At 44.1% G+C, this 72,089-nt stretch overlaps 3 protein-coding genes across 3 annotated transcripts; all 3 read right to left on the bottom strand.

Annotated features, from left to right (window-relative positions):
- Nucleotides 1-17,860: 17,860 nt before the first annotated feature.
- On the bottom strand, nt 17,861-27,154 carry LOC125539405 (serine carboxypeptidase-like 18). The gene is made up of 13 exons (XM_048702847.1): nt 26,919-27,154; nt 26,638-26,783; nt 26,479-26,555; nt 26,262-26,384; nt 26,047-26,149; nt 24,392-24,429; nt 20,997-21,098; nt 20,787-20,870; nt 20,504-20,686; nt 20,220-20,413; nt 20,017-20,130; nt 18,271-18,316; nt 17,861-18,180 (listed from the first exon to the last, which is right to left on the bottom strand). The coding sequence occupies exons 1-13, from the start codon at nt 27,137-27,139 to the stop codon at nt 18,097-18,099; spliced, it is 1,515 nt and encodes a 504-aa protein (XP_048558804.1). The 5' UTR covers nt 27,140-27,154; the 3' UTR covers nt 17,861-18,096.
- An 8,985-nt stretch (nt 27,155-36,139) lies between these two features.
- Nucleotides 36,140-39,116, bottom strand: LOC125539406 (serine carboxypeptidase-like 18). The gene is made up of 13 exons (XM_048702849.1): nt 38,834-39,116; nt 38,588-38,733; nt 38,417-38,493; nt 38,201-38,323; nt 37,979-38,081; nt 37,826-37,863; nt 37,640-37,741; nt 37,444-37,527; nt 37,172-37,354; nt 36,879-37,072; nt 36,684-36,797; nt 36,541-36,586; nt 36,140-36,452 (listed from the first exon to the last, which is right to left on the bottom strand). The coding sequence occupies exons 1-13, from the start codon at nt 38,992-38,994 to the stop codon at nt 36,369-36,371; spliced, it is 1,455 nt and encodes a 484-aa protein (XP_048558806.1). The 5' UTR covers nt 38,995-39,116; the 3' UTR covers nt 36,140-36,368.
- Nucleotides 39,117-39,889: 773 nt separating this feature from the next.
- On the bottom strand, nt 39,890-44,928 carry LOC125539407 (putative glucuronosyltransferase PGSIP8). Its single transcript, XM_048702850.1, has 5 exons — nt 44,359-44,928; nt 42,141-42,396; nt 41,303-41,504; nt 41,075-41,222; nt 39,890-40,679 (listed from the first exon to the last, which is right to left on the bottom strand). Exons 1-5 carry the CDS (start codon nt 44,628-44,630, stop codon nt 40,142-40,144), a joined length of 1,416 nt encoding a protein of 471 aa, XP_048558807.1. The 5' UTR covers nt 44,631-44,928; the 3' UTR covers nt 39,890-40,141.
- Nucleotides 44,929-72,089: the final 27,161 nt, after the last annotated feature.

Genomic DNA, 72,089 nt, shown 5'->3' with positions numbered 1-72,089 from the left:
TCCCGCGCCTCCTGAGATGGGTGCGGTGCATGTACGGACGCCGAGGTCTTGGAGTGCGCCCGGTCGTTGTGGGAGCCGGCTACGCCGCCGATGGGCAGCGCAGCCTTGTCCTTGGACTTGGCAGCACCGTGAGCTCCCTCGTCGACACCCGTTCTTCCGCCGGCGTCTGCCCCATCAGCCGTTTGCTCCGGCGGTGGTGGGTGCGGCGCGAACGGAGCAGCCACCTCCGAAGCCTTCTTCTTCGGCGGCATGTCGATGAAGATGATGAAGATCTAGCTCGTGTGAACGCCGGATCTGGTTCACACAACCCCGACGCCCCTACCTGGCGCGCCAAAGATGCCGGGGGACTACTCCACGAGCACCTATGGGACCGGCGGACCGAGTCCCTTTCGGTTCGGCGGGGGCGAGGGTCGCACGAAGAGCGGATCGAGGCGAAGCACACGAGCAGTTTACCCAGGTTCGGGCCGCACGGATGCGTAAAACCCTACTCCTGCTTTGTGGTTTGTATTGAGTTCTTGCTCGGGAGCGCGGAGTGCTACAGTACACCCCAGCAGCTAACGAGACCGAGCCTGAGTGTTCTCTTTCTTCCAACCCCCCCTCTACGTTGCGCATGGGCCTCCTTTTATATGCTCAAGGGGTCACCGACAGGTGGCAACGTAGACAAGGGTAAAAATGGAAAGGTGTTGCGGTTGGTACAGCTACCTGCTACAGTGTATCATACCTGACCCTGACGGCAGGGGACAAGGGCATTAAATGCCCGTCTGCGTCGCCTAAATAGTGCAAAAGGGACCGCGAGGGGCGCCACCGCTCGCCACGATGGCAATCCTATCAGAGTGGTGGCTTGCCGCGGCAAGCGCCTTGCCGCGGTCGTTGTCTTGTCGCGTCCGGGAGCTTGTCGCTCACCGGGCCTTGCCGGGACGCGTGGCGTGTCGCGGCAAGTTCCTTGAGATGCCTTGGTTGGCCTTCCCGGCAAGCTCCTCTTGCCGGGGTCTTGTCTCCTTGGCTTGGATACTTTGTCCTTGAATGGCTCCAAAGGAACCACGGACGAACTTGGCAGTCACCCGGCAAGCCTTGCCGCGGGATGTTGCGACTGCCCGTGCACAAGTTCGGGATACTAGGGTACCCCTACTCTAGTACACCGACAAGGGGTAATTTAATCCATGAAAGAATAGGAGAAAGTCCGTCTCGGGTCGATAAATTGGAAGAAATCTTTAGTAATATAAGCACGGCTTTTACTACCACTAAAATTATTGAGGAAACTCCCGTAAAGAGTAGGATATCCAAAAATAAGGGTGCAACTCCTAGTGATAGCAGTAAAGGAGATCTTAAGATGATTAGTATCTACCCGGATTTTGTTGAAGTGATAATAGATCCTTTTTGCAAGAATGAAATCTTTGAATTTATTACTAGGAATGTTGTTATTGAAAATATTTATGCCAAATCTTTGAGGGATTCTAAGTGTTTTATTGAAGAGTTGGACAAAGATGACAAAACTTAGATCCTTGCTTTATGCCTAGCTAAGGGTGTAAAACTATAGCGCTTGTTGGGAGGCAACCCAATGAATAAAATTTATTTTTGCTTTTTGCTTTCCATTCTTGTGTGTTAGTACAATTATGCTACTGTTATGATTGTGTTTTTATGTTTTAGTTAGTGTTTGTGCCAAGTAAAGCCTTTAGGATCTTCTTGGGCAATAGTTGTTTGATCTTGCTGAAAAAACAGAAAGTTTTGCGCTCACGAAAACAATTATCTTTTTTTTACCAGAGAGCGGTAAAATACCCATTCCAATTGCAGTAGATCAATATACAAATTTCTCAGGTAGTCCCAATGTTTCAGAGTTTTTTGAGTTACAGAAGTATTAGAAATAGTCAGATTGCTACAGACTGTTCTGTTTTGACAGATTCTGTTTTCTTTGTGTTGTGTGCTTATTTTGATGGCTCTATGGGTTTTTTTTTGATGAGTTTTTTCCATAGAAAAGTTGGAATACACTAGATATAATACAAAAAAAAATATGAATTGGTTTAATACATCACTTATCGTAGTGATTTATTATTCTTATACTAACGGATCTCACGAAGGCTTTGTTGAGTTTTGTGTGATTGAAGTTTTCAAGTTTTGAGTTATCTTACGATGGATGAAGGAAGGATGTAAGAGCCTAAGCTTGGGGATGCCCTGGCATCCCAAGCTATTATCCAAGAATGAGCAACCAACTAAGCTTGGGGGCATCCCCGGTTTCTTCCAACAACTATCGGTATTTTACTCGAGACTATATTTTTATTCGTCACATGATATGTGTTTTGCTGGAAGCGTCTTGTATGATAGGTGTATTTGTTTGTTTTATTTTGTGTTTTAAGTCATCAATCCTTTATGGACACACCTATTTGAGAGAGCCAAAATTATGTCATAACTTGTTAGAATTGCTCCCTATGCTTCTCTTAAATCTTTTATGAGCTAGGACTTGCTCTAGTGCTTCACTTATATCTTTTTTAGCACGGTGTGCTTTGTTATTTTTGAAGAAATGCTCTCTTGCTTCACTTAGATTTATTTTAGAGTTAGTAAAATTTTGAAGAAATTCTCTCTTGATTCACTTAAATTATTTTGAGAGAAAGAAAATTTGTTATGCTCATGATCTTCACTTATATTTGTTCGATCTTATGAAAAGCAACACATGAAAATTAGTGCCAAAGTGATAGATATCCAAGAAGGATACAGAAAAAGAAAATTTCATGAAGATCATTGGACAAAATAAACCTGATTCTTAGTAATAGTTTTGAGATATGATGATGTGATATGTGAGTCATCTTGATGAGTAATTGTGCTCTAGTAGGAATATTGGTGTTAAGGTTTGTGATTCCCTATGCATGCAAGAAAGTCAATAATCATGCAATGAAAATTATATCGTACTTGTGGTGCATTATTCGGTGTTAGTTATTCTTAATGCTTGCTTATGAGATTATTCGTTTCTTGGTTGGTCACTTCTCAATCTTTTTGCTAGCCTTCATTTTGCACTAAGTATGACCTCTACTTGTGCATCCAAAATCCTTTAAACTAGTTTTGCCACATGAGTCCACTATATCTACCTATATGCGGTATTCTTTTACCGTTATAAGAAAATTTGCATGTACCATCTCTAATTTTCAAAATAAACTTCTCTTTTGTGTGTTTGTTTCGCTCACGGAGCGGTGAGGGGTGGCTAATATTTTCCATGCTAGATGTGTTATTCTCAAGATGAGTATTTATTCACTTGTCATTGCATGAGAGTAAGGCAAAGGTATTAGGGATGCCCAGTCCCGAAATGCAAAAACAAATGAATTTACTTTATGTTGTCAAATAATAAATTCCTTGGAAAGTGGTATGGAGGGCACCCGTGGATACGGTTAGCCATGGAAAGTGAAAGTTATGGTGGAAAAGGGAATAAACTTTATTTTCTGTTTGGGAACCGCCTATGATATATCTAAGCATGGAAAGTATTGAGAACTCTAAGTCATTTTCGTTGGTGGGATGGATACACCTCCCAAAATGTTTTTATCTTAATTTTTTCGCTTTGAGCTCTGGAACCTCTACAAATCCCTACTTCCCTCTGCGAAGGGACTTTCTTTTACTTTATGCAATTTTTATTTTGAAATTTGAGTCTCCATCTTCTCTCATAAAAGCACCAACTAGGAGGCAATATGATCGTGCTCAGGTATTGGGTGTAGTTAATATTCGAGTGTGTTTCATGAATGGATCAATGCTTGAGCATGATGGGCTAGGGATAACTTATTTTAGCATTGATATTTTGAAATACATGGTTGCTTGTTGATATGCTTGAGTATCTAAATTATTATGTCAAAACTAGACTATTGCTTTGAATCACATAAAAGTCCAAATGTCCATGCTATAAAGAAAAGAATATGATATGACTTGATGAACAACACTCCACATCAAAAATTCTGATTTTATCACTTACCTACTCGAGGACGAGTAGGAGTTAAGCTTGGGGATGCTGATACGTCTCCAACGTATCTATAATTTTTGATTGTTCCGTGTTGTTTTATTATCAATCTAGGATGTTTTATAATCATTTTATACCAATTTTTGGTACTAACCTATTGATATAGTGCCAAGTGCCAGTTGCTGTTTTTTACATCGCAGAAAATCAATATCAAACGGAGTCCAAATGCCACGAAACTTTACGGGGATTTTCTATGGGCCAGAAGGAAAGCAATGGGCCTTGGTTGCACCTGGGGGTGCCCCGAGGGGGCACAACCCACCAGGGCGCGCCATGAGGCCCAGGCGCGCCCTGGTGGGTTGTGCCCACCTTGAGTGCCCCCCGGACCACCTCTTTTATCTATAAATACCCCAAAAATACCAGAACCCTAGGGAACTTGATGAAATATTCATCCAGCTGCCGTAGAGTCCATAACCACCAGATCCAATCTAGACACCATCTCGGATGGGGTTCATCACCCCCATTGGTGCCTCTCCGATGATGCATGAGTAGTTCTTTGTAGACCGTTGGGTCCATAGTTAGTAGCTAGATGGCTTCATCTCTCTCTCTCTCTTGATTCTCAATACAATGGTCTCTTGGAGATCCATATGATGTAACTCTTTTGCGGTGTGTTTGTTGGGATCGATGAACTTCGAGTTTATGATCAGATCTATCTTTTTATATCCATGAAAGTATTTGAGTTTCTTTGATCTCTTTTATGCATGATCTCTTATAGCCTCGTATTTCTTGTCTGATATTTGGGTTTTGTTTGTCCAACTTGATCTATTATCTTGCAATGGGAAGAGGTGCCCGGTAGTGGGTTCGATCTTACGATGCTTGATCCTAGTGACAGAAAGGGAACCGACACATATGTATCGTAGCTACTAAGGATAAAAATACGAGATATATATCTACCTCCATATAGATAAACGGATCTTGTCTACATCATGTCATCGTTCTTATTGCATTACTCCGTTTTTCCATGAACTTAATACACTAGATGCATGCTGGATAGCGGTTGATGTGTGGAGTAATAGTAGTAGATGCAGGCAGGAGTCGGTCTACTAATCTTGGACGTGATGCCTATGTAATGATCATTGCCTGGATATCATCATAATTATTTGAAGTTCTATCAATTCCCAACGGTAATTTTTTTACCCACCGTTTGCTATTTTTCTCGAGAGAAGCCACTAGTGAAACCTACGGCCCCCGGGTCTTCTTTCTCATATATTTGCCTTGCAATCTACTTTTTCTTTGCATTTTTATTCAGATCTATTAAACCAAAAATCCAAAAATACCTTTCTACAATTTATTTTATTTGGCGTTCGATCTATCAATATTTCCAACTTTATCTCCCGTCACTCGCCGTTTCTGACGCCGTTACCCAAAAGGGATTGACAACCCCTTTAACACGTCGGGTTGCGAGGTGTTGTTATTTGTGTGCAGGGGATGTTTATGTTGTGTTGCTTGGTTCTCCTACTGGTTCGATAACCTTGGTTTCATAACTGAGGGAAATACCTACCCTCGCTATGCTACATCATCCCTCCCTCTCCAGGGAAATACCGACGTAGTTCCAGCTACCATCAATCATCGTAGTCAACACCTTGAACTTGTCGAAAACCTTTTTGCGACAAGTCAGGATTTGTAGATAGTAACACTACCATCAGCATCCGTCTTCCTCTTGAAGATCCATTTATTCTCAATGGCTTGCCACTCATCGGGCAAGTCCACCAAAGTCCACACTTTGTTCTCATACATGGATCCTATCTCAGATTTCATGGCCTCAAGCCATTTATCGGAATATGGGCTCATCATAGCTTCTTCATAGTTTGTAGGTTCGCCATGGTCTAGTAACATGACTTCCAGAATAGGATTACCGCACCACTCTGGTGCGGATCATGCTCTGGTTGACCTACGAGGTTCAGTAGTAACTTGATCTAATGTTTCATGATCATCATCATTAGCTTCCTCTCTAGATGGTGTAGGCATCACTGAAATGGTTTTTTGTGATGAGCTACTTTCCAATTCGAGAGAAGGTACAATTACCTCATCAAGTTCTACTTTCCTCCCACTCACTTCTTTCGAGAGAAAACTCCCTCTCTAGAAAGGATCCATTTTTAGCAACAAAGATCTTGCCTTCGGATCTATGGTAGAAGGTGTACCCAACAGTTTCTTTTCGGTATCCTATGAAGACACACTTCTCCGATTTGGGTTCGAGCTTATCAGGCTGAAACTTTTTCACATAAGCATCGCAACCCCAAACTTTAAGAAACGATAGCTTAGGTTTCTTGCCAAACCACAGTTCATACGGTGTCGTCTCAACGGATTTAGATAGTGCCCTATTTAATGTGAATGCAACTATCTCTAATGCATAACCCCAAAATGATAGTGGTAAGTCGGTAAGAGACATCATAGATTGCACCATATATAATAAAGTATGGTTACAACGTTCGAACACACCATTACGCTGCGGTGTTCCAAGTGGCGTGAGTTGTCAAACTATTCCACATTGTATTAAATGAAGGCCAAACTCGTAACTCAAATATTTGCCTCCGTGATCAGATCGTAGAAACTTTTATTTTCTTGTTTCGATGATTCTCCACTTTACTCTGAAATTATTTGAACTTTTCAAATGTTTCAGACCTGTGTTTCATCAAGTAGATATACCCATATCTGCTCAAATTATCTATGAAGGTCAGAAAATAATGATACCAGCCGCGAGCCTCAAGACTCATCGGACTGCATACATCAGTATGTATTATTTCCAATAAGTCAGCGGCTCGCTCCATCATTCTGAAGAATGGAGGCTTAGTCACCTCACGCATGAGGCATTCTTCACAAGCATCAAATGATTCATAATCAAGTGATTCCAAAAGTCCATCCGCATGGAGTTTCTTCATGCGCTTTACACCAATATGACCTAAACGGCAGTGCCACAAATATGGTGCACTGTCATTATCAACTTTGCATCTTTTGGCATCAATATTATGAATATGTGTATCACTACGATCGAGATTCAATAAACCATTTACATTGAGTGTACGACCATAGAAGGTTTTATTCATGTAAATAGAATAACAATTATTCTTTGACTTAAATGAATAACCGTATTTCAATAAACATGATACAATCATATTCATGCTCAACGCAAACACCAAATAACATTTATTTTAGGTTCAACACTAATCCCGAAGGTAAAGGGAGTGTGTGATGGTGATCTTATCAACCTTGGAGTCACTTCCAACACACATCGTCACCTCGCCCTTAACTAGTATCTGTTCATTTTGCAACTCTTGTTTCGAGTTACAAATCTTAGCAACTGAACCGGTATCAAATACCTAGGAGCTACTATGAACACTAGTAAAGTATACATCAATAACATGTATATCAAATATACCTTTGTTCACTTTGCCATCCTTCTTATCCGCCAAGTTTTTGTGGCAGTTCCGCTTCCAGTGACCATTTGCTTTGCAGTAGAAGCACTCAGTTTCAGGCTTGGGTCCAGCTTTGGGCTTCTTCCCGAGAGTGCCAACTTGCTTGTCGTTCTTCTTGAAGTTCCCTTTCTTTCCGTTGCCCATTTTCTTGAAACTAGTGGTCTTGTTAATCATCAACACTTGATGTTCTTTCTAGATTTCTACCTTCGCCAATTTCAGCATTGCGAAGAGCTTGGGAATCGTTTTCATCATCCCTTGCATATTATAGTTCATCACAAAGTTCTAGTAACTTGGTGATAGTCACTAGAGAACTCTATCAATCACTATCTTATCTGGAAGATTAACTCCCACTTGATTTAAGCGATTGTAGTACCCAGACATTCTGAGCACATGCTCACTGGCTGAGCTATTCTCCTCCATTTTGTAGGCAAAGTACTTTGTTAGAGGTCTCATACCTCTTAACACGGGCATGAGTCTGAAATATCATTTTCAGCTCTGGGAACATCTCATATGCTCCATGGTATTCCAAACATTTTTGAAGTCCTGGTTCTAAGATGTAAAGCATGGTGCACTAAACTATCAATTAGTCATCATACCGAGCTTGTCAAACGTTCATAACATCTGCATCTGCTCCTGCAATAGGTCTATCACCTAGCGGTGCATCAAGGACATAATTCTTCTATGCAGCAATGAGGATAATCCTCAGATCACGGACCCAGTCCGCATCATTGCTACTATCATCTTTCAACTTAGTTTTCTCTAGGAACATATCAAAAATAAAACAGGGGAGCTATACGCGAGCTATTGATCTACAACATAGATATGCAAATACTATCAGGACTAAGTTCATGATAAATTAAGTTCAATTAATCATATTACTTAAGAACTCCCACTTAGATAGACATCCCTGGAGTCATCTAAATGATTACGTGATCCAAATCAACTAAACCATGTCCGATCATGAAGTGAGATAGAGTAGTCTTCAATGGTTAACATCTCTATCTAGATCATATCTACTATATGATTCACGTTCGACCTTTCGGTCTCCAGTGTTCCGAGGCCATGTCTGTACATGCTAGGCTCGTCAAGTTTAACCCGAGTATTCCGCATGTGCAAAATTGTTTTGCACCCATTGTATGTGAACGTAGAGCTTATCACACCCGATCATCACGTGGTATCTCAGCACGATGAACTGTCGCAATGGTGCATGCTCAGGGAGAACACTTATACCTTGAAATTTTAGTAAGGGATCATCTTATAATGCTACTGATACGTCTCCAACGTATCTATAATTTTTGATTGCTCTGTGCTATTATATTATCCAGCTTGGATGTTTTATATGCATTTATATGCTATTTTATATGATTTTTGGGACTACCTATTAACCTAGAGCCCAGTGCCAGTTTCTGTTTTTTCCTTGTTTTTGAGTTTTACAGAAAAGGAATACCAAACGGAGTCCAATTGACGTGCCAATTTTTGATGATTTTTTATGGACCAAAAGAAGCCCCCGGAGTAAAATAGTTGGGCCAGAAGAGTCCCGAGCCATCCACGAGGGTGGAGGGCGCGCCCCCTACCTCGTGGATGACTCGGGGACCCCCCTAACGTGAGACCGACGCCAAAAATTCCTATAAATACAGAAACCTCCAGAAAATAACCTAGATCGGGAGTTCCGCCGCCGCAAGCCTCTATAGCCACCAAAAACCAATCAAGACCCTATTATGGCACCCTGCCGGAGGGTGGAATCATCACCAGTGGCCATCTTCATCATCCCGGTGCTCTCCATGACGAGGAGGGAGTAGTTCACCCTCGGGGATGAGGGTATGTACCAGTAGCTATGTGTTTGATCTCTCTCTCTCTCTTGTGTTCTTGATTTGGCACGATCTTGATGTACCGCGAGCTTTGCTACTATAGTTGGATCTTATGATGTTTCTCCCCCTCTACCTTCTTGTAATGGATTAAGTTTTCCCTTTGAAGTTATCTTATCAGATTGGGTCTTTAAGGATTTGAGAACACTTGATGTATGTCTTGCGTGGGATACCTGTGGTGACAATGGGGTATTCTATTGATTCACTTGATGTATGTTTTGGTGATCAACTTGCGGGTTCCGTGACCTTGGGAATCTATGCATAGGGGTTGGCACATGTTTTCGTCTTGACTCTCCGGTAGAAACTTTGGGGCACTCTTCGAAGTTCTTTGTGTTGGTTGAATAGATGAATTTGAGATTGTGTGATGCATATCGTATAATCATACCCGCGGATACTTGAGGTGACATCGGGGTATCTAGGTGACATTAGGGTTTTGGTTGATTTGTGTCTTAAGGTGTTATTTTACTATGAACTCTAGGGCTGTTTGTGACACTTATAGGAATAGCCCAATGGATTGATCGGAAAGAATAACTTTGAGGTGGTTTCGTACCCTACAATAATCTCTTCGTTTGTTCTCCGCTATTAGTGACTTTGGAGTGACTCTTTGTTGCATGTTGAGGGATAGTTATATGATGTAATTATGTTATCCTTGTTGAGAGAACTTGCACTAGTGAAAGTATGAAGCCTAGGCCTTGTTTCGAAGCATTACAATACCATTTGTGCTCACTTTTATCATTAGTTACCTTGCTGTTTTTATATTTTTCAGATTACAAAAAAAACCTATATCTACCATCCATATTGCACTTGTATCACCATCTCTTCGCCGAACTAGTGCACCTATACAATTTACCATTATATTGGGTGTGTTGGGGACACAAGAGACTATGTGCTATTTGGTTGCAGGTTTGTTTGAGAGAGACCATATTCATCCTACGCCTCCCATGGATTGATAAACCTTAGGTCATCCACTTGAGGGAAATTTGCTACTGTCCTACAAACCTCTACACTTGGAGGCCCAACAACATCTACAAGAAGAAGGTTGTGTAGTAGACATCAACTACCGTCATAGTAAGCAAAATAAGATGCATAAAAGATAAACTTCACATGCAATCAAAATATGTGACATGATATGGCCATAACATCTTGTGCCTTTGATCACCATCTCCAAAGCACCGTCATGATCTCCATCATCACCGGCTTGACACCTTGATCTCCATCATAGCGTCATAGTCGTCTCGCCAACTATTGCTTCTACAACTATCGCTAACGCATAGTGATAAAGTAAAGCAATTACATGGCATTTGCATTTCATACAATAAAGCGACAACCATAAGGCTCTTGCCAGTTGTCAATAAGTTTTACAAAACATGATCATCTCATACAATAACGTATATCACATCATGTCTTGACCATATCACATCACAACATGCCCTGCAAAAATAAGTTAGACGTCCTCTACTTTGTTGTTGCAAGTTTTACGTGGCTGCTACGGGCTTGTAGCAAGAACTGTTCTTACCTACGCATCAAAACCACAACGGTGATTTATCAAGTTTGTTGTTTTAACCTTCAACAAGGACCGGCCACAGTCAAATTCGATTCAACTAAAGTTGGACAAACAGACACCCGCCAGCCACCTTTATGCAAAACTAGTTGCATGTCTATCGGTGGAATCAGTCTCATGAACGTGGTCATGTAAGGTTGGTCCGGGTTGCTTCATCCAACAATAACGCCAAATCAAAATAAGACATTGGTGGTAAGCAGTATGACGATCACCGCCCACAACTCTTTGTGTTCTATTCGTGCATATCATCTACGCATAGACCTGGCTTGGATGCCACTGTTGGGAAACATAGCATGCAATTTCAAAAAATTGCCTATGCTCACGCAAGATCTATCTAGGAGATGCATAGCAACGAGAGGGGCAGAGCATCTTCATACCCTTGAAGATAGCAAAGCGAAAGCGTTTATCAACGCGGTTGATGTAGTCGTACACCTTCACGATCCATCCCGATCAAGTACCGAACGTATGGCACCTCCGCGTTCAGCACACGTTCAGCTTGATGACGTCCTCTCCTTCTTGATCCAGCAAGACGGGCGAAGTAGTGGATGAGTTCCGGTAGCACGACGGCGTGGTAACGGTGTTTGTGAAGAACAATCTCCGTAGGGCTTCGCCAAGCACAACGGAAACTATTACGGAGGATAAACTAGAGGGGACGGGGTTGCCGGCACATGGCTTGGTGATTCTTTATGTGTTCCAGGTGCTAGACCTTCCCCTCTATTTATATATTGAGCCCTGGGGTCGAAACTTGGAGTAAAAGCCTCCTCAAAGTCAGTTTTGCCCGCAAGAAAGAGTCCTTCTCGGACTTCCAGGACCAGATGCCATGGTCCTTGGTGTCTGGCCCAGATGCCATGGGCCTCGGCATCTGGCCCAGGGCCAGACGCCAGGGTCTCCAGCGTTTGGCCCCCTGGCCTCCGCAAAACTCCTTTTGCACCGACCTAAAGCCCCGTGGGCTTCACCCTTGGATGAACCATATCATCCTATATATCAATATTTACCTCCGGACCATTCTGGATCTCCTCGTCATGTCCATGAGCTCATTCGGGACTCCGAACAACATTCGGTCACCAACATACATAACTCATATAGTACTATATCGTCAACTAACGTTAAGCGTGCAGACCCTATGGGTCCGAGAACTATGTAGACATGACCGAGACACCTCTCTGGTCAATAACCAATAGCGGAACCTGGATGCCCATATTGGCTCCTACATATTCTACGAATATCTTTATCGGTCGAACCTTATGATAACATACGTAATTCCCTTTGTCTATCGGTATGTTACTTGCCCGAGATTCGATCGTCGGTATCTTCATACCTTGTTCAGTCTCGTTACCGGCAAGTCTCTTTACTCGTTCCATAATACATCACCTCATGACTAACTCCTGATTCGTTTGCTTGCAAGCTTATGATGTGTATTACCGAGAGGTCCCAGAGATACCTCTTTGATACTCGGAGTGACAAATCCTAATCTCGATCGATGCCAACCCAACAAACACCTTCAGAGATACCTGTAGAGCATCTTTATAATCACCCAGTTACGTTCTGACGTTTGATAGCACACAAGGTATTCCTCCGGTATCCAGGAGTTGCATAATCTCATAGTCAAAGGAATATGTATATGACATGAAGAAAGCAATGGCAATAAAATTGAATGATCAATATGCTAAGCTAACGGATAGGTCTTGTCCATCACATCATTTTCCTAATGATGTGATCCCGTTCATCAAATGACAACACATGTCTATGGTTAGGAAACTTAACCATCTTTGATTAACAAGCTAGTCTAGTATAGGCTTACTAGGGACACGGTGTTTTGTCCATGTATCCACACATGTATCAAGTTTCCGGTTAATACAATTCTAGCATGAATAATAAACATTTATCATGATATAAGGAAATATAAAATAACAACTTTATTATTGCCTCTAGGGAATATTTCCTTCAGTCTCCCACTTGCACTAGAGTCAGTAATCTAGTTAACATCGCCATGTGATTTAACACCAATTCACATCGTCATGTGATTAACACCCATAGTTCACATCGCCATATGACCAACACCCAAAGGGTTTACTAGAGTCAATGATCTAGTTCACATCGCCATGTGATTAACACCCAAAGAGTACATAAGGTGTGATCATGTTTTGCTTGTGAGATAAGTTTAGTCAATGGGTCTGCCACATTCAGATCCGTATGTATTTTGCAAATTTCTATGTCTATATTGCTCTGCACGGAGCTACTCTAGCTAATTACTCCGACTTTCAATATGTATCCAGATTGAGACTCGGAGTCATCTGGATCAATGTTAAAGCTTGCATCAATGTAACCCTTTACGACGAATTCTTTGTCACCTCCATAACCGAGAAACATTTCCTTAGTCCTCTTTAGGTACTTAAGGATAATTTTGACCGCTGTCCAGCGATCTACTCCTAGATCACTATTATACCCCCTTGCCAAACTCATGGCAGGGTATACAATAGGTCTGGTACACAGCATGGTATACTTTATAGAACCTATGGCTGAGGCATAGGGAATGACTTTCATTCTCTCTCTATCTTCTGCCGTGGTCGGGTTTCGAGTCTTACTCAACTTTATACTTTGCAACACAGACAAGAACCCTTTCTTTGACTGATCTATTTTGAACTTTTTCAAAAAAAAAATTGCCAAGGTATATGCTTTGTGAAAGTCCTATTAAGCGTCTTGATCTATCTCTATAGATCTTGATGCCCAATAAGTAAGTAGCTTCACCGAGGTCTTTCATTGAAAAACTTTTATTCAAATATCCTTTTATGCTATTCAAAAATTCTATATCATTTCCAATCAATAATATGTCATCTACATATAATATCAGAAATGCTATAGAGCTACCACTCACTTTCTTGTAAATACAGGCTTCACCATAAGTATGTATAAAACCATATGCTTTGATCACCTTATCAAAGTGTATATTCCAACTCCGAGATGCTTGCACCAGCCCAAAGGGAAGGTGCGCTTCTTCTCCGCGGCCGTCGGCACCTTCCTCTGCCCGCGTGCATGGTTGACTAACATCTCGGTGCTGGGAAACCAGCTGGACACCTCCCTCAGCTGCGCGCGCCACATCGGATCATCGCCAGCGAGGTCCTCCATCGCTTTTTGCCACCCTAGGCTGCTCTCCATGGCGGCGATGGTTGGCGAGAGTTTCAAAGGGGAGGGGATTGGGGAGGGGAGTTCGAAGCGACACCGAGTGGGAGTGAGGCGAGTGAGCGGTGGCGAGGATAGTGGGCGGTGGGTATATGCAATGAATGGCAGTTAGGGGGCGATGGGCAGGGGAATATACAACATAGTTAGGTGCTTGCATCTCATCAGGATCTCTACTCATAGCACACTGCCATAGCACACTACAGGTCCTGGGTTCGAGCTGCAGGCAAAACATTTTTTTCTTGTTTTAATTATTTTAGTGTGTACTTGTGTGTACTGAAACTGCGGTATTGAAATATTTCAGTATCATAAATTCTAAGTTTACATAAACTCCAGAAAGTAGCATAAATGCCAACCATCATAAGACACGTATCACTTTTATCCAATTTCCCAATCCACACGGCAAATATATTTTCCATGTTGTCTGTCATGCATCCCAAAAGAACATTTCATCAGCATCCACAACATCTTTGCGACAGAACAATGGAAAAAAAGATGGTCAATGTCTTCATCTCTTCCACAAGAAGAGCAATTGCTATCTCCAAGCCACAACCATTTTTGTCAAGTTATTCTTGGTGAGGATGCTATGTAGCAATACAAGCCAGAAGAAAACTTTCAATCTGGGAGGCATTTTAACTTTCACCCGTATTTTTAGCCTTGCTGACCTCTGAGCATTTCAGTAGGTCATACTTATTTCAATTAAACCATCCTCTTATTCACCCCCATATTTTTAGTCTTGCATACCTCTAAGCATTTTTTTTTGCCTTATTTCATGATTTATTATACTACCATCAATGGTAGAAACATTGACAATCATATTGATGCTTATTTGACATATATCACTACTAAAATGTGGATTTAACTTATAAGGTATGCATTAGTAGATACGTGCATTACCCGAAATTGCACTAGTGAAATTGCACTACTGAAATATTTCAGTGTCTACCTGTCTCTATTGAAACTACACTACTGAAATATTTCACTGTCTACCTGTGTGTACTGAAACTGCACAATTGAAATATTTCACTGTCTACCTGTGTGTATTGAAACTGCACTACTGAAATATTTCAGTGTCTACCAGTTTGTACTGAAATTGAACTACTGAAATATTTCCGTGTCTACCAGTGTGTACTGAAAATGAACTACTGAAATATATCAGAAGCTACAACTGTCTACTGAACTTGCGGCACTGGAATATTTCAGTGTCTACCCGAGTCTACCACTGTAAAACTGTCTACTGAACTTGTGTACTGAACTTGCAGTACTGAAACGTAATTTATTCTTTGCAACTAATTAAGCTACCATCCAGAGGCTATGAATTGAAGTAGATGTGCACTTGAATAGATAGAAGAACGCTAAAAAGAAAGGGAAAATACGTGCAGTAGCAACATATTATAGAGAATCAAATTAACCAAGTGGCAAGTAATGATTTACAAATCAAGAATCTTACCCTAAACAACGCTACCGCCGGCGTTCAGGCGAGGAGAGCGGCGAGGGAAGCGTGGTGAACAGCGGGGAAGCGACGTCGCGACCACTGTCCTCCTCCTCTTGCGCTTCGAAGTCTCCGGTGACTCGGTTGGGGGCTGCACAATCTCCAATGGCACCTCATACAGGGTGGCTTCCTGATCCTCTGGATGCTCTACCCTGGATCTGTACGCCCACCACCTTCTCCTGACCCACTCCTTGGGGGGATTCGTCTGCTCCATCGACCAGAGGAGGACCTTGACGAACTCCACCGGTACTGCTGGCGGGGGGACAGAGCGCCAAATTCTCACTCTTCTTCATATGCTTGACCATGGTTTGCGTCGTCCAGGACATCTGTCGTCTGTTGTCAAACCAAGAACATATCTCGCTCAACTTGGCCATCTTGACATGGTCGCCGCCGGCGATCTGCACGATCTCCTCCTCCATCGGCGTGGCAAAGTTGGCCTTCTCGCCGCCGGCGATCTGCTCGGTCTGCTGCTCCATCGAGGCTGGCTTGGATGGAAGAGGGGGGTGGATGTGGAAGAGGAGACGAGCAAAGTTGCGGCGGCGAGGATGAGGAGATGGCTGCGGTGGATTTGGAATGCAGGAGAGGGAGGAGATGGCTGTGGTGGATCTGGAATGCAGGAGAGGGAGGAGATGGTTGCGGTTGTGTAATGGCGATGGAAGAGGAGAGGACCCTGGCGGCGGTTCTGGATTGGATGAGACGGGCGGCACGTGGAAAATTTTCCTATGACTAAAATGCCCCTAGATTAAAATGTGTCCACACATTGTCATTAGTACCGGCCCCACAAGTTGTAATACTTTCGAATACTTTCATCTGAGTACTACCCAGTACTATGTATATGTGTGCCGTTAGATTGAGACAAATGAACGGCTCCAAAAAAGCCCAACCATTGTAAAACTTGTATATATATATTCCTCAACATGTTGTGGATTCCAATAACATCTTTGGTGTCAACCTTTTTTGTTGTTGAAAAAAGTGTGTACTGATGGTCCTTTTTAAAATAATAATGGACAATTTTAATCCACATATGTCTATGCTTCATGATGTTCTTGGGTTCCTATTCAGGTACAATGAGAACGGTCACCCACGTATATTTTAGGGCATCTGCTATATGGAAATTGAGGTGCACATCTTTCAGATGGATCTGAAGTATCACTATACTTTCACATCTTTCATCTATGGATACTGATGTCTTGGTTGCTCTTTTACTGTTAGATAGAGTAACCAGGGACATTAAAAAATGTACTGGAAATAAAGCCTGCATTACTAAGAGTACAGGGAAACAAAAGAAGTAGCACGATAAAAAAGATGGAAATACATGGTGGAATCCTTCTACCACAGACATATGACTTTGGCAAACTTTCAAGTTTCATATTCTTAACCATGACTCCACGACATTATCTTCAATTTTAAGTAGTTTTTTATTAAGAAAAGTATACTTTTCGTGCCTTAATTTTTTACGGAGTCTAGATTTGGTCCCTCAACTATCAAACCAAACAACTTGCACCTTCAACTTTTAAAACCAGACAAGTTTCATCCTCCTCCCGTTTTTTACTGGTTTTGATGCTGGCTCATCCCGGTTTTGACCTATTCATGCTGACGTGGCAAAGAAACCCCAAATTGACTTCCCGATTCCTCGCTCTCTACACGGCGTCTGCGGGCAGGGAGCAAGCTGCTGGTGGTGGTGATCTCAGACAGCATGAGCGTGGCGCCAGGAGAGGGGATCGCCGCGGCTCGACCTGCTCGTCGCCTGGATGGAGCACGTCGCCGTCATGGCCGGACTGGGGCACCTCGTGGCTGTGGTGGTACTCGCCGTCGTCGCCGGCCTTCACGCGGGGACGCGGTCCAACGCTTGGATCCAGCAGCGTGGTGAAGAGGCGGTGGTGCTGACCTGCCCACACCGCTCGTCCGCAAGCTCACGCTCGGCACGCACCACGCCGTCGAGCGCAACCCGGATCCATCCCTCGCATCGTATTTCCTGTTGCTCAGCGCCTGGGACCCCACGCGCCGGCGGCGCCGCATCACTTCCCGGCGTGCCTTCATGCGAAAACTCAGGCACGAGGAGAAGACGTGGTGGTACGTGGTACTTAGTAGTTAGCTGGGCCACCAATGGTGGCAGCACTGGCTCGTCAACGGTTGTGCCCTGGTGCAGCGATTGTCAATTGTTTGACGAAATGTCTAGACCGGAGATGGATGAAGAGAAATAGAAATATTGCTACCTAGACATGACCCGGTCAAAACAATGCTGAGTTGGCATGGATACCACTTCAGTTGAGTCAGGGGACCAAATGTGTCCGGTTTCAAGAATTGAGGATGCAAGTTGTCCGGTTTTGTAGTTGAGGGATCAAATCTAAACTTCGTCAAAAGTTGAGGGACAAAAAATATACTTTTCTCTTTTTTATTTGATACCATACAATTTATGGTAATTCATGTTGTTTCTCAACAGTTCTTTGGCTACTTCGCTATCAAAGGATCTCTTCTCTCCATTCTCCACTCTGTATCTTTATCCAAATTTGTACTGTAGATTTACACAGGTTCTCGCCGCGCCTTCCGCCTGCTAGTATGTATGCTAGACCTACTAGATGATGTCACATACAGGAGGACTAGAGTGGCTGGTGCAGTACCCAACGGCTGAACATGGCGTAGCACCGCTCGGGCTCATACTGAGGCGCCGTGTGCCCAGCTCCCTGCAAACGCCAATCCGCAACCGCAGCTTAAAATCGGGCAACCCATCAATGGCCACGCGCGCCACATACGCACACAGAAAATGTTCCTACCTTTACGGTCGCGAAGGTCATGTTGTTAGAGTAAGTTATGGTGAATCTGCATGCAAAACCAACCCAGGTAAGAGAAAGCAGAGGAATCACTGTCAGCTAGTGAAAGAAAAAGAGTAAATTCTGGTTTTTACCCTCTATTCTGATATTTTTAACACTAATTACCCTATTTAGCAAGATTTTGTCCGTTTTATCCCATTTAGCAAAAGTTCTGCCAGAATTTACCCTGTTTAGTGAGATTTTGTGTTCTGACCGACAAGTTTCAATTGTCTGGTCCAGCTGGCATGCCACATCAATGGTTTTTTATTGCCTATTTTTCTCCCTGCCGAACCAGTCCTCGTAGCTTCTACCGACCAAGACAGCCTGATGGTGATCACTCGCATCGCGTCCAACGCACAACGTGCGAGTCGGCCGAGCGGCGAGCGCCATGCTCGCCTCTACTCGGTTCTCGCTTGTGTTGCTCGCCCCCAATCGTTGCTCAGGATTGTCAAGCAGTGGCGACGATGACGGCGACGGTGGCGGGTGCTGAGGTCCTGGCCATGCGCTTTCATACCTCCTCGGGCCGGGCTGTATGGCCACAACATCATGGCAAGAAATGACCTCGTGGAATCCGATGGTCCCGTCAAGTTCGCTAACGTTGGCGTAGTCCTCTGAATTTGATATACTTAAAAAACTAATCATGTATGTGATCGCATCAGGTTGTGCTTAGTTCTTCTTCCTACTTTGGCGACATAGCAGGGACCCTATTAGTCTGTGCTCAGTTGATGGCGGTTCTATAGCGACGTCTGGTCCAACAAATCAGCGAGGTTGGTGAACAAACAAGCCCTCTCAGTCATACCCCATTCCACATGATTTTGACCATCTCTATTACAGCAATTTGTGTATTCTAAAATTTTCCTGACTCATGCATTTGCTGGTTAGGCGTTTAATTCGAACAAAATTAAGATGCTTATTAGAAGATCATATCTATATATATCACCCTTCTGTAATTGAGGTACATTGATTTAAAGTGTTTTTCAACATTTTGAATATTGGAATTCTTTTACTTCTTCAGTTTGATAAACCTTTATCAGAATATATTTTAGAGTAACCTAGATCTCCTTCAGTGGTTGTAAGGCGCATAGATGGAGGATGATTTTTGTGGTTTGTGACAGCTCCTGGAAGTGATGGAGGACAAGATGATGTTAGCATCCTAGATGGAGAGCTTTGCAAGGTGTAGGAGCTAAGAAAGGTGAAGACTGACAAGGTGTATGTGCCACTGCTACTGTTTGGTGTATTCTGAAGCTTCTGCAGTTGTGAACTAGTGAAGCTATCTATACATGTGATGTTATTCAACTGTACTATAAGGTCCTGGTGCTATCTATAAATGGGAAGCATCATTCAACCTGTTTTCAACATGTGAACCCGAAGCAATCTGTAGTCTATATTAATAAATTTTGATAGTAGTGTATTTCCATGATCTGTTGCAAATAATAGGAGAATGATCTGATTTATAAATAATAGGAGAATACCATCAACTCCAAAAATATCAAACATGGTAACACAATTGGACCAGCGTGTCAGAATGCTTATAAAATATTAAACTGGGTAAACTGTGGCAACACTTTTGCTAAATTGGGTAAAACGGATGAAATCTCGCTAAACGGGATAATTATTGTCAAAAATGTAAAAATAAAGGGTAAAAACCGGAATTTACTCAAAGAAAAACGACAGAGCATGCAACGCAACGAGAAGGAAACGAGGACGAACCCGGCAGACTGGCCGTCGAGATGCCACGCCCTCCAGTCGTCGACGACGGGAAAGCCGAGCGACCTCACCCACGCCTGCGTCCCCAGGTGCGGCACAATCGCATCGTGGTCGCCGCTGTAGAGTGTAGACACCAATCAAAAACTCAGTCAGGTTCCGGCTTTCAGCTGATCAAATATCCCTGTTTCAGTATAGCAACTTACTACCTGTACACCAGCGCACGGTAGCCATTGACGGTGACATTCCGGTGGTACTTGATGCTGCTCCCGATGTCCACGGCGTACGGCAGGTCGCCGTCGTGGCACCTCACCCACTCGTCCACGGTGCCGTCCTTGATCCCCAGGGCGTCTCGGGTGAGCGCGTGGTTTGCCCAGAAATACGACAGGTAAGACGTGTAGCTCTGAATCCGTGGCGTGCATACAACTAGGTTAACGGAGGAACGGGAGCCCATGCAATGCTAGAGCTCTGTATGCATGATATGCCGACTTACATAACAGCCAATTGGTACACGAGGTGGCGGATGCTTCACTCGCCTCCCCGTCACGATCACTGTTTCCTCGCTTAGGATCTTCCGAATAGCACTAGCTGACTTGTCCGTCTGGGTGCCTGGTCCAGGGGATACAAGATAGCAATCGTCTAACAAAATTTGTGCCGTCATAACTTCGGAGCGTAGCTGCAATTTGAATTGGGAAACACCACATAATCTTCAGTCAAGTAATAACTGGGACTTGGTGCGCAGCTTGAATGTATTTTGTAGGATATCATGTTCTTACATTGTTGAAAGTGCCCAGAGCTTGGGCACACGGTGTATTTGTAGGTTTCCTGTAGTCTTCTCCTTGGCAATGCTCCAATATTATCTTCCAGGATGAAGAAGAACAGACAGACAGACAGACAGACAGAGAGTAGCATGCATATCACTCGGAGTGCAGAACTTTGTGTGTGCATGCAGACATATGGACACGGATCTAGATGGGTTTAATTACCTCGTATAATTGATCTGGTATTATACCAACTCCATGAGCATATGACACTTTCGAGCTTTCATCAATGATTTCACCCGTCATCGGGTTGCCTACCAAATAGCCCTGGAAGAGTGAAGAAACTTGCATAAATATGACATGCATATGCAACAAACTCTTTTTTTGTATATTAGTTTTATCGTAAGTCAAATTTATAAAATTTAATCAAATTATTTAAAAAATATCAACATAAATGACACCAAATAAATATAATATAAAAGATATTTCATGATGAATTTCATGATACTAATTTGATATTGTTAATAGTAATATATATATATATATATTTAAATTGGTTAAACTTTTAAAAGGTTGACTTTAGATAAAACTAATAGGCCAAGGAAAAAATGAAGGGAGTATTAAAGTATAGACAAATGTGTTGTGTGCAACAAAAGACTATTAACTTTAGCTACAATTGTAGTTGGTCTACAACACCGCTGTGTTCATTTAGAGCATAATCACAGAAGGACCCGATATATTCATGTACTCCCTTTGTTTCTTTCTACTTTGTATATAAGTTTTGTCTTAAGTCAAACTTCATCAAGTTTGACCAAGATTGTCGAAAAAAATATCAACATTCACAATATGAAATCAATATCATTAGATGCATCACAGAAAAAACTTTATATTGTATATCAATACCAAATCAATATCATCTGGTCAAAATTTACGAGTTTGACTTAAGACAAATTTTATTTGTGAAGTAAAAAAGGAAACGGAGGAAGGTAACAATGGAGTTCTTTTATGTGCACACTTATAACATGAAGTACTATCATTAAATTTGGAAATATAACATTTAGCGTCCACAACACTCGCTCCCTTTTGGTTTTGTAGGCATATCTCAAAAGACTAGAATTTTCAATTTGTAATAACCTTTACTTTTAGAATAAGCAAAACATTAATTGTAGTCATATTAATTTCGATTCTTATTTTGGTTTTAAGTATGGAATCAGCCAATGCTTGAAGTAGGGCCGACAATGCATGCTGGACTAATACGTGTTCAAACATTTATTATGTTCTCCTTGATTAGGCCTCTACCAATGCACAATTACTTAGATGAGGTGCTAAGTGCATGAAAAAGCTTAGCAACTAAACTCTTCATGCATAGGTGTTGACATCATTTCTTTGTGGGGTCATCAAAGTGTTCTCTTTCCTACGTTAGCTTTTCACCTATGTGGCACCTAAGGGCATGGCCAACGCTCCAAGTTGGACGGCTGCTCCATAGAAAAAGCTGATGATGTGGAAGAGAGAGGGGGAAAAGCTAGTGCTTGAAGAGAAGAACGGGATCTTGCAGAGGAGGCCGGTGCTTCATCCAAAAAAGTGAAATAAAGCGAAAGAGAAGAGCTGGCTGTGAGAGATGTGATGCATGTGTAAAAGAAAAAGTAAGAGAGATACTAAGGAAAATGATGGAGATGTGGTCCGGCCAAGCTATGGCTGCTTTGGGGATAGAAAAATTATACGGTGGTTGCAACCTACATGGCAGATGGGGCAGCTACATGGTGCTGCCTCCATTGTACATGCCCTAATAAACTGCAAAAAGAGGGAATACCGGTGGAGCCACGTGAAAGATATGGTCATCGCACAGAATGAGAAGGAAGACATGTCGGCTCCATTTGAGACTTAAAGATTATTGATCATAGGTTCTTTCATTAAATGAAATCTATATACTACCTCCATCCGGGTTTATTAGGCACCCTTGTGTATTTTGGATTTAACTTTGACTTCCTATTTGACTAAAAAAACACAAAGTGTATGTTATAAAAAGTATGATGTTAGATTTCTATTTGAAAGAGATTTTTAACGGTATAATTTGTGTGAAATATAATTTACATTTTATTAGTTAAAATCCATGGTCAAATCATGACCTAAAAAGGGGCCTAATAAACCCGGACAGAGGGAGTATCATTTATAGATAAAGCCCTACTATAAGTCATTAATTGCTATTTTCTGCGCATGCGAGCTTCCACATTATCCAAATTGTTGTAGCCACTGGATTTGTTGGCCTGATCAACTAACATCCGTCTAAACACGAGAGTCTCTCTACCATGCAACATGCATCATGGAATTTAAATGCCAGAACATATAATTTATGATATGTTCAACTTTTTTATTTTATTACTGTTTAGTTTAAATCTTAAGGGTGAGTTTATATTGTGTGCAATATTTAGAAATCAAATATCTAATCCCGTGGCAATGCGCGGGGTATCATCTAGTATATACATAAGAGAGTGATTCCCACTACTTCTAATCATCTTAATATGCATGCTTCCACATCATCAAAATTGTTGTAGCTACTAGATTTACTAACTTGATCCACTAGCATCCGTTCGATCTACGCATGAGAATCCTCTACCATGCAACATGCATTAGTGTGTTTTAAGTGGGTACTAAATCATATTTCATTTAATTGTGACATGCAAAACTTTTCATCTTAAGACTTTTTTTTTGCTTACTCAAGAATCTCCCACACTTTAAATTGTAAGGACTGAATTTGTATGCTATACTATATTTAGAAACTATATATCTAATTTCACAGCAATGCGCAGGGTATCGTCTAGTTGATAAAACAATCATGTTTGATCTGTCTCACTGTTCGTCTGCTCCTGGAAAAACTCATCGGCCCCGCCCTCTTTGGATCACTTTCTTCCACCTAAATAGATTGTTCACACACTTAACTCTTTTTATTTTTGCATCACCCTACTCATATAGGGGTTTTGGATAATAGTTTGATGACATGGTAGACAATTTTTTCTGTATGACATCCATAGAAGTCGCCCAGACGTGGTAACAAATTCACTTGCATCTGTTTGAAGTTTAAGCACGGTATCAGGGTTTCACCGTCTTCTCAACCTCAATCGCTCTTTCACCACTACCATATAGGCGTACATCACGCTGCTAATCCCCTCTCCTGGTTTTGGTCACCATCTTCTCCAACCCCAACACGTTGATGTTTCCAACGGTGGTGGTTCGTCTTGATGTTTGTTGTTGTTTGTCGTTGGTGATCACTTCGCCATGACATTTGAGGGTCATGCCTTTGTTTTTCATTTTGTTAACAATTCAGTTCTTTTCGTCCTCATGTCTCATCCAGCACTTTACATTATGTTCTTGTGTACATTGAGCTTAATATTGTAATATTTATTATTATTGGAAAAAAATTACAAGCCCCTGCCACTTGGGGTCTCCGACTCATGACGTGGTAGTCCTAACCTCTGGCTTGTGAGATTATATTTTCCGCCCACACAAACAAACATGATAGTGGTACATTGGAACCCTTATAACCAAAAGTGTTCTATTATACCCAAACTCCTAGCGGTAGGTATATACTCCATGGATTTTTGGGGGAAAATTATTGTGGTTACCTTGAGATTAAGGATGGGGCTCCTTCCAGCTTCGATACCTATAGAGTATAAAGCATGGATATAGAGTCAAACTAGGTAAATCGAATCGATTATACATTTAAGAATCTAAAATAGTAAGCCATATTTTTATGGGTTGCAAGTTGCAATTGCGCAATTAACTGCCATCTCTTTGGCAAGATTCACTTTTCCTTGGATATTATGTCACACAAAGAGATTCGTCTGAACGTGTTGGGCCGCTCGGGATGCTACGTCAGAAAGCAAAAATGTCTACCGCGTGAACCAGGAACGTGACATGGAGATAGATCACGATTTTATCACTAGATGCATAGTCCCACGAATGAACAATAGGCAAACCAGCGCATTGATAGAAACTAATAATCCCGCGTCATGACCTAACCGAGTTAGATGAGCCTTTTTTCGAATAGGTAATCAAAGAAATTGTGTTGTAGCATCCTCTGGTTAAAGCCCTGGGCTGAGAGGGTTTCACTGGAACATTCTTCAAATCATGTTGGGACATCATCAAACTTGATGTGGTGGAGGCTATCCTCCACATGGTCAATCTTCACGGGAACTATAAGAGCCTGCTTGTCAACTCGACAAATATCTTACTAGTCTCAAAAAAGTCTGATGTCATGGGGGTGCATGACTACAGGCCAATCAGTCTCATCCATAGCTTGTTAAAAATAATCTCGAATTTGATGGACAATCATTTGGCTCCCTGCTCCCTATCATGATATTCAAGGCCCATAGCACTTTTTTTTTCAAAAGAGATGTGTCCACGAGAACTTCCTTCATGTCCAGACTTTCATTCGTGAGATGCATGCCTCAAATACTACAGGCCTTTTATTGAGCTAGACATATCCAAGGCTTCTGATTATGTCAACTGGGCCTACTTACTAGAGGTTCTCACTCGCATTGCGTTCGGGCCACATTGGAGGCATTAGGTTTGCATGTCCTTGGCATTCTCTACTTCACATGTCCTACTGAACAATAGCCCTGGTTTACCCTTTGAAAATAGTAACAACCTTCACGAGGGGAGACCCACATCATCGTCGACATGGAATAAATTCTCCCCGCATCACCCCTTTTCTGATGGTGCTACATACCATCAGGATGTGTGTGGAGAATGGTGTGGTCCTCGCGGAGTCGGCGCTCGACGGATAGTGGCGTTTCGTCATTGACATGGTCTTTAAGGCTCCATACTGTCTGGACTTCGTCTGGTGAGACGGAATCAATAGAGCTCAAACGTAGATTCCTACCATCTCCTCGAGGATGCGACCCTATGGTTTCTTGGCATGCATGCACGCCGGCGAGTTTTAGTGTCACGTACTTCAGATTTCTTCAAGGGTTCCACGATGTCGATTGTGGCTCTGAGGCGCTAGTCTGTAGGATAGGTGTATAAAGACTTCTCGGTTGTAATCGATAAGGTCAAGCGGGCTCCAGTAGAAGAGCGGTAAGAACAACACGTCACCACCTCGTTCTGGCGATGGTAATGGTCCTTCGTTGGTCCAGGGATCTCCATGTATTTTCTTTTTATGTTTGGGGCTGCTTTGTGCTTGAAATTTTGTTATAATAGTTCCGGATCATATTCAGGAAAAAAATATACAGCGTGAATATATAGACAGCGTGAATATATAGACAGCGTCCATACATACCTTCCGAGATCTTTTGAGCGATAAATGGTACAAGATGTCCAGCAAGGGAGTCTCCTCCGAGGTAGAGAGGATTTGTGAGGAACTTGGGATGGCCAGTGAACCACTAAACGGTGTCACGTGGATTGAACTAATTAGTACTCAATCTCTCAAAGAAAAAAGAACTAACCAGTACTCAGTCGATGTAGACTAATTAGTGGTCGAGGTCGCTACGATACCTTGAGAAGGAGTTCATGGAGCTGCAACGAGGTGGATACTTCCCCGACATCGTAGCCTTCGGGTCGTCTTGAAAAGGAAAATCCAGCCCCAACCGGTGTATCAACGAAAAGGATATTTGCCACCTGCAGATGGACACCGTCAACTAAGAAATGAACCTGCATATGTATGTTCGATGGCCACTACCTAGCAAGCTGTGATGTGCAGAACAAGACCGACCTTGGTCCATGAGTACGGATTGATTCTCAGACGCGGTACAGTGCCATTGTAAGGCTCCGGGACGAACTGGAATGGACCTGCAGTTGTCGTGCACATGTATGGAATAATATGATATAGTGGCGGAGAGCAATATGCTTGAGAATGAGAGAAAAGATGTACCAATCTCTAAGGTGAGGCCGCTGAGCACCGAGCAGCGGTCGCCGCCGGTGAGCCAGAGGAGGAAAGGGGCGTCCTCCGCGCCGGCCTCGGACTCGACGAAGTAGTAGAACAGCTCGGCGCCGTTCTCCTCGTCCACCTCCACGTACCTTGTGATTGAGGAGCATTTGCAGGTTATATAACTTACCCGATGGAGTCGATCAAGGAGATCGTACCTCCTACCCTAGCGCCTTGGCCTTGGTGCGTGGAAAAATAAGCTGAAGAAGAAAGCGAGGCATGGGTACCCGGTCTCGAGGTGGAAGGGGAGGCGACCCGGCAACCCGGGGAGGCTGGTCACCACCTTGGAGCTGGAGGCTGCGCCGGCGACGGCGAACTGTCCCGTGGTAACCACGGTCCAGAGGAAGAAGCAGAGCAGCAGCAGCCCGTCCATTCTACTTCCTTTTGCGATATTTTGGTTGTTATCTGTAAGAGGCTGGTATAGGTTGATGACAGGCCGCCCGTCCATGGCATCGAGACCCGTCACCTGTGGTGGTGGATAAGCGACAAGGCATGGCCCATATACACCACCTGCCGTGGCGGTCCATCAATAATGCGATCCGTATTGATGAACTTATGAACATGATTCAGGTATTCCCTGCTGGTTTTGCAACAGATATCACCATCATGGCAATGCTGGCACATATGGATTCAGAGAAATGCAAAGATTTTTGAAGCAAAAGCTCCTTCCGTTCAGTCTTGGAAAACAGCTCTTGCCAGGGATTTACAATTGGTCATTCTCAGAGTGAGAGTTAAGCACAGAGAAGCTTTTAGTCAGTGGACTGAAGCACATTTGAGTTCATCCTTTTGTCATGGATTTTCCTAGAACTGGGATTGGTTAGTCTGTTAGTTTCTCTCTTTTGTATTTTGTAACCTTGTATATATTGTTTTTAATGAAATTACCATAGAACTATTGTTCTACGGTTTCTGGTTAAAAGAAATAATGCGATCCTTACGGTCTGGTTCATATTTTTTTCCCTTAAAAAAAGACCCTTCCCTGGGACATTTGCGAACTTTCATGACAATTTCTTTAGGAACATAAATTGCCACGAAAAACATTCAAAAATGCCGTTCTTTCAAGGAACATTCGCTGGATATCATTACTCCAAAAAAGGTCTAATTTATATATTTTGATTTCATATAAACAAAGGAGCGTGCTACGCGTCAATCCGTTGATCTTCTTCAAAGATCGGCCGGGTCGTGAGCCGTCCGTCTATGATGATTACCGTACGATTTTCCTCAATTGCAACAAAGTCCTTGTGGTAGTTGCAATAGGACCCTTGTCGTAGACTCGTAGTGCATATCCGGCCCACGGCCGTCAATATTGCCATTGCAACAAAGCCTTTGGAATTGCAACAAGATCCTTCCCTAACCTCCGCGCCTTCCCTGCAGATCATGAGCGCCGCCGGCTCGATCCGCTGCTTCCTGGAGACCCCGTCGTCGGGATCGTGTTCTACGGCGACGACGACGCCATGCATTACCTCGGTCGTGTTGCCTCTGGTGCGTAGCGCCTCTGACCCCTCAGCGTCCGCTCTGCCACCTCGCCTCCACCCGTCGTGGCCAGATCCCATGAGCCGCCTCCGCCAAGCAACCTCGTCCACCTGCCACGGCTTGGGGCCGCCTCCTCCACCTGCCTCAGCTTGGGTACCTCTAGCCTAGCCCGCGCGCGAGCCGTAGCCGCCCTTGCGACAGCGCCCCGGCCAACCACACCTCTTGTTGCGCTGAAGGGGATTGCAACAATGAAAAGATCCAAAATAAACCTTGAAGTTGTAGACGAAAGCTAAATTAAACCCTAAACTTTGAATCCCTGAAATTGGCACCCTGAACTTGTAATCCCGGTCTATTTTAGACCTAGATCTGTTTGGCACGCGGGAATACAACAATCCCAACCGGGATAACCTGCTACTCTCATGGATGAGAATTTGGGCCGGCCCACTATACCACAACCAGAATTCCTGAAGTTTAAACAATGTTCACGCATTTTTGAAATTATTCAGAAGTTAAAACATGTTCATGTTTTCTTTTTTTCTGCACAAATACAATTTCCTTTTATGTTTGGAAAAAATGTTTGGAATTTTGAAATTCTATTCACATTTTTAAAAAAACTATCCATGATTACAAAAAAAATCACATTTGTTAAAAAATGTTCAGAATTCCAACAGTTTTTCACATGCTATGAAAAATGTTTCGCAGTTTCAATAATTGTGTCAGATTTTTCAAATAATGTTTTTGGAATTTTTTAAATTATTTGTGTTTTGGAAGACACCGAAGCGTCAAACTTCAAAAACATTTTTTTGAGGCAAACAAATATTGAAAACGTAAACAATTTTGGAAATGTCTAAACATTTTATAAAGTATGAGCACTTTTTAGATATTCTGAATACTTAAAAAACTATTTTTTGGAAAACAATCAATTTTGAAAAAGCGAACACTTTTTGAAACATAACTTTTTTTTGAAACCGGATTTTTTTGAAAGTCTGAGCACTTTTTAGATTTTTTTTAAAAAATGGGAACAAAATTTGAGCCTAAACAAATGTGTAAAAAATGTTTGTGACATCTAAAAAATATCACGTGTTTAGAAAAATGTATGTGGAATTTAAAAAAATGAATGTACAATGTAAATAATACTTGTGTGATTCAAACTAATGTTTCACCCATTCAAAAAATGTAACATTTCAAGAATGTTCATGAGTTTCAAAAAATATGCTTGTGATATTTTCAGGAAGAAGTGTATACAATGGAAAAAGGTTTGCTGATGTAAAAAAATCTCTCATACGCTTAAAAGAATATACGTGACATGTGTTTGAAAAAAGTGTATACAATTTAAAAAATGTGTAAGTATGTAAAAACTATTCATGTAGTTTTATATCGTGCACTCATTTTTTTTTGAAAACATGTATTTTTAAAAATGTAAATAATGTATCTGAAATATGTTGAAAGTGTATCAAAAAATATTTGCGCTAAAAATTTACATTGGGTACTGAGAATAATTAGGCATGTGTAAAAAATAAAACCGGTTACCGGTAAAGCAACGAAACAAAAGCGAAAAAGAAAAAATATGAAGAAAATCAAGGAAGAAACAAAAGAAACCAAAAATATAACGAAGAAATAAAAACCAGATAAAACCAGCAAAAAAATAAAGTATAACGAAGGAAAAAAACCAAAGAATAAACAAAAATAAAAAAACAAAGCGCAAGAGACTGCGCTAATGGGCTGGCCCAACTCAGCTAATACCGGTTAAATTCTGTCAAGGTTAAAAATAGACCGGGATCAGAGAGTTTGGTGTGCTGATTTCAAGATTTGATTTAGTTTTCGACTACAAATTCAATGTTTGTTTTGGACTTTTTCCTTGCAACAAAGGCCATGTTTTGCAAAGCTAGCCTATGGTATAAATTAATGTGGTGGCTTGTTCAAAAGCGAATCGAATGGTTGTGGAGGCGGTCGACGTGAGCGTTTTTATCAGCCAGGTGAGCCGAAGTATTTCTGCCAAAGAAATCATCTGGTTTGTACAGCAGAAATGTAGAGTGTAGATCTACAACTACTAGCGACTCAAAAGACTGACTAGCTATTTATTTATTTTGGAAAAAGACTGACTAGCTATTTACTGTCTCCGTCCGAAAATACTTGTCGTATAAATGAATACAAATGAATGTATCTATAACTAAATTACATTCAGATACATTCATTTCTCGAATAAATATTTTCGGACGAAGGGAGTACGTTGTTAGGATGCGAATATCCACATTAGAACGACCATGCATGATTAGCATAGGGTTCGAGCCAACAAAGGCTGGAACCCCAGACTTCAAGCCACGATGAAAAGAAGGCACAGCAATAGACCAAGTTCATTATAGTTATGGACTAGAAAGGAGGTCAGCAAAACAAACTGGAACATGATAAGGCAGCTCACCACACCAGTAGAGGTCTTCAAGGAAAATACAACAACATCAGACACACATCTGCATGACTCCCGGCCTCCAACCATCAAAGCACGGTAGCCTCACTAGCTACTCGCTCGATGAGCTTTGCCCCCGGAATCAACACCTTTTGGCATGCCTTCTTTATCCGCAGAATGGACCATCCCATAATCCACGAGCACATCGTTTAATCAATATCATAGGATCATTGATTATTTTTCTTTCAAAAATTATATCATTTATACATCGATCTCAAAATAGTCCAAAATATCGCAACAATGCCAACCAAAATCAATTTTCTGTTATCCTTCGAGAAGCCTCTAAGCTACCTTCCAAAGCAGTCACGCAAATTAACATAATTGAATTAAGATCAAAGGCACATTTTAACAAACTCTAGATAAGCCTAGCAATCGAGCAATGTAAAAACATATGATCGATACTTTCATCTTGACCACAAAAGACACACAGTTTGCTCGACTGTTGCATCATTTGTGAGGCATACATCCATAATAATTAAAGTATCCAAATAAATGTAATGCATTGGTTTAACATGCAGAAAGAAAGAAAAAGGCATCACCTGAAGATAATAAGATTACATGACTACAAACATAATAATCTATTATTAAATTGCCACCCAAACTAGTTGAAGGCCAGAAAGAGAGAATAACACGCATACCACTCCAAGTGCTGAAATTTCTGGTCCATGCAGATATATGGGCATAATGGATCTACATGTGTTTAATTGCCTCATATAATTGACATGGTATAATGCCGAATTCATGAGCATATGACACTTTAGAGCTTTCATCAAGGCTTTCACTTGTCGTCGGGTTGCCTACTAGATAGTTTGAAGCTACGAAATGAACATAATTATTGTGGTGAAACAGTTCGAATGATCAGTAAGAAGCTTTTTCATTGATAATGATGGAGTACAAATATATACCCATGAGAGGATGCATAGCATAGGCACGACGTTTCGTAGGGAAGCAACGAAGTGATGCGTCGGTTCCCTAGAGAATAGGGGGGTGCGTGCCCGCCTCACAGGGAAACCGCATGTCGGTTATAAGTGTCGACTATCTCTTAATTAGTGTGTGCTAATTAAATCTCAATACTCCCCCTAATCTACGCTTGTCCATGTACCTTCGTCATTCTTGAAAAACTCCAAAAACCCTGTGAAAAAATATGAGAAAACATACATAATATGCCATGAAAAACTCCTCACAAAAACCCAATGGGAAAATAAATAGAAAATTGTCTGATCCCGATGCTTGTATTACTATTGTCTCATTATAACCCTTCTATGAGAAACCATATAGAAAAGTTCATAAAGGAAAAGAATGCAATATGAATGATCCTGAGATCTCAACAGTTTATCGTTCAGGAGGACACTCCCCCTGAACCTTGCAAATAACAAAGTCATCTCATACCAATTCTATTAAATTGTTTCTGGAATGAAGAGTTTGGTAAAGATTTTGTGAAAAATAACCAAGATTATCACATGACTTCATTTGCAAAATATTTAACTCCACATTTCCTTGCAACTCATGCAGCTAAATAATTTCCGAGCAATACACATTCTAATATTGCTCTCTATAACATGTCCGCCTCTACGTAATACAAACAACATTATCTAGATCGACGCTCAACAAGAGACTCCGATCATGTTTAGATATTATCATAAAATGTGCTTGATATAATTTACCTAACTTTTTGACTTCTGTGTTCGGCATTTGGGATTATTCCCCGTCTCTAAAACACTCATAGCCCCACAGATGCACCCAAGCGCTCGAGACGACGCCAGGTGGCATGGTAGCCCAATGAGTGTCGACCAGCTGAGTAGACAAAAGGAGATCCGGGTAGACGACGCTAGAGAAAGATGGCCTAGCCCCTCGCACCCCAACCATTTTTGAAGCCACTCGCTTCGTCTAGCTCTTCCAACCTCTTGAAGTTGTCTCCCATCTTCCATTTTTTCCTGGAAGTGTTTGACAAACAAACGCATGAAACGAAAAACCTCTTTGTGGCAGTTCCAATTCCAATCGATGAAAACATAACTAAACCCGCTTACATCATACTCAGACTGATGGAGGAAGGTCCGGGCATACTATGCTAGAAAACCATGGTATAACTGCTCTCATCCCCACTCACGTTAGAAGCCAACTCTTGTATGCCTCCTCCAGCCGCTCGAAGGCGTCTCCCATCTTTCACTTTTTCTGATGGTGATTCGTAAACAAACGTGGGAAAAGAACACCTTCTTCACTGCGGTTCTAATTCCAATCGACGGATATGTAACTGAACCCGTTTGCATTAAACTCAAACTCTCCGAGGCTTCTCACTCATTTGAACTCACCCCTACGCACATCCCCCAACCCCCATTGCCTGCAACATTCTACTAATGAACACCACGGATAGAGAGAGTACCATCGCCACAGCCCTCCTTGTTGACATGGACGACCACGGATAGACCACGCAACACCACAAGATCACTGCTCATGATACCATCGAGTTGCATGTGTTGTACACAACGAGAATCACACGGTGAAGGACACCATCGCCTTGTACGAGCAATGGTTGCAGTAAGAAAAGTACAAGTTCGTAGGGTGTACACTGAGTACACCTGTAAGCAGGGCCGGCCCTGAGCATGGGCAGAGGGGCGACGGCCTAGGGCCCAGGCCGGAGGGGGGCCCATGATGTAGTATCCATATAGTATATCTCAGCAAAAAAATAGACAAGGGAAAAATTATGAGAGGAAGAAAACAAGATGGGCTCGGCCCATCGGATCACCTGGTAATGCGTAGCGAAGCGTCGCGCACGCAAGTCACAGCTGCTCGATGCACGCGTACGTGTGAAACAAATCAATCGGAATGTCTAGCTTTTCCTTTCTTCTCAAAAAAAAAATCTGACTTTTCCCATTCGTCGTTGGTCGGTTCTTCTTCGTCGTCTCATCAACCCGTCGCTCTGTCGTTCCTCGCTCGGTGCCTCAGCCGCTCGTTGCCGCCGCGGCACGCAGCAATCCGATAACTCGGCCTTCCAGCAATACGGCAATACATATGTATGCGAACGTAGGTCCGTACCCAATATCCATGTTCGAATATTCCTGATCCATTCGTCCACCCCCAATTTTAGTAGTTTCTTTAGTACGTATATTAAATTATTCATCAATGATTCATCCCATGAAGTATATAATTTTTGATGTATAATTTTCTAATTCAATCTTTCATAGTATGTATTCAACCTTCCTAATTTTTTGTCATTCTGTGTACATGTCTAGGGTTCTTATCATCCGATCTATAAATTTCTAATTCGTTGTCTACTCTTTGCTTCGTAATATTAGGACATTAGCATGCCATGTTGCCTAAGAAACATTTGTCGGGTGCTGAAAAAAGAAAAAAATACATCTGAAAATTCAACCACTAAAGGGTTCTTTGACAAAGTATTTTACATCTTCAAGTATTGTTGATGTCAGTGAAGAACATAGGCAAGGAACTAGTCTCGAGCATGAAAATTCAGATGTTAAGGTAAATGAAGATTGTGAAAGTATATAGAGGAGCAAATAAATTTGTTTCCTATTTGAGGTAATCATGTCGTGTTTGTTTTATTTTGCATTGTCCAACAACTATTGTAGTTAAATTTCAAACTAAAGATGTGTGGTTGAAAGTTTACTTTTAGTATTATGCAAATGAAGTTATATATATATATATATATATATATATGTATCATGCAAACACATACATATATATATATATATATATATGGTCTTAGGACTTAGAGGGCCCATGTCGTCGAGTTCGCCTAGGGCCTCCCGAAACACAGGGTCGGCTCTGGGTGGTGATCAACTTGGGAAAGAGGACCCTGCCTGTAATATGGTTCAGTGTGAAACACTGGCTCTTCGTGCTCGCTCTCAATGATCATGTTGTGCAAGATGACACGGCAAGTCAGATTTATTCCCAGACGCATTTTCCCCTTCTGCCGGAGCCCCCAGCCCCCCCCCCCCTCAGTGCGCTGGGTTCGATCTGGGATTGCCGGGCCAAAAACAGGCCGAGCCGGCAGATTTCGGCGTTTTCGGGGCGTGACGGGGTGTGTGTGTGTGTTCGGCATCGGCGCTAAAAAAGTCGTCCGAGGGGGGGGGGAGAGGGGGGCTGTTGGGGCCATAAGTGTAGATGCTCTAAGAGCAACTCTAACGCAGTGACCCAAACGGACACGAATTTTGTCTGTTTTTTGTCTATTTGGGTCAATCTATCCGCCTAACGGATGTGCAGCGGACAAGCCCGGATACTGAATGCACCCAACGCGCAACACTCCGTGCTGCCCTGCTCGCTGCTGTGTTTGCTGTTGTTTTGCTGCTGCTCTAGTAGACGCCCGCTGCTTGCTGCATGCCGAGCCGCCCGCCGCTTGCTGTTGTGCTCCGCTGCGCGCCGGCCCGAGCCGGCCACTGCTTGCTGTTGTGCTCCGCTGCGCTCTCGCCCGAGCTGCTCGCTGCTTGCTGCCGTGCTCCGCTGTCGAGGGCTGCCGTGCTCCGTTGACGAGGGCTGACAGAAAATGGCCAGGGCCCTCTCGCGACGTCTGCCGCCGGAAGGACTGCTCCCGCTCGACTTCTCCGGCGAGGTGGGCGAGGTCGTGGAGGTGCTCCTTCCGCCGCTGCGAACGCCACGGCTGCCCCTCCTCCCTCCCGCGCCATGGCTCCGCGCCGCCGTCGCCGCCGGACTGCTCCGGCGGCCCGCACGCGGCCGCGGCCCGGCATCCCGTCGTGCTCTAGGCCGGCTAGGTCCCAAGAGCGTCGCCGAGGACGCAGAAAGGAGGAGTGCCGGAGATCCCCTGTCGCCCGCTTGCCGTTCCGCGAGATCTCCCCGCTGCTCTGCTCGGCTCAGTGGCTTGCGTCGGTGGCCTCGCCGGTGAGCGCCGCAGCGACCTGCGCCGATGGCGCCTCCGGTGAGCGCCGCGGCGGCCTGCGCCGGTGGCCTCGTGGGGGCGGTTGTGGAGGCAGTGCGGGGTCGCTGATAGGTGGGTCCAGGCCGGACACGAGAGGGCTGGAGCGGACGAGAGCGAGCGACGTGAGCGTCTGCTTTTGTTCGTCGCAGAGCCATTTGTGACTCAAATTTGGATTTAATTTAGGTCGGGACGGACAACAAGCGAACAGCAGGCGAACGCTTTGTTCGTTTAGGTCGTTTTGTTAGGCCAATTTTTTTGTCCAGATGATCTAAACGGATAAAATGGGTCGTTCGGTTGGAGTTGCTCTAACGTAGCAAACGAGGCTCACACCCCTTGCCGCAGCCCGGGCTGCTAAGCCTGATACCGCCACTAGTCATGGGTGTTGGCAGGTATACATCCTCGTTACAGGTTCTCATGACGGTCATTCCAAGAGTTCGCTTCACTTCTCTCGTCCGCGAGTTGTTTTTTTTTTTTTTTTGCGTGAAGGGCGCGGCGGGTCATCTAGTATGTGCAAACCAACTCAAAATAGCTGCACATACATAGTTTTCATAATGATAACATTCTTGATTTAGGAAATTTCCACCCGTGAACACCTGAGCCCTCTCCCGCGGGAATTCCATGTAACATGCCTCTCAAGGTATTGCATTTGACTTTGCAAATCAACATCCAGCCAACTTCTAAACCTCAATAGCTATTTTTTGTAGAAAAAAGGCAACCGCCCAGCTTTATAAATTAATAAAGCCCATACAGGAAACCTGATCCACATATATCCAAACAAACTTCACCAAATAAGGTAGTCTGTGTACACGAACATATACATCCTAGACCTGCTAGATGATGTTACATACAGGTGGACTAGAGCGGCTGGTCCAGTATCCAACGGTTGAACATGGCGTAGCACCTCTCGGGCTCGTACTGGGGCGCCGTGTGCCCGGCTCCCTGCAAAACCAACCCGCAACAACAAATCAAAACTGGTAATCCACCAATAACCACGCGCGGCACATACGCGGTCAGCAAATGTCCCTACCTTTACGGTCGCGAATGTCATGTTGTTGGAGTAAGCTACGGTGAATCTGCAGACCCGTGAAGAATAAATCAAGCAGAGGCATCGCTGTTAGCGAGTGAGGAAAACAGAGCAGGCAAGGCAATCGAAATGGAACGAGGACGAACCCGGCAGACTGGCCGTCGAGATGCCATGCCCTCCAGTCGTCGACGACGGGGAAGCCGAGCGACCTCACCCACGCCTGCGTCCCCAGGTGCGGCACAATCGCGTCGTGGTCGCCGCTGCCGACACCAATCAAAAAACTCAGTCCGGTTCCGGCTTTCAGCTGATCAAATATCCCAGTTTCAGTAGCAACCTATTACCTGTACACCAGCGCACGGTAACCGTTGACGGTGACATTCCGGTGGTACTTGATGCTGCTCCCGATGTCCACGGCGTACGGCAGGTCGCCGTCGTGGCACCTCACCCACTCGTCCACGGTGCCGTCCTTGATCCCCAGGGCGTCTCGGGTGAGCGGGTCGTTTGCCCAGAAATACGACAGGTAAGCCGTGTAGCTCTGCACCCATGCATGGCGTATGCAGGATCAAGTCAACTCAAGCAATGGAAACATATACTTCAATGGTTAGAGGTATGTGGCTCTACTATGCTGACTTACAATGCAGCCCAGTGGCACACGAGGTGGCGGGTGTTTTACTCGTTTCCCCGGTACGATTACTGCTTCCTCGCTTAGGATCTTCCGAGCAGCACCAGCTGACTTCCCCGTCTCAGTGCCTGGTCTAGGAGATGCATAAACGCAGTTGTCCAACAAAATTTGGGCGGCCATAACTTCGGAGAGGAGCTGCAATTTGAATTGCATACAGTACATAACCTTCAGTCAAGTAATTTGAATTGCAGCTTGAAAGTATTTGTAGGATATCTCGTCCTTACATTGTCGAAAGTGCCTAGAGATTGAGCGCACAGTGTATTTCTAGGATTCATGTAGTCTTCTCCTTGGCAATGCTCCAATATTGTCTACAGAAGAAAAAATGAGAGACAGAGTAACATGCATATCATTTGCAGTGCAGAAAATTTTGGTGGGTGCAGATATATTGGAATAAACGGATGTGGATGCGTTTATAATTACCTCATATAACTGATCTGATATTATACCAAGTCCATGAGCATACGGCACTCTAGAGCTAATATCAATGTTTTCGCCGGTACCCGGGTTGCCTACCAGATAGCCCTGGGAGCGAGGAAATTAACGTAATTATGATATGCGATATGTCGATGCATATGCAAACTCTTTGGCCAAAATTATGATGGTTACCTTGAGATTAAGGATGGGGCTCCTTCCAGCTTCGATGCCTGCAGAATACAAATCATGGACATATAGTTGAAGTGTTGAACTAGGTGAGCTTAATTGAAAATCGAGGTTGAAATTTAGTCAATTATACATTTGAGAATCTAAATACCTACGTACCTTCTGAGATCTTTTGAGCGATAAATGGCACAAGTTGTCCAGCACGAGAGTCTCCCCCGATGTAGAGAGGATTTGCGAGGAACTCAGGACGGTCAATGAAAAACTACACATTGTCACGTGGATTAAACTAATTAGTACCCAAGCCCTCCACAAAAAAAGAACTAAATCGAACTAGACTAATTAGTGGATCAGAGCAGCTACTCTACTAACTACTTAGTATACCTTGATGAGGAGTTCATGGAGCTGCAACGAGGTAGATACTTCCCCCACATCGTAGCCTTGGGGCCTTCTTGAGAAGGAAAATCCTGCCCCAACCGGTGTATCGACGAAAAGGATATTTGCCACCTGCATGAAGATGGACACTGTCAAGACAGGACAGGGATGAACCGGCCTCGCATAAGTAAGCAAGTAGCGTGCAGAAACTGGACCGACACCGACCTTGGTCCATGAGTAGGGGTTGATTTGCAGGCGCGGTATGGTGCCGTTGTAGGGCTCTGCGACGAACTGGAATGGACCTGCAGTTGCCGCCATTAACATGTATGGAATAATATGATGTCAAAGAGCAATGGCATTGGCGAGCCCACGCTTGAGAATGTAAGCAAGGTGTACCGATCTCCAAGGCGAGGCCACTGAGTACGGTGCAGCGGTCGCCGCCGGTGAGCCAGAGGAGGAAAGGGGCCTTCTCCGCGCCGGCCTCGGACTCCACGAAGTAGTAGAACAGCTCCGTGCCGTTCTCCTCGTCCACCTCCACGTACCTTAAGTCGAGAAGCCAATTAATGGAGTCGATCAAGGTGATCCGCCTTGGTGCGTGGAGAAACCAACATTAAGCTGAAGAAGAAGGCGAGAAATGGGTACCCGGTCTCGAGGTGGAAGGGGAGGCGGCCCTGGAACCCCGGGAGGCTGGTCACCACCTTGGAACTGGAACCGGAGGCCGCTCCGGCGACGGCGAGCTGCCGCGGCGGCGTCAGCGCGGCCGAGAGGAAGAGGCAGAGCAGCAGCCGCCCCCGCCCGTTCATTCTCGGAGGTGGTAGTGCCCAGTGGGCAACAACCGCTTCCGTTTGCTCCGTTTTGTAGCTCTCTGCAAGAGGCTGAGACGACAAGGCACCGCCTTGTGCAGATGCCAGCAGAAGGACAACCGCCGGCCTGATCTACGCGAGACTTTTTCAAATTATGTTTTCTACGTATTCTGTAGTGCGATCTTATACCGTGGGATGAAGGAAGCAGTATAATATTAGTGAGCATGATCTGCACTCTTATCTCTTTAATGACAGCCAAATTAGATTGTTAATCAATATATCATGCGTCAGGCGTGGCTAGTTGTCTCGACAAGAAAAATTGATCTGATCAATCTTCTCAAGATAGGTCCTCACGCGACCCGCCAAAAAGAAGTCAGATTGCCCGCAGCATGTGCAATATTGTAAGTGATCACACAGCACACAGAACACGTTCTTATCGACCACGAGGCAACAATTCTGACTTTGATCATTTGCTCTGCACATTATTAGTTCGAAAGTATTGCAAAATCACAATAACAACCTGCATGCTATTGGAGACGCATCTAAAATGTACTCCCTCCGTCCCAAATTACTGACAAGTAGTTTGGGACAAATCTAAGACAAGACTGACAAGTAATTGGGGACAAATCTAAGACAAGTAATTCGGGAGGAGGTAATAATAAAAACGAAAAAAAACATTCAGGCGTCCAGGACATATGGAGAGGCAAAATCATGTACAGCAATAGTGACAAAAGATTTGGGCATTTCTCGTAATAGTAGAGCTGAAGAGATCAGATCAATTAGAGGAAAGCTAGGAATGTGTTGGCCATTTTTCCTCGACAACAGCAAATCAAGAAACCAAAAAAGCATTTACTCTAGTAGGAGTATGTTCCCCAGCAGAACCAGGACCAACACATGCGGACAAGCATCAATTTCCCCTTTTCCTCGGCACCATATATATATCATCTACACGTCCAAGAGGACAATCATCATGGGTTCCAATGGTTCCAGTTCGTGTTACAGAGGTTCAACAACTGTAGTTCCCAAGTTCGGCGGTTATACTTGTACAGCTGAAATGGCCATCAGAATTGCCAACATGAACTGGGATTAGCTGATCAAATCGAACGACACTACAAGTCACCATATACGTATCTGTCCTGCCCCCACCTCAGTAAAGCTTGGTGAACTCGGCCGTCTGGTTAGGCTCCCCCAGCCTGAAGGCGTCCCTCTCGATCAGGACCTGCAAGGAGCTCATTATCTTGACCAAGGACGCCCAGACCACCGGCGCGCAGAAGAACGCGTACGCGAACACCGCCAACGCCCTGACGACGCCGTTCATGTACCATGGGCATGCCATCACAAAGAGCGTGCCGATGATCCCGAACCATGTCGTGAGGACGGCAAGGGGGTGGAGGAGGAAGAAGTTGATGACGATCAAAGAGAGGGAGAAAGAGCCGAGCAGGTATAGTGGCCAGCCTAGCAGCGGATGGACGGTCCGTGGGACGAGGAAGAAGGGAATGGTGTAGGCTGCAAGTATGGACCATGCTGCCACTACTCTGAGCGTGGTGAGTAAGAACATGGTGCTTTTCTCCATTCTTCTGTTGTAGCAGAGCTTCGACAAACTGGGCCGTGCTAGCCGGTTCACCGCGATGACTCCAATGTACAGTAGAGCCTGGAATAATGCCATCGGTATCTCTGATGAATACCTGTTTTGCACCAAGTTCAAACATTGTCAGAAAATGTAACTGATGATGCGTTTCTGAATTATTCTACATAGCAATTAATGATGCTCCTTCACCCATGCGAATTTTTTAGGGCATCACAAGTTCTTAACCACCCCTACTTTATGGAATCTATCCTAAACGATAAAAAAGCATCATAGCACGCTGTGTTGTGCAGTTTTATTCTAATACAGCTCTTATTCTAAAGAAGAGACAGATGGCGATTCCAGAAAGACATGTGATCAATCACATCAGTACACAATGAGTGCTACTTATCATTTGACAAAACAGCCTTTTCTTATCTGGCATGCAAGGTTAGTATCAGAGTTTGAGAATGTAATAGAGATATGGATGACAAAGTTTCAAGAGAAACCACCCACCCTAGGTTTTCACGACGTTGTTCATGCCAAGAAAGTCCCAGAGGTAAAACTGGCCAAGACCACCAGTACCATGGCTTCATCCATGGAGCACTTGGAAATGTAACCACACTATTAGGTCCACACGGGATACTCCAGCGGAGCTTCAAATCTGAAAGAAGTGTAGTTCATTAGTCTTAGCCAAGAAAATGCATATGGAATAATGATATACCGGCCGGTAGTCATACTCACAATAATAAGATGCATCCATCTGATAGCCTAGAGGAAGGCGATAATTTCCATCAAGCTTGGTGCCATTAACTGGTGGATGGAACATTGGCTGATCAAGCAAGTCTGGGAAATAGCTAGCAAGGAAGCCCTGATCTGCACCATCTGGGTTTTCACGCCCAACAGCTAGCTCATGTAGCATGTTCTTAAAAACATCCATAGAAGGCTAGAAACAAAAGAAAGAGATCATAAGAATAGTCGTGCTTTTCGTAAAAAAACGGAAAGAAAAATGGTTGATTAAAAACTGTGAGAATGTCAACAATAATTATTTTGGCGCATAACAAAGGGGTTTCAATGTTTTAGAACCATGACCAGTCCTTCTACAGCACAAAGATGGGTTCAAATTTTCTACATAAGTTAGTCCGCACAATACATACTCCCTCCATTCCAAAATAGATGACTCAACTTTGTACTAACTTTAGTACAAAGTTGGGTCATCTATTTTGGAACGGATGGAGTATTTCTAAAACTTATGCATCACGCATCTTAGATAAATACATTTATGTCAAAAAATACATTTAGATAAACAAACAATCTGTACTAAACAAGTTGACAACAAAACCACAAAGATCTATTTTTAACCCAACACAGTAAATAAACTAGTACGAAGCATCAAATGACAGCTAGATCACTCGTAAAACGAAATACTGAACAACAAACAAAGCATCCAAAAATGATCTCAAAAGTTCCATTCATAACCATTGCAAATAACAAAGCAATAACACAACTTTAGTCTTAGATCTGCAAAAGGATAATAATGTTTACAGAAGAAAGGAGATGTGTGCTGATTAAGTAATCCTACCTTCAGTACAAAGAGGCCTGTATGGAAGATGCAAGGGTTGATGAAGACTGCACAGAAGTGGCCACACTGAAATAATTCATCAGTGTTCTGGAGAAACATGTTGTCAGAGTCTAGCATAACAACTCGGTCATAGGAAACTAAGCTCCAAGCATACAGCTTATTTAAGGTCAACTTGAATCGTGAGTTGAAGTTATCTTGTTTTTCGTATGGGTTCTTCAAATTATCCACAGAGACCACCTTCACACCATCATCTTTCCTACAGGAACAGTTGGAGATTCATAAATAAATAACAGAATCAAGACTCTGCATGCCAAAAAAAGGTACATTCCAGATTAAGCATATTTAACAGTAATTAATGTATGCTGCATGATTTGCTTCAGAATACATGTGAATTCTAGCAGTAGCATGAGGCATCACAAGAATGTTACATTAAAAGATAAAATAAAAAGCATAATGCTTCACGCACTGCCATAATAACTGTTGTCACACAACTAGAGAGTGACCCCGCCCGGCTCCATTTTTATTGCAACCTGATCGCCTTAGTTTCCTCTATACTGCCACTATTTTCCGTTCATGATCGGTTATAGTTCTCATATAAAAAATACTGTTGAATACACAGCTCGATAGTAACTATCTCTAGTGATCCAAAATGTAAGTCTTTAGGACATCGACATAGTCTTCAAGGTGGTAGGTACTTCAACCGTAGATTTCCATGCGAATACGTTGTCTCACATCATGAAAACTATATATTATAAAGGTATATTTCATGATAAATCTAGTACTGTTTGATGTCTTGAATGCACTAATTCTTAAATGTTTGACTGGTAAAATGCTATAAGGACCTACATTTTGGATCAGATGTAGTAAGCTTCTAAACCCGAAACAACTCTCAACTTCTCATAATACAGCTTGAAGTTTTGAATGCATTAGTCCATATATTAAAGCCCACTTGTGAAAATGCCCAAATTCGAAAATAATTCACAGGCTGACATTCTCTGGAACAGGGGAGAAAGTTTTGGCCACCAAGATACAGAGAAAACTTGCAAAACCACAAAACAAAGCTAGGATGTTCTGAAACCATAATCTCGTAGGTCCAACTAACAAGCCATAACAGAGATAAATCAACCTAGTCTGACATCCAGATGTGGTCACTTAAACAGCACGACATATATGCCCATCTGAAATTACCTTTTACAGCTATATGCGGTCACAGTCAGTTAATCACCTAACAAGTACTCTATAAGTACTCTATAAGTTGACTGGTCAAATCTTGCGGCTTTCAGCAAATATCCAACAGAAACACAAATCAGTGGTCGAACACGAAATGTTCTACAGTGAAGAAATACTGGTTAACAATAAGGTAGGTAAAATGTGTGCAAATTGGTGGGTGGAAATTCGCAGCTCGGGTCTCGCAATTTATCAACAAATATTTCAAAACGCAGATGAGGTGGTATTCTTAACAAACTCCAATGACTTTGTGCCATTAGAGACGACCATTTCCAAGAAGCATACGAGAGCAACCGACTCAACGACAGTAACCATTAGAGAAGACCATTTCCAAGAAGCAAGCATGTAACATATGTATCGTCTGTGCATCCCGAAGTACGGGAAGAAACAGTAACCAACAGGACAATGCGAAAAGGATCCGCGCGCCAAAACTGTTCACAGAAATGCAAGATGAAATTGCAAGAACTTTACATATTTCAGCAACGGCAGAGCGCCACCTTTCAGACCGGATACCCGATATGTTCAGAGAGTTGTACAGGAAGAAAATCAAGTTTGAACCAAAGAAGAAGAAGGAAACAGATGAATATATCCATACACTGTAACATCAAGTCAAACAATAATCACTAATCTTTGCTGCGAAATAATCAGATAATCATCAATCGGCGTTGGGCAGCAACGAAGGCGTTCCACTGACCAACCAAAGTTCAGACGCAAAACAGCAGACGAAGGGGGTCGAATCAAAATACGGCATGGAACTACCCAAGTTGCTACTGACAGAGCATAGATGTAGCTATAAATACGCAACTAGCAACGAACCAAGCGCGAAGTCAACCAGCGAAGCAACCGGAGGTTGAAGAAAAAGAAACACTCACAAGCAACCAAACTAGGCATCGAATATCTACTCGATAGTCAACAGGGGGGTGAAATTTTTGGCACCGCCCAACGATCCAAGGCAGAAATACGACAAGGGGGGGAGTGGGGGAGGGCTTACAGCGCCTGGACCCAGCTCGGCGGGACGTCGAGCGAGGCGATCACCACGCGGTCGGCGTCGGCGCCGAAGCCGCGCAGCGAGCGCATCATGACGCGCGTGGCCACGTAGAACTCGTAGTCGCGGGGCGTGCCCATGTACATCATCGCCGCGTACGCGTGCCGGCGCGGCCCCGGCGCCACGACGGCCGCCTTGCCATCCTCCTCCGCGGCCAGCGCCCCCGCCGCCGCCCACGCGAGGACGAGGAGCCAGCGCAGGCCCGCGAGCCGCCCCATGCCGCCCGGGAGCCTCCTGCGGGCCAGATCTAGCTGCGAGCCGGTGTCGCCACGGCGGAGCCGGGTAGCATCAGCAGGCGGCGGCGAGCGGGCGGGGCGGCGCGGGAATGGGCGGGGGAGGGGGAGGGGGCGGACGATGGCCGCCGGTGAGCTGCCTCGGGGGCTGGAGCTGGAGCGGCGCGGTGTTGTCTCTTTGTGTTTTTCTCCTGTCCTCCGTGATTGCAGGCAGGTCGGCTTGAGCGGGGGTGGGAAGGAAAGGTGGAGCTGCTGGGAGTAGCAGAGCAGAGGAGGCGGCGAGAATGGAGCTGCTCAAGTAGAGTAGGAGTACAGCTCCGTGCCCCGTAGACTCGTACAGTACGCGCGGCACGTGGCAGACTATCTCAATCATGGTGCTACTGGCCGCTTGCTTCAGGCTGGGTTAACCCTGGTCAGGTCAGGTCAGCCACGTTAGTCAAAGCAGGGTCCGCCGGTTTAAACCTGAGGTGAAGTTGACCACCATCTGTTTTTTTTTTTACCTCAAAATGACAAACTCCCATGTTCATGAAAATAGTTGCTTGGTTAATTAGAAAAAAAAGTGAAAACCAACTACCCGTTAATTATGGAAAACCAAGAGAAAACTCGCACAACCGCTGAGCGGCACACATAAGATACCCCGCACACGCCACTTCAAAGAGGCCTAATCGAGACAGCGTGCAAGCGTTATCGTCATCACTTCTTCCCTAGAGGCGTCATCGCCGGGGAACGTATCTAGTGCACCAAGACAATTGGTGCTACCGGTGCACCAGACTCCGTTGCACATTCAAAAATATTCAAAAAAATTCGAAAACAAATTAGTGTATCAATACAACATAATGTATGTTGTCACAAAAATTCAAATCAAATTTCAAAACAATGGTCAGGATACAAAAAATGACAAATTTGATGTCATTGTGCTAATGGGCCAAAACTGAAGCCCAACTTGTGTTATGTACTATTCAGTGTCAAATTTGTTATTTTTGTATCTCGAGCAATGTTTCGAATATTGATCTAAATTTTTGTGACAGCATACATTCATGTTGTATTAATGCACCAATTTTTTTCAGGATTTTATCGAACATTTTTGAATGTGCAACGGCGATACATCCCTGCCATCACCATCCCGAAACCTTGAGCAAACGACTCCGGCCTCGCCGAATGTGACTGTCGACGCAACCTGCGTTGTAGAGGTCGTGTGAAGCGATAAGAAAATTCATGCCAAAATCTCAGTCACCTGCAACTAGACAGCACAACTCCAACTCTGATGAAAAACTAGGCACGGATGGCATCGTAAAAGATCACCAACGAACCACCTCCTGCACGTCGTTGTACACCACTGGTCCAAGGGATCTCCTGACTAACACCAAAAACTAGTTTGTTTTTTCTTCAGCAAAAAGGTGCGGACCCAAAGTTCATAAGATATGCAAAGCTTTTAAATATGTAATGAAAATTACATCGAGATTTCTGAACCATCAGACCACCACTATCAGTATCAGAATGAGCTACCGACACACCGCTATCGCCTCTCCTCTGCCGAACCCAGTTTGACCTTGTCGATGGAGCCAAAAAGTCTTCATGCGTGTGTCGTGAATCTGCAGTCGTCGCCATTTAATCCTTAAACCAGTCTAAAGCTCCACTAGCATCGCCGTCCGAAGATGACGGTAGAAATCTACGAGGAAGCTCCGTTGATACCATCCTGGCGGACAAACTCTAGGAGGATTGAATCCCAAATGACCAACTCAAAGAATAGACGTTGTCATTTGCTTGAACATCGTCCCTGCGAAGAGAAAACCCCTAATATAAACTACTAGCCTAAGCCAAGTCACCATGATTCTCCTCTTCATCCCGACTGCTGGAGAATCCACGGGTTGGCCGAGGAAGTACCAAGGAAACTTACCGCCGCCGCCTCTTTCACAAGAGTGGAGGAAAGAAAAATGATCTTTCTATAGTTTTTTTTCACGGTGCTACGACGGCCTGAAAAAACTAAAGTACATCTACACAAAGAGGGCCGGAGGTAAGAGCATCTGCAGGCATGATGGACAAATATGGACCCTTAAACATCCGCTTTGATCCCTCATTTGCACGCGTGCACAACCAGACTCCTCAAAATCGTCCTCCCTGCTTTGATTATTTCATGAAACAGTTTATGTGCGACATCGTCGTCCGGCCAAAGCACGCAAGCAGCAGCACCACACGCGCACTCAGCATGGACGCATGTAGCGATGGCACGCACAACGCCTCCCAGAGCGACGCGTGCGTGAGCTCCAGGCAACACGTGCATGACTCGCCAGCAGGCGCGCGACAAACACGCGCGGCGAGCGGAAGACAAGGTCGGGCAACACAACATGGGCGTGCGAGGTCATCAACCGTCTCCACCGTCATCGTCCACGCCGTCGTCGGACCCCTTCTCTGCCCACTGCGGCGATGCCGTGAGGCACCGCTTCCTTGGCCCGTGTTGTTGCCTGCTCCACACGATATAGAGATGAGAGAAGAAGGAGGATTGGATGGCTGCAGGTGGGACGGTGTGAGATGGCTACGACATGGAGCGGGTGCCTTGGCGTGTGCGGGCATGTCCGCAACTCCTCATGTTGCCCTCATATTTGATCACAGTTCGAGGAGTGCCGGTCAGTCCGAAGTTTAGTGAGAAAGTGGAGGATCACGCTTTTTTTGCCCGGACACTGATCGGACGGATACTCCAACATTTAAGAAGGAAATAGAGGGTCCGGATGTAGACATGGAAGAAGCTAGCTACTCCGATTATACTCTGAAAAAGAAAAAAGGCACTGATTGCAAGCCGGCGATGCTTCCTCAGCAAGCGAGGCTCACGCGGCGTACTGATTAGACTCTTTTGGTTGAAACTCAACTCCGGAAGCGGCCGGTGGTTGCTGGGCTCGTTCCGCTCTTCCATGGTCCAGGTCGGCAGCAACGTGGCGCGCTCGGGCGATCCACCCCTTTTCCGTCGATCCATTGCCCCCCTCGCACATATTCTTCCGAGCAAACACCTCATCTCAAGCCAAAAGTGGCCATCGAAATTTTACCTAGCACGCTTTTGGCCGCCACTTGCAAGCCCTCCAGCAGAGGCGGTTCCCTAAAAAACGGGAGCATTCTTTAGTCGGGCCGGTGCTTCCTCCTTTTCGTCTTCGACGAAACAGCTGGCCGGTGGCCACGGCGAAAGGTGACCATGAACCGTACTTGCAAGAACCAAACCGGAGAGAAAGTAAACGGAGGGGAATAAATAGTGCCGGTAGCCCGCCCACGTGAAGGGCCCGGAGCCCGGGCTGGGTCTCCGTGTAAAAATGCGGTGATTATACTAACTCGGCTGTCAGCTCGCGTCACCCGTGGCGTGTCGCCCTCCCGCCGGGGGCATGCGTGCTCGTAGACTCGTATGATCCCATCGTGCAGACCCGGCGCCTGCGCGTACGTGCGGCGGTGCTCTCGTCAGAGGGAGCTGCGGTGCGGCGCGGGGTGTGGATAGGGACGAACACGTCACGGGCGCCGCTGGGCCGGATAGCGATGCGGGGCGCCAGCCCGTGAGTCAAAATATGAAGTGGCGGCGTGATGCTTTCGCCTCTGCATGGATGGATGGATGGATGGCAATGGCATCTCTTTCGTGCGGGTTTCAATTTGTGATTTCTTTTAATTAATCACGCGAGGATAACTAATGGTTTCGGCCTCCACATGTCACATCATGACATGACACAGCCGAGCTGTTTTAAACAAGCACAGAGCATCGGTGCTGGAATCGTCCACAAAACTGCAACAGACGTTACTCTGTCCGAGGGCAACTCTAACGAGGATGACCGGTTCGCTCGACGCTCGCAAATGTTCACACCAGGTAATTCAAACATTTTTTTTTCAATTCAACTGCGGTCGGTCGTCAAAATTGTTCGGAACGGACCGGATGATTGAAATCTCGCAGACCGACACCAAATGAAGGAAAGTCTGCGAACAACCACACGTCTGCCATGTCGGACCCCGACACCACCGGCCCATCTAAAGTCCTACCCGAAGCCCTTCTTCCCCGACCAGCCCCTCCCTTGTGATCTGTATCGGTAGTGGCGAAGCCATGCATGAGCTGTGTAGTCAAATGACTACACAGTTTTTTTGGCAATAACATCATACAATAAGTATATACAGTGGCGGATATAGGCCCCAGGCCGGGGGGGCCCAGGCCTGGGGCGTGAGGCCCATTTCCTTTGTAGAATTCAGCAAAACACTGTAGCAATTGCTACAGTGCACAAAGGAGGCCCGGGGCGCTGGGCTGGGCTGGATCCGCCCCTGAGTATATATTAAGATTAGAAAATCATAAATACATACATATGCCTACACAAGTTTGAATTGACTACACATGAATGAATTCATGGCACCGCCACAGTGTATCGGCATCCTTTGCATCGACGATGTCGTTGTACCACCCCGACCGCCAACCAGACCTTGTCGGACCTCCATCGCTCCACCCAGGTGCCTTCTCGTCTTGGACAACACAGCCGTTCCACTCTAGATCCGTCTGCAGCCCAGCTATCGTGTGCCCTCCGCTGACATTGTCCATGACGGACACCATGCCCAGCAAGGCAGCAAGTGTTCGGTCAAATGTCATTGCCAATTTTTTGAGTTTCTCTTTGTTTACCTTGAAGCAAACATGATGAATGAGAAGAGGAGTACTTCTCCAACGAGTTCATGGATTCGTCTTTGTCAAATGAGGAGAAGGAATATGAGGATGATAAGTCAGATGATGAAGACGGTTTTTGCATGCATGTTACATGCAGAGGAGCATGTTAATCAGCTACAAGAGATCACTAAAGGAACATCCAGTGTTCAATTAGAATAGGGCACAGGGGGTATCCCATGTTAGTTGATGACTACTTTGCCTCCGATGTATTATTCGAGCACTATTTTCGCCCATGATTTCGGATGCAGTTTGACCACATTTACCATGGTTCCCGGGTTTATGACGATTACTTCATCCTAAAGAAGGATGTTGTTGGAACCATTGGGTTCTTCTCTTGTGACCAGAAGAGTACGGCTGCAATGAGGATGCTTGCCTATGGCACGACCACAGATTCGTGAGACGAGTACCTTTGGATGTCTGAAAGCGCATGCCTAGAAGCGATGGTGAATTTTGCTAATTTAGTGGTGAAGGTGTTTGGATAGGAGTACTTTAGAGAACCAACTCCTGCAGACACAACAAGGCTCGTAGCAATTGGAGAATCAAGAGGGTCCCCATGTATGCTCGAATCCCTGGGTTGCATGCATTGAAACATGAAAGAACTGCACATATGTTCAACAAAAGCAATACCAAGGCCATTACAAAAAGGCCACCATCATTCTTAAAGCGGTAGCGGTCTTCATTGTTTGCGAGGTTGTGTGTGGGTGAAGCTTTTGAGTGCAAATATACTATCAATGTTCATGACTACAACATAGGGTGCTATCTTTATGATAGTATCTATCATCCTTGGGCGACTTTCATGAAGACCATCTCTCAACCAAGGGATAAAAAATTGTTACTTCGCCCAAAGACAAGAAACTGCTAGAAAGGATGTCAAGAGGACATTTGGAATGTTCCAAGCCTGTTTTGCACTTGTTCACGGACCTGCTAAACTATTGAAACAAAAGATATTGTGGGGGTGATGACAACTTATGTGATTATGCACAACTTATTGTGGAGGGTGAGGATGATGGAGTTCGTCATGGTCATGATTTTGAAAGGGTGATCCTATGCAGCTTCCAGAGCATAATCCAGAATACATCATAAGCTTCACAATCGAGAAACTCATGAGCAACTTCAGAATGATCTAGTTGAGCATCTTTGGGCGTTTCATATGGACAATTAGAACATGTGCCTGACTAAGTTGAACTGAAACTTAAACTAATTTTTAGAACTTTATGTTTGAATTGTAATTTTTTATTGAATTATTTTGTACTAGAATATTTACCTTTCAATTGCTTAAGAATTGTGTTATTTATCTTTGATTATGTTGAGTACTCTGGAAATAGAAAAAAATTGGAGACAAATATTTGGTGCCTACGGTTGGATGACCTCCACCCCCATTGTTGTCCACAGACACATGCGGACATGTCCGCGGATATTTGTTGAGATCTTTTTGATGATCCGAAATGGAGTTTCCTTGATGGACTAGCATGGACTATCTTTTCGCCCACTTATTTTAGTGGTTTGTTGCGTTGATGTTTTGGTTCGTGTGATTATGTCAACTTTTGATAATAATAAGAAAAAAAGGCTTATTCATTTTGGAGGAATTTTGAAGGATTCCTATGGGATTTTTTCATTGGATTTTTTCCTATGTCGAGCATTTGTTTCATAGGAATGAATGTGCTAAAGTTCTAAGTACCGTGTCCATATTGTCTAATTCCTAAGGATTCTTAGCATTAGGTGAGACCTTACAAAAACTTGTAAGGGTTGGAGTGGACATGACATCCCAATGGTTTATTCTTCCTATTCCCATGATTTAAGAATCATGTAGAACGAATGAGCCCTCAACTCTTTCATGCCGACGTTGCTCTTGTGTACTAATTGATTGCCATATGTATTGTCCTATAACACTTACAACACCTGAAACAAAGCGGAATTTGGTGCCAAGAGGTTGGCGCAGCTTAACATGGAATCTATGTCCACAGGTTGATGTGGCTTAGCATAGTCGTTATACTCGCTCAATTAATTGTCATAGTAACTGTCAATATGGTGATTCTGTCAAAAAATGCATTCTAGCAGAGTCGTCACACCTATTAGAATCATCATAATTTACGGAGTGCCCTCCATATGTGACCTCCTAGCCTCCATATTTGGCATCTTGGAATCAAATTTTGAGCTCACTTCATCTAGTGGTTGTGTGTGGCGTGAAGGAAACTTCACATAGCCCCCACCTCACAATGGATACGTCAGAGAGGTTAGAGGAAAAGGAGGTCACGGTGACAAGTAGGTCTCACGATATGGACAATCAATATTGACGAGTAGTTTCTGCATCACTTCAACAACCTCCATATGCATATGGAGTGCATTACTGAGCCTGCCAATATGGCGACTCTACTAGAGTTGCTACAATAGTATTTTAGTTCTTAAGTTCTGCCTGTCACACCTATTCTTTTGGCTAGTTTTTCAAAACTATTATAAAGACCTTTAACAAATTGATGGTACATATGAATTATTGGCCCTTATAAGTATGAATAAGGGCATGTGATGACAATTATTGGTCACCTCGTCCACTACTTCCACCCCATGAAGTCATATTAGGGAGGAGAGGAACATACGCACTATAAACACATCCAGAAGGCAAAACCCTAGCCTCCACAGGAGGGATTGGCAAGGAGGAGATCACCATCTTCACAATCATGCGCAAGGGACGCCAACATCATCACCACTATCATCAACATCATCACCACTGTCATCATCATCATCATCCATCTCCATCTCATTGTAACATGAGAAACCCTAGTGGACCGTCTTGTGTGTTACGTGTGTGACTCATCCATGTTTACCATTGCCACTTTCATGATGCTTGTTGTCTCCATGTATGAGTAGACCCCTTAGTTCTCGGGGACATGGATGAACCTTGGTATGTATGGGATTTGAAGCATTATATTGGATATGAGGTCCTATGTTGAATGCTTAGTTTAATAAACTTCATGAATATTGTGAAGGGGACCCATTTAGTATTATCACTGAAAGCCACAAAGTGTATCACTGTCAGTGTAAAGGTTAGGATGTGAAGGTATTTCGAGATGACAGTAATAGCCTTCACCCCTCGCTTTTGCAAAGAATTACGGAGAATCCTTATAGAGGCCGCACCCAAGGGTAACCCATAATTACCATACTTGTAACCTGCAGAGGGAGACTATGGTAGTGGCGTGCGTGGCATGAAGTCTACCTAGAGTAGAACATGTTCTGTACCCGGCCCCGCCCAGCATAATCGTCAAGAGTGGCTGAAGTATCCAGACTATATTATGCGGATGCATATGTTGCGTTAGAAACATACCAATGTGAACTCTAGACTTCCTGAGAACGCCTTACTCCTCTGTTAGTTCCACTTGTTACTCATGCTACTGTTTTTGTTACTTTTTATGTTATTTACTTTCAGTTCGCTCTTTACCAAAACAATCATTTATTTTCTCCCTCACTTTGTCTGGAGTCCACAATTACTTACAGGCACAAATCCATAATTCACTACAAGAGGCAACGCTTAATTCATGTGCTCCATGTGGGATCGATACTCATACTTTAAAAAAGCTACAATTAAACCATGTAAACTTGCAGGCCATCAAGCTTTTCTGGCACCATTGCCAGGGAGCTGAGTGCTTTTGGGATTTGTTTTGAATTATCTTGTGCTCTTTGTAGGTTGCAGGCAACAATGGTCGTACAAGAACAAATTTACCAGGTAGGTGTGGAACTGGTTGCGGGTCCAGCTCGAGGAGAGAATTTAATATTCGTTGGCCCCGACCTAACTGGTAAAACATTGAAGATAAATCCTCGGTTCCTTGCTATGTTGAAAAAGAAGAGATTCCGATGTGATAGAACTAAAAGTCCTTATGTACACGTGAAGGAATTTGAAAACTTATGCAATACATTTCAGTTACATCATCTGGCTCATGAAAAAAAATCAAATTGAAACTATTTCCTTGCACTCTCGATGATTAGGGTGCAAAGTGGCTACAAGATCAGCCTGCAAGTACCTTAAATGACTGGAAGGAGTTGTCATATGTGTTCTTAGCCTGCTTTTATCCTTAAGGTAAACTTTATAAAGTAAGAGGAAAAATTGGTAGCTTTGGGTAACGTCCAGGTGAGCATTTGGTTGACGCTTATAAAAGGTACCGAGGTATACTCTCTAAATGTCTTGATCATTAGTACCCTCACTATTGCAGGATGCTGCTAACGCGACACTACGATCAGAGACCCTTCGAGAAACTGTGTGCGATACAATAATCTCAAACGGTGTTGTATGAAAACCGTCAGAAATGTATATAACGTTTGCGATGATGGATGCATCAAACACGGTTCAGGTTTTAGTTGCGTTTTTGATGAAGGGCATACAGTTTAGTTCAATTAAATGTTTGCGATGAGGAGGAACAAAAGAAACGGGCAGCCAGATGAAGGCGTGTGCGATACACAGCATACAGTTAACTCGGATGAACTGTTTGTGATTAGGCAACATAAAAGAAACGGTCAGCCAGATCAATGTGTGTGTGATTGAGGGCATACGCTTTAGAAGGATTAACTGTTTGCGATTAGACAACAGAACAGAAATGGGTCAGCCATATCAAAGTGTCTGCGATTGATGGCATACACTTCACATGGATGAACTGTTTACAATTAGTCACAACAAACTGAAACAGTTAGATAGATCAATGTGTGTGTGCTAGACAGGCACGCACATTCTAATTAAAGAACCGTGCGCGATGGTGCTGACATTGCCTATTGCGGTGCACCCTATGGTGCAAACGCCACGTACACGGCTGAGAAGGCGTACGTGCCCACGTTACGCCTTCCGGGAATAGTGCCGCACTTATAACCGTCAGTAAATTTTGAGCATGCGTCCCGTCACAATTGTTTTTAGAAGAACAGAAAGGCGCGTCCCGTCACATTCCAAATTGCAAACCTGTTCACACCGATCAAAATCTAAACGGTTTCTCACTTAGGAGCGTATTACTACACGGTTATAAATACTACTACTCCAAGATGACTGCACATTTCTCCTCAACTCCTCACCCACAAAAAGTCAAAAACAAACAAGTCATTCATCATCGTTCCCTTGCGTCCGCCATGGCCAGCGTGAGCTCTAGGTCGAGAGATTGCCACCACGGAGAGGTGAGCCTAGAAGCGGGAGCACGAGAGATGTCCCGCCTCGCCGCGAAAGCAGCCAACATGTCCCGCCGCACGGCTGTAGCAGTAGAGAGGTCCCGCCGCGCTGCCGAAGCACCACGAAGGACCCGCCGCACCGTCGAAGTAGAAGACAGGTCCTGCCGCGCCGCGGAAGCAGAAGAGATGTCCCGCCGCGCCGCGAATGCGGCAGAGATGTCCTCCTGCACCGCGGCGGCCTGAGAAAATGCCTCGCGGGCAGGCGAGGACTCTTACAGGCGCATGCGTGCTCTCGTCCTTAGGCAGATGGATCAGATCTCTAGGTGGGCGAGGTTGCAGGATGACCTGCAAGCCTCGTTTGAATAGTCTACAGACGTCATCCGACAACTAAATGAGAGCAATGCGAAGCTCCGGGACGAGCGCGACCTGCTGAGGGCGAAGATCATCGAAAGTGTGGAGCAAAAGGAGCAGACCACTGCCTTGTTGAAGAGGACCGGCGTCATCGTCGAGAAACTTATGGACGAGAATGCCATGCTACGCATCGAGCGCGGAAGGCTGGTGGAGAAATCCATGGATGCTCTCAACCAGCATCTTGAGGACAAGAAAGAGCTCGTCGCCGCCCGCCACGGAGACTAGTTGTCTTCCTTCTTCTTTCGCCCTTGTGTATATCGGGCGTTGCTGCATGTGGCTTTTTTTAATTATGTTTATAAATATGTAAGACAATTATTATCCAATGGCATCATCCTTATATTCATCATGCTTGCTATAAGTCGCAGTCGATGCTATATAGGTCCGTCGGATCTTACATCAAGATCAGTGCAAAACTTTCTTTTCAGATTTTTATTTTTCTCTCTTAAATCTCAGTCCAGTGAGACATATAGCCACGCTGTAGAACAAGTGCTCGGGCGACATTAATGGAGATATTGGGAGGGAGGTGCGCGGCGGGTAGCGGTCAAAAGGGTTCTCCTCCCGATGAGCACGCGCAAGGGTCTGTTCGCACGCCTCCCGTACTCAAATAGCTACCCCGCACGACACCTCCTAGCCAATAAAAAAGGGACGTGTGGCCGCACGTAATTGGTAAGTCGAACGCCCATGATTTTAATAATACTTGTGTTTCCGATTTATAACGTGAAAGCACTTGTTACAAAATGATTTTGTTGATTGTTAATGTGTGCGCCTTCGCAAATTGGACAGAAAAATTAGCACATCATGTTGGTGCCATGTCATGAGACCATGCCAAGTTTCATGATTTTCAGGCGTGTTTTGGAATTACTGAAATTAAAGAACCAAGTTTCTCAATCTTTCCGGCCGAGCCATGACGCCCAGATGTTTGAATTTCACTTCCATGTCTTGCATGTGACCTAGAAATCCACCCAAGGACACACATGTGATTTTTCAAACAATTTTGGTGCACTAGAGCCTGTGCTTGTAGTTCAAATTTGAATTATGCATATTAAATGCCCAGAAACTCAATTAATGTATAAAAAAGACGTTTCGCCCAGAATAATTCTAAAATTTAGCACGGTACTTCTATTTGGTCTAATCTGGCTGTGTAAAAAAATTAAGGCGGGAGAAGGCAGTGTACGTATATCGTTTCGCACATGGAGGTGATAACCCACAAGTATAGGGGATCGCAACAGCTTTCGAGGGTAGAGTATTCAACCCAAATTTATTGATTCGACACAAGGGGAGCCAAAGAACATTCTCAAGTATTAGCAGCTGAGTTGTCAATTCAACCACACCTGGAAACTTAGTATCTGCAGCAAAGTATTTAGTAGCAAAGTAATATGATAGTGGTGGTAGCAGTAACAAAAGTAAAGACAACAAAAGTAATATTTTTGGTATTTTGTAATGTTTGTAACAGTAGCAACGGAAAAGTAAATAAGCGAGAACCAGTATATGGAAAACTCGTAGGCACCGGATCAGTGATGGATAATTATGCCGGATGCGGTTCATCATGTAACAGTCATTGTTAGGGAATGTAGCAGAAATTCAAAATTTTCCTACGTGTCACCAAGATCAATCTATGGAGAGACCAGCAACGAGGGGAAGGAGAGTGCATCTACATACCCTTGTAGATCGCTAAGCGGAAGCGTTCAAGTGAACGGGGTTGATGGAGTCGTACTCGTCGTGATTCAAATCACCGATGACCAAGTGCCGAACGCACGGCACCTCCGCGTTCAACACACGTACAGCCCGGTGACGTCTCCCATGCCTTGATACAGCAAGGAGAGAGGGATAGGTTGAGGAAGACTCCATCCAACAGCAGCTCAACGGCATGGTGGTGGTGGAGGAGCGTGGCAATCCTGCAGGGCTTCGCCAAGCACCACGGGAGAGGAGAAGGACTTAGGAGAGAGGGAGGGGCTGCACCAAAGGCAAAAGGTGTGTTTGAGAGGCCCTCCTACCCCACTATATATAGGGATCCCAAGGGGGGGGGGGTGCGCCAGCCCCTAGGAGATCCAATCTCCAAGGGGGCGGCGGCCAGGGGAGGAGTCCTCCCCCCCCAAGGCACCTAGGAGGTGCCTTCCCCTGCTGGGACTCTTTCTTTAGGGTTTCCCCAGGCACATGGGCCTCTTGGGGCTGGTGCCCTTGGCCCATGTAGGCCAAGGCGCACCCCCTACAGCCCATGTGGCCCCCGGGGTAGGTGGCCCCACCCGGTGGGCCCCCGGGACCCTTCCGGTGGTCCCGGTACAATACCGATGACCCCGAAACTTGTCCCGATGGCCGAAACAGGACTTCCTATATATAAATCTTTACCTCCGGACCATTCCGGAACTCCTCGTGACGTCCGGGATCTCATCCGGGACTCCGAACAACCATTCGGTAACCACATACAATCCTTTATAACCCTAGCGTCATCGAACCTTAAGTGTGTAGACCCTACGGGTTCGGGAGACATGCAGACATGACCGAGACGTTCTCCGTCAATAACCAACAGCGGGATCTGGATACCCATGTTGGCTCCCACATGTTCCACGATGATCTCATTGGATGAACCACGATGTCAAGGACTTAATCAATCCCGTATACAATTCCCTTTGTCTAGCGGTATTGTACTTGCCCGAGATTCGATCGTCGGTATCCCTATACCTTGTTCAATCTCGTTACCGGCAAGTCTCTTTACTCGTTCCGTAACACATCATCCCGTGATCAACTCCTTGATCACATTGTGCACATTATGATGATGTCCTACCGAGTGGGCCCAGAGATACCTCTCCGCTTACACGGAGTGACAAATCCCAGTCTCGATTCGTGCCAACCCAACAGACACTTTCGGAGATACCTGTAATGCACCTTTATAGTCACCCAGTTACGTTGTGACGTTTGATACACCCAAAGCATTCCTACGGTATCCGGGAGTTGCACAATCTCATGGTCTAAGGAAATGATACTTGACATTAGAAAAGCTACAGCATACGAACTACACGATCTTTATGCTAGGCTTAGGATTGGGTCTTGTCCATCACATCATTCTCCTAATGATGTGATCCCGTTATCAACGACATCCAATGTCCATGGTTAGGAAACCGTAACCATCTATTGATCAACGAGCTAGTCAACTAGAGGCTTACTAGGGACATGGTGTTGTCTATGTATCCACACATGTATCTGAGTTTCCTATCAATACAATTATAGCATGGATAATAAACGATTATCATGAACAAGGAAATATAATAATAACCAATTTATTATTGCCTCTAGGGCATATTTCCAACAGTCTCCCACTTGCACTAGAGTCAATAATCTAGTTCACATCGCCATGTGATTAACACTCACAGGTCACATCGCCATGTGACTAACACCCAAGAGTTTATTAGAGTCAGTAGTCTAGTTCACATCACTATGTGATTAACACTCAATGAGTTTTAGGTTTGATCATGTTGCTTTGTGAGAGAGGTTTTAGTCAACGGGTCCGAACCTTTCAGATCCGTGTGTGCTTTACAAATCTCTATGTCATCTCCTAGATGTAGCTACCACGCTCTATTTGGAGCTTATTCCAAATAACTGTTCTACTTGGAGCTATTCTAAATTGTTGCTCCATTATATGTATCCGGTATCTCTACTCAGAGCTATCCGGATAGGTGTTAAGCTTGTATCGACGTAACTCTTTACGACGAACTCTTTTACCACCTCCATAATCGAGAAAATTCCTTAGTCCACTAGTTACTAAGGATAACTTTGACCGCTGTCCTGTGATCCATACTTGGATCACTCTTGTACCCCTTGACTGACTCATGGCAAGGCACATTTCAGGTGCAGTACATAGCATAGCATACTGTAGAGCCTACGTCTAAAGCATAGGGGACGACCTTCGTCCTTTCTCTCTATTCTGCCGTGGTCGAGCTTTAAGTCTTAACTTCATACCTTACAACTCAGGCAAGAACTCCTTCTTTGACTGATCCATCTTGAACACCGTCAAGATCACGTCAAGGCATGTGCTCATTTGAAAGTACTATTAAGCGTTTTGATCTATCCTTATAGATCTTGATGCTCAATGCTCAAGTAGCTTAATCCAGGCTTTCCATTGAAAAACACTTTCCAAATAACCCTATATGCTTTCCAGAAATTCTACGTCATTCTGATCAACAATATGTCAACAACATATACTCATCAGAAATTCTATAGTGCTCCCACTCACTTCTTTGGAAATACAAGTTTCTCATAAACTTCGTATACACCCAAAATCTTTGATCATCATCAAAGCATACATTCCAACTCCAAGATGCTCACTCCAGTCCTCAGAAGGATTGCTGGAGCTTTGCATACTTATTAGCATCTTTTCAGGATTGACAAAACCTTTCGGTTGTATCACATACAACCTTTCCTCAAGAAAAATCGTCGAGGAAACAATGTTTTGACATCCTATCTGCAAGATTTCATAAATAATGCAGTAATCGCTAATATAATTCCAACAGACTCTTAGCATCGCTACGAGTGAGAAAGTCTCATCGTAGTCAACTCCTTGAACTTGTCGGAAAACATCTTAACGACAAGTCGAGATTTCTTAATGGTGACATTTACCATCATTGTCCGTCTTCCTTTTAAAATCCATCTGTACTCAACAGCCTTACGACCATCGAATCGTTCTGCCAAAGTCTACACTTTGTTTTCATACATGGATCCTATCTCGGATTTTATGGCCTCGAGCCATTTATCAGAATCCGGGCCCACCATCGCTTCTCCATAGCTCGTAGGTTCATTGTTGTCTAGCAACATGACTTCCAAGACAGGGTTACGTACCACTCTGAAGTAGTACGCATCCTTGTCATCCTACGATGTTTGGTAGTGACTTGATCTGAAGTCTCATGATCAATATCATAAGCTTCCACTTCAATTGGTGTAGGTGCCACAGGAATAACTCTTTGTGCCCTGCTATACACTAGTTGAAGTAACGGTTCAATAACCTCATCAAGTCTCCACCATCCTCCCACTCAATTCTTTCGAGAGAAACTTTTCCTCGAGAAAGGACCCGATTCTAGAAACAATCCTTTATTGCTTTCGGATCTGAGACAGGAGGTATACCCAACTGTTTTTGGGTTGTCCTATGAAGATGCATTTATCCGCTTTGGGTTTGAGCTTATCGGCCTGAAACTTTTCCACATAAGCGTCGCAGCCCCAAACTTTTAAGAAATGACAGCTTAGGTTCCTCTAAACCATAGTTCATACGGTGTCATCTCATCGGAATTACGTGGTGCCCTATTTAAAGTTAATGTGGTTGTTTCTAATGCTTAACCCATAAACTATTGTGGTAATTCGATAAGAGACATCATGGTATGCATCATATCCAATAGGGTGCAGTTATGATGTTCGGACACACCATCACACTATGGTGTTCCAGGCTGTATTAGCTGTGAAACGATTTCCACAATGTCTTAATTTTGTGCCAAACTCGTAATTCAGATATTCATCTCTATGATCATATCATAGATATTTTATCCTCTTGTCACGACGATCTTTCAACTTCACCCTGAAATTACTTGAACCTTTCAATAATTCAGACTCGTGATTCATCAAGTAAATATACTCAACATCTACTCAAATCATCTGTGAAGTAAGAACATAACGATATCCACTACATGCCTCAGCATTCATTGGACTGCACACATCAAAATGTATTACTTCCAACAAGTTGCTTTCCAGTTCCATTTTACTGAAACTGGGCTTTCAGTCATCTTGCCCATGTGGCATGATTTGCATGTCTCAAGTGATTCAAAATCAAGTGAGTTCAAACGGTCCATTTGCATGGAGTTTCTTCATGCATATACACCAATAGACATGGTTCGCATGTCTCAAACTTTTCAAAAATGAGTGAGCCCAAAGATCCATCAACATGGAGCTTCCTCATGCGTTTTATACCGATATGACTTACGTGGCAGTGCCACAAGTAGGTGGTACTATCATTACTATCTTTTGGCATGAACATGTGTATCACTACGATCGAGATTCAATAAACCATTCATTTTAGGTGTAAGACCATTGAAGGTATTATTCAAATAAACAGAGTAACCATTATTCTCCTTAAATGAATAACCGTATTGCGATAGACATAATCCAATCATGTCTATGCTCAACGCAAACACCAATCTTGATGGTAGAGGGAGCGTGCGATGCTTGATCATATCAACATTGAGAACACTTCCAACACATATCGTCAGCTCACCTTTAGCTAGTCTCCGTTTATTCCGTAGCTTTTATTTCGAGTTACTAACACTTAGCAACCGAACCGGTATCTAATACCCTGGTGCTACTAGGAGTACTAGTAAAGTACACATCAACACAATGTATATCCAATATACTTCTATCGACCTTGCCAGCCTTCTCATCTACCAAGTATCTAGGGTAATTCTGCTCTAGTGGCTATTCCCTTTATTACAGAAGCACTTAGTCTCGGGTTTGGGTTCAACCTTGGGTTTCTTCACTAGAGCAGCAGCTGAATTGCCGTTTCATGAAGTATCCCTTCGTGCCCTTGCCCTTCTTGAAACTAGTGGTTTCACCAACCATCAACAATTGATGCTCCTTCTTGATTTCTACTTTCGCGGTGTCAAACATTGCGAATATCTCAAGGATCATCATATATGTCCCTGATATATCATAGTTCATCACGAAGCTCTAGCAGCTTGGTGGTAATGACTTCGGAGAACCATCACTATTTCATCTGGAAGATCAACTCCCAATCGATTCAAGCGATTGTTGTACTCAAACAATCTGAGCACAAGCACAACAATTGAGATTTTCTCCTTAGTTTGTAGGCTAAGAAAATCATCGGAGGTCTTATACCTCTTGACGTGGGCACGAGCCTGAAATCCCAATTTCAGCCCTCAAAACATCTCATATGTTTTGCGACGTTTCAAAAATGTCTTCGGTGCCTCAACTCTAAACCGTTTAACTGAACTATCATGTAGTTATCAAAACGTGTATGTCAGATGTTCGCAACATCCACAGACGACGTTCGAGGTTCAGCACACTGAGCGGTGCATTAAGGACATAAGCCTTCTATGAAGCAATGAGGACAATCCTCAGTTTACGGACCTAGTCCGCATAATTGCTACTATCAACTTTCAACTAATTTTTCTCTAGGAACATATCTAAACAGTAGAACTATAGCGTGAGCTACGACATAATTTGCAAAATCCTTTTGACTATGTTCAGGATAATTAAGTTCATCTTATGAACTCCCACTCAGATAGACATCCCTCTAGTCATCTAAGTGATTACATGATCCGAGTCAACTAGGTCGTGTCCGATCATCACGTGAGACGGACTAGTCAACATCGCTGAACATCTTCATGTTGATCGTATCTTCTATACGACTCATGCTCGACCTTTCGGTCTTCTGTGTTCCGAGGCCATGTCTGTACATGCTAGGCTCGTCAAGTTAACCCTAAGTGTTTTGCATGTGTAAGACTGTCTTACACCCGTTGTATGTGAACGTAAGGATCTATCACACCCTATCATCACGGCGTGCTTCGAAACGACGAACTGTAGCAACGGTGCATAGTTAGGGGAGAACACTTCTTGAAATTTTAATGAGGGATCATCTTATTTACTACCGTCGTTCTAAGCAAATAAGATGTATAAACATGATAAACATCACATGCAATCAAATAGTGACATGATATGGCCAATATCATATAGCTCCTTTGATCTCCATCTTGGGGCTCCATGATCATCTTGTCACCGGCATGACACCATGATCTCCATCATCGTGTCTTCTTGAAGTTGTCACGTCATCTATTACTTCTACTACTACAGCTAACGGTTAGCAATAAAGTAAAGTAATTACATGACGTTTAAGTTGACACGCAGGTCATAAATAAATAAAGACAACTCCTATGGCTCCTGCCGGTTGTCATACTCATCGACATGCAAGTCGTGATTCCTATTACAAGAACATGATCAATCTCATACATCACATATATCATTCATCACATCCTTTGGCCATATCACATCACATAGCATACCCTGCAAAAACAAGTTAGACGTCCTCTAATTGTTGTTTGCATGTTTTACGTGGCTGCTATGGGTTTCTAGCAAGAACGTTTCTTACCTACGCAAAGACCACAACGTGATATGCCAATTGCTATTTACCCTTCATAAGGACCCTTTTCATCGAATCCGATCCGACTAAAGTGGGAGAGACAGACACCCGCCAGCCACCTTATGCAACTAGTGCATGTTTGTCGGTGGAACCGGTCTCACGTAAGAGTACGTGTAAGGTTGGTCCGGGCCGCTTCATCCCACGATGCCACCGAATCAAGATAAGACTAGTAACGGCAAGCATATTGAACAAAATCAACGCCCACAACTACTTTGTGTTCTACTCGTGCATAGTAACTACGCATAGACCTAGCTCTGATACCACTGTTAGGGAACGTAGCAGAAATTCAAAATTTTCCTACATGTCACCAAGATCAATCTATGGAGAGACCAGCAACGAGGGGAAGGAGAGTGCATCTACATACCCTTGTAGATCGCTAAGCGGAAGCGTTCAAGTGAACGGGGTTGATGGAGTCGTACTCGTCGTGATTCAAATCACCGATGACCAAGTGCCGAACGCACGGCACCTCCGCGTTCAACACACGTAAAGCCCGGTGACGTCTCCCATACCTTGATCCAGCAAGGAGAGAGGGAGAGGTTGAGGAAGACTCCATCCAACAGCAGCTCAACGGCATGGTGGTGGTGGAGGAGCGTGGCAATCCTGCAGGGCTTCGCCAAGCACCACGGGAGAGGAGGAGGACTTAGGAGAGAGGGAGGGGCTGCACCAAAGGCAAAAGGTGTGTTTGAGAGGCCCTCCTACCCCACTATATATAGGGATCCCAAGGGAGGGGTGCGCCAGCCCCTAGGAGATCCAATCTCCAAGGGGGCGGCGGCCAGGGGAGGAGTCCTCCCCCCCAAGGCACCTAGGAGGTGCCTTCCCCTGCTGGGACTCTTCCTTTAGGGTTTCCCCAGGCGCATGGGCCTCTTGGGGCTGGTGCCCTTGGCCCATGTAGGCCAAGGCGCACCCCCTACAGCCCATGTGGCCCCCGGGGTAGGTGGCCCCACCCGGTGGGCCCCCTGGACCCTTCCGGTGGTCCCGGTACAATACCGATGACCCCGAAACTTGTCCCGATGGCCGAAACAGGACTTCCTATATATAAATCTTTACCTCCGGACCATTCCGGAACTCCTCGTGACGTCCGGGATCTCATCCGGGACTCCGAACAACATTCGGTAACCACATACAAGCTTCCTTTATAACCCTAGCGTCATCGAACCTTAAGTGTGTAGACCCTACGGGTTCGGGAGACATGCAGACATGACCGAGACGTTCTCCAGTCAATAACCAACAGCGGGATCTGGATACCCATGTTGGCTCCCACATGTTCCACGATGATCTCATTGGATGAACCATGATGTCAAGGACTTTTAATCAATCCCGTATACAATTCCCTTTGTCTAGCGGTATTATACTTGCCCGAGATTCGATCGTCGGTATCCCTATACCTTGTTCAATCTCGTTACCGGCAAGTCTCTTTACTCGTTCCGTAACACATCATACCGTGATCAACTCCTTGATCACATTGTGCACATTATGATGATGTCCTACCGAGTGGGCCCAGAGATACCTCTCCGCTTACACGGAGTGACAAATCCCAGTCTCGATTCGTGCCAACCCAACAGACACTTTCGGAGATACCTGTAATGCACCTTTATAGTCACCCAGTTACGTTGTGACGTTTGATACACCCAAAGCATTCCTACGGTATCCGGGAGTTGCAAAATCTCATGGTCTAAGGAAATGATACTTGACATTAGAAAAGCTACAGCATACGAACTACACGATCTTTATGCTAGGCTTAGGATTGGGTCTTGTCCATCACATCATTCTCCTAATGATGTGATCCCGTTAAAAACGACATCCAATGTCCATGGTTAGGAAACCGTAACCATCTATTGATCAACGAGCTAGTCAACTAGAGGCAGGGACATGGTGTTGTCTATGTATCCACACATGTATCTGAGTTTCCTATCAATACAATTATAGCATGGATAATAAACGATTATCATGAACAAGGAAATATAATAATAACCAATTTATTATTGCCTCTAGGGCATATTTCCAACAGTCATAACATAGGGTGACACAGAACTAGCTCCAGTTCGTCAATGTAATGTAGGCATGTATTCCGTATATAGTCATACGTGCTTATGGAAAAGAACTTGCATGACATCTTTTGTCCTACCCTCCCGTGGCAGCGGGGTCCTATTGGAAACTAAGGGATATTAAGGCCTCCTTTTAATAGAGAACCGGAACAAAGCATTAGCACATAGTGAATACATGAACTCCTCAAACTATGGTCATCACCGGGAGTGGTGCCGATTATTGTAACTTCGGGGTTGCCGGATCATAACACATAGTAGGTGACTATAGACTTGTAAGATAGGATCTAGAACTCTCATATATTGATGAAAACATAATAGGTTCAGATCTGAAATCATGGCACTCGGGCCCTAGTGACAAGCATTAAGCATAGCAAAGTCATAGCAACATCAATCTCAGAACATAATGGATACTAGGGATCAAACCCTAACAAAACTAACTCGATTACATGATAAATCTCATCCAACCCATCACCATCCAGCAAGCCTACGATGCAATTACTCACGCACGGCGGTGAGCATCATGAAATTGGTGATGGAGGATGGTTGATGATGAGGACGGCGACGAATCCCCCTCTCCGGAGCCCCAAACGGACTCCAGATCAGCCCTCCCGAGAGGTTTTAGGGCTTGGCGGCAGCTCCATATCGTAAAACGCGATGATTTCTTCTCTCTGATTTTTTTCTCTCCGAAAGCAAATATATAGAGTTGGAGTTGGCGTCGGAGGGTCAACAGGGGGCCCACGAGGTAGGGGGCGCGCCCTAGGGGGGGCCCACCCTCGTGGAAAGGGTGTGAGCCCCCTGGTCTTCATATTTGGCGAGGATTTTTTATTGTTTTTTCTAAGACCTCCCATGGAGTTTCAGGTCATTCCGAGAATATTTGTTTTCTGCACATAAAACAACATCATGGTAATTCCGCTGAAAACAGCGTCAGTCCGGGTTAGTTCTATTCAAATCATACAAGATAGAGTCCAAAACAAGGGAAAAAGTGTTTGGAAAAGTAGATACGACGGAGGCGTATCAACTCCCCCAAGCTTAAACCCTTGCTTGTCCTCAAGCAATTCAGTTGACAAACTGAAAGAAAGAAAGAAAAACTTTTACAAACTCTGTTTGCTCTTGTTGTTGTAAGTATGTCAGGCCAGCATTCAAGTTTTCAGCATAAATCATAACTAACCACATTTGCAATAATTCTCAGGTCTCATCATTACTCATATCAATAACATAATCAACTAGCAAGTCATAATAATAAATCTCGGATGACAACACTTTCTCAAAACAATCATAATATGATATAACAAGATGGTATCTCGCTAGCCCTTTCTGAGACCGGAAAACATAAATGCAGAGCACCTTTAAAGATCAAGGACTGACTAGACATTGTAATTCATGGTAAAATAGATCCAATCATAGTCATACCCAACATAAATTAATAGTGATGAATGCAAATGACGGCCGTGCTCTCCAGCTAGTGCTTTTTAATAAGAGGGTGATGACTCAGCATAAAAGTAAATGGATAGGCCCTTCGCAGAGGGAAGCAGGGATTCGTAGAGGTGCCAGAGCTCGGTTTTAAAATAGAGATAAATTGTATTTTGAGCGGTATACTTTCATTGTCAACGTAACAACTAAGAGATGGCGATATCTTCCATGATAAACACATTATAGGCGGTTCCCAAACAGAATGGTAAAGTTTATACTCCCCCTCCACCAACAAGCATCAATCCATGGCTTGCTCGAAACAACGAGTGCCTCCAACATACATTAGGTCCCAGGGGGAGTTTTGTTTGCAATTAATTTTGATTTAGTTTGCATAAAGCATGGGACTGGGCATCCCGGTGACCAGCCATTTTCTCGTGAGTGAGGAGCGGAGTCCACTCCTCTTGAGAATAACCCGCCTAACACGAAAGATAAGGACAGCCTTTGTTGATACATGAGCTATTTGAGCATACAAAATAGAATGTTTATTTGAAGGTTTAGAGTTTGGCACATACAAATTTACTTGGAACGACAGGTAGATACCACATATAGGAAGGTATGGTGGACTCATCTAGAATAACTTTGGGGTTTAAGGGATTGGATGCACAAGCAGTATCCCCACTTAGTACAGGTGAAGGCTAGCAAAAGACTGGGAAGCGACCAACTAGAGAGCGACAACAGCCATGTACATGCATTAAAATTAATAAACATTGGATGCAAGCATGAGTAGGATATAATCCACCATGAACATAAATATCATGAAGGCTATGTTGATTTTGTTTCAACTACATGCGTGAACATGTGCCAAGTCAAGTTACTTAAATCATTAAAAGGAGGATACCATCCCATCATACCACCTCATAATCATCTCAATAGCATGTTGACATACAAGGTAAATCATTATAACTCATAGCTAATCGAGCCTGGCACAAGAAACTATGATCTCTAATTGTCATTGCAAACATGTTTATTCATAATAAACTGAATCAAGAACGACGGGCTCATCATATTTACAAAAAAAAGAGGTCGAGTTCATACCAACTTTTCTCATCTCAGTCAGTCCATCATATATCATCATAATTGCCTTTCACTTGCACGACCGAACGGTGTGAATAATAATAAGAGTGCACGTGCATTGGACTAAGCTGGAATCTGCAAGCATTCAATAAACAGGAGAAGACAAGGCAATATGGGCTCTTGGTTAAATCAATCAATAATGCATATAAGAGCCGCTTCAACAATTTAATTATGGTCTTCTCCTACTGACCCCCAAGAAAGGAAAAGAAATAAAACTATTTACACGGGAAAGCTCCCAACAAGCGAAAGAAGAACGAGAAATATTTTTGGGTTTTCTTTTTAATTATTACTACTACAGCAGAAAAATAAACTACTACTAATTTTTTGGTTTTTCTTAAGGTTAAGCAAACACACAAGAAGAAAGCAGGAAAAAGGAAATAAACTAGCATGGATATTACAATGAAAAAGTATGAGCACCGACATCTAGCAATGAGTGTGTGTGAACATAAATGTAATGTCGGTGAGAAATACGTACTCCCCAAGCTTAGGCTTTTGGCCTAAGTTGGTCTATGGCCATGGTTGGCCTGACGGATATCCATAATAATAGTTGTTGGGGTCGTACTGTGATGAAGAAGGATAGTTGGGATCATACTGATGTGCAGCGGTTATCGCCTGCTGAGCTGCAGCGCGGAGTCGGGCTGCCTCCGCTCTCCTCTCGTACTCTTCTGCCTCCTCTCTGGTAATAACATATCTTCCTTTTGTCTGTGAATCAAAGAAGGCAGGAGCAGAGAGAGTAATACGGAAAACACGTCGTTTATCAAAAATTAAGCGATATAAGAGAGGTGATTCAGGCCTCTCGACAAACTGGTGCGAAGCCATAGAGTTATAATCTAAATATGCAGGAGGCAACTCCATATCACCCTCACGAATGTCTATTTCAAGAAAATGAGCTAAGCATGTTGCATAAATTCCTCCAAAGAAATCTCCATTATGTCTATTATGATGCAAGCTACGAGCTACAATGGCTCCCATATGATAAGATTGGTCTCCTAACACAACACTCCTAAGAATGCTGAGATCAGGGACACACATGTGACATGCTTCATCCTTAGCATTAATGCATCTACCGATGAAGAGAGCAAAATAATGTATAGCAGGAAAGTGAATGCTCCCTATGGTAGCCTGCGTTATATCTCTGGATTCCCCCACAGTTATACTAGCAAGAAAGTTTCTAAATTCAGATTTAGGGGGATCCCTAATACTGCCCCATGATGGAAGTTCGCAAGAAGAAGTGAAATACTCTAGGTCCATGGTATAAGATTTGTCATAAAGATCAAACATGACTGAAGGAGAATTACGCGAAGATGAATACTCAAACCTCCTCATAAATGAACTTGTGAGATCATGATACTGGGGGCATTTGTTAGCCTCAAAATCCTCAAGACCGGCATTGCGCAAATATGATTTGGTTTCTTCTTTAATTCCCGCATGGTCCATAAAATTTTCCGACGGACATTCGCAAGGCCGTACTGGAGCGTCTCTTGGTGGATCCTCGTCAGCATCGCGCATAGCAATTTTGGGTCCTTGCTTCTTAGAGGAACCACCTTGGAACATCTTCCTAAACATATTGTTTTTCTCTGAAAAATTCTGAAATTTTTAGTAACTTAGAAATAAAAGTGAACCAAACTCAATTAAACTGATAGCAACTACTCCTACAAGTGCCTAGAGCCTATATCAAGCATTAGAACTACTAGGAACCATATAAATTTGACATGCAAGCTCAAGAACATGGTCACCTATGCATCACAAATTTGCAAAGAATAAAGCACTAGAACAAAAACTAATTGGACCAATGGAGGAGTCACATACCAAGGAACAATCTCCCCAAGCAGTTTTGCGAGAGGTGCTTTGAGCAAGGAGATCGAAAATCACGGCAAAAGTGGCTGGAACTCGTGCTTGAGTTGGTTTTTCGGGTTTGTGTGAGATAGAGGAAGAAGATGGGTGATGGAATAAGTGGTGGAGGGCCACCGTGGGCCCACGAGGCAGGGGGCGCGCCCTATAGGGGGGGCACCACCCTCGTGGCCAGGTGGCAGCTCCTCTCGTGGTAATTTTTGCACAGTAAATCCTCAAATATTCCCGAAAAAATCATATTAAATTGGCATGGCATTCTGAGGATTTTTATTTTTAGGATATTTTTATATTGCACGGATAAGTCAGGAAACAGACAGAAAATACTATTCTTACTTTATTTAATATAAATAACAGAAAATATAAAGAGGGTACAGAAGTTTGTGCTTCTAGTTTCATCCATCTCATGCTCATAAAAAAGAATCCGCTAACAAGGTTGATCAAGTCTTGTTAACAACTCATTCCGATAATCATGAAACTGGAGAAATTTCGAATAACACTAAGTTACCTCAACGGGGATATGCACATCCCCAATAATAAGAATATCATATTTCTTTTTGACAGTAGGAAGAGGAAATTCAAAACCTCCAAATATAACCGATGGAATTTTTCCAATAGAGTTGATACTATGAACTTGAGGTTGTTTCCTTGGAAAGTGTACCGTATGCTCATTACCATTAACATGAAAAGTGACATTGCCTTTGTTGTAATCAATAACAGCCCCTGCAGTATTAAGAAAAGGTCTTCCAAGAATAATAGACATACTATCATCCTCAGGAATATCAAGAATAACAAAGTCCGTTAAAATAGTAACGTTTGCAACCACAACAGCACATCCTCACAAATACCGACAGGTATAGCAGTTGATTTATCAGCCATTTGCAAAGATATTTCAGTAGGTGTCAACTTATTCAAGTCAAGTCTACGATATAGAGAGAGAGGCATAACACTAACACCGGCTCCAAGATCACATAAAGCAGTTTTAATATAATTTCTTTTAATGGAGCAAGGTATAGTAGGTACTCCGGGGTCTCCAAGTTTCTTTGGTATTCCACCCTTAAAAGTATAATTAGCAAGCATGGTGGAAATCTCAGCTTCCGGTATCTTTCTTTTATTAGTAATGATATCTTTCATATATTTAGCATAAGGATTCGTTTTGAGCACATCAGTTAATCCCATATGCAAAAAGATAGGCCTAATCATTTCAGCAAAGCGCTCAAAATCCTCATCATCCTTTTTCTTGGATGGTTTTGAAGGAAAAGGCATGGGTTTCTGAACCCAAGGTTCCCTTTCTTTACCATGTTTCTGTTGGGGAACGTTGCAGAAAACAAAAAATTTCCTAAGGTTTCACCAAGATCCATCTATGAGTTCATCTAGCAACGAGTGGTTGGATGCATCTACGTACCTTGTAGATCGCGAGCGGAAGCGTTCAAAGAATGGGGATGAGGGAGTCGTACTCGACGTGATCCAAATCACCGGAGATCCTAGTGCCGAACGGACGGCACCTCCGCGTTCAACACACGTACGGTTAGCGTAACGTCTCCTCCTTCTTGATCCAGCAAGGGGGAAGGAGAGGTTGAGGAAGATGGCTCCAGCAGCGGCACGACGGCGTGGTGGTGATGGAGCTGCAGTACTCCGGCAGGGCTTCGCCAAGCTCTATGGAGGAGGAGGAGGTGTTGGAGAGGGAGAGGGAGGCACCAATGGCGTAAGTAAGAGGCCCTCCCCCCCACTATATGTAGGGAGCCTAGGGGGGGCGGCCCTAGGAGATGCAATCTCCTAGGGGGGCGGCGGCCAAGGGGTGGGGGGCTTGCCCCCCAAGCAAGGGGGCGCCCCCCCTTTAGGGTTTCCCCCACCCTAGGCGCATGGGCCCTAGGGGAAGTGGCGCCCCAGCCCACTTTGGGCTGGATCCCTTCCCACTTCAGCCCATGGGGCCCTCTGGGATAGGTGGCCCCACCCGGTGGACCCCCGGGACCCTTCCGGTGGTCCCGGTACAATACCGGTGACCCCGAAACTTGTCCCGATGGCCAAAATAGCACTTCCTATATATAATTCTTTACCTCCGGACCATTCCGGAACTCCTCGTGACGTCCGGGATCTCATCCGGGACTCCGAACAACATTCGGGTTACTGCATATACATATCCCTACAACCCTAGCGTCACCGAACCTTAAGTGTGTAGACCCTACGGGTTCGGGAGACATGTAGACATGACCGAGATTGCTCTCCGGTCAATAACCAATAGCGGGATCTGGATACTCATGTTGGCTCCCACATGCTCCTCGATGATCTCATCAGATGAACCACGATGTCGAGGATTCAAGCAACCCCGTATACAATTCCCTTCGTCAATCGGTATGTTACTTGCCCGAGATTCGATCGTCGGTATCCCAATACCTCGTTCAATCTCGTTACCGGCAAGTCACTTTACTCGTACCGTAATGCATGATCCCGTGACCAGACACTTGGTCACTTTGAGCTCATAATGATGATGCATTACCGAGTGGGCCCAGTGATACCTCTCCGTCATACGGAGTGACAAATCCCAGTCTTGATCCGTGTCAACCCAACAGACACTTTCGGAGATACCCGTAGTATACCTTTAT

Source organism: Triticum urartu, chromosome 2 (genome assembly GCF_003073215.2).
Source record: "Triticum urartu cultivar G1812 chromosome 2, Tu2.1, whole genome shotgun sequence".
Taxonomy (NCBI): Eukaryota; Viridiplantae; Streptophyta; class Magnoliopsida; order Poales; family Poaceae; genus Triticum; species Triticum urartu.
This window is presented reverse-complemented; position numbering and strand designations above follow the sequence as displayed.

Coding starts and splice junctions, on each gene's coding strand:
- LOC125539407 (XM_048702850.1), bottom strand. CDS start 44,630: ATGGGGCGGCTCGCGGGCCTGCGCTGGCTCCTCGTCCTCGCGTGGGCG. Junction 41,505..42,140: donor CAGGCCTCTTTGTACTGAAG/GTAGGATTACTT, acceptor TTTTGTTTCTAG/CCTTCTATGGATGTTTTTAA. Junction 40,680..41,074: donor CAACGTCGTGAAAACCTAGG/GTGGGTGGTTTC, acceptor GGTGCAAAACAG/GTATTCATCAGAGATACCGA.
- LOC125539406 (XM_048702849.1), bottom strand. CDS start 38,994: ATGAACGGGCGGGGGCGGCTGCTGCTCTGCCTCTTCCTCTCGGCCGCG. Junction 37,742..37,825: donor GCCCCATCCTTAATCTCAAG/GTAACCATCATA, acceptor CCTCGCTCCCAG/GGCTATCTGGTAGGCAACCC. Junction 37,528..37,639: donor TATCAGATCAGTTATATGAG/GTAATTATAAAC, acceptor TTTCTTCTGTAG/ACAATATTGGAGCATTGCCA.
- LOC125539405 (XM_048702847.1), bottom strand. CDS start 27,139: ATGGACGGGCGGCCTGTCATCAACCTATACCAGCCTCTTACAGATAAC. Junction 20,131..20,219: donor TACCGTGCGCTGGTGTACAG/GTAGTAAGTTGC, acceptor TACACTCTACAG/CGGCGACCACGATGCGATTG. Junction 18,317..20,016: donor CTCGACGGCCAGTCTGCCGG/GTTCGTCCTCGT, acceptor TTTTGCATGCAG/ATTCACCATAACTTACTCTA.